General features: G+C 42.8%; 2 protein-coding genes across 3 annotated transcripts; one reads left to right on the top strand and one right to left on the bottom strand.

The window, feature by feature from the left end:
* Window positions 1–6,203: 6,203 nt before the first annotated feature.
* Window positions 6,204–16,025, bottom strand: jpt2 (Jupiter microtubule associated homolog 2). 2 transcript variants are annotated; one of them, XM_024011878.2, is made up of 5 exons: window positions 15,853–16,025; window positions 11,475–11,623; window positions 8,601–8,713; window positions 8,435–8,483; window positions 6,204–8,197 (listed from the first exon to the last, which is right to left on the bottom strand). In XM_024011878.2, the coding sequence occupies exons 1-5, from the start codon at window positions 15,906–15,908 to the stop codon at window positions 7,953–7,955; spliced, it is 612 nt and encodes a 203-aa protein (XP_023867646.1). In that variant the 5' UTR covers window positions 15,909–16,025; the 3' UTR covers window positions 6,204–7,952. The 2 variants fall into 2 exon arrangements, with proteins under 2 accessions (XP_023867646.1, XP_023867645.1); XM_024011877.2 differs by having other exon boundaries at window positions 8,601–8,746; window positions 15,853–16,023.
* Window positions 16,026–18,712: 2,687 nt separating this feature from the next.
* On the top strand, window positions 18,713–66,687 carry cramp1 (cramped chromatin regulator homolog 1). Its single transcript, XM_070449719.1, has 21 exons — window positions 18,713–18,893; window positions 19,266–19,636; window positions 22,371–22,576; window positions 39,327–39,480; window positions 39,935–40,018; window positions 40,376–40,424; window positions 42,134–42,219; window positions 42,480–42,603; window positions 45,335–45,416; window positions 45,678–46,137; window positions 46,483–46,826; window positions 47,290–47,464; window positions 47,675–47,838; window positions 52,690–52,764; window positions 52,886–52,967; window positions 53,265–53,375; window positions 56,914–57,083; window positions 57,301–57,493; window positions 57,615–57,779; window positions 60,617–60,762; window positions 64,812–66,687. The coding sequence occupies exons 1-21, from the start codon at window positions 18,844–18,846 to the stop codon at window positions 64,923–64,925; spliced, it is 3,405 nt and encodes a 1,134-aa protein (XP_070305820.1). The 5' UTR covers window positions 18,713–18,843; the 3' UTR covers window positions 64,926–66,687.
* The last annotated feature ends 5,402 nt before the right edge of the window (window positions 66,688–72,089 follow it).

Genomic DNA, 72,089 nt, shown 5'->3' with positions numbered 1-72,089 from the left:
CGAGTCTCATAGCAAAGGGTCTGTTTAAAAAAATATATACTGTATATTAGCAAAAACTTCTAAAAACCTGTCTTCACTTTGACATTATGTGGTATTGTTTGTAGAGTGAGGAAAAAAAGTGGATTAATGAACTTAATCCATTTTAGAATAAGGCTGTAATGTAACAAATTTGGAAAAGTCAAGGGGTCTGAATACTTTCTGAATGCACTGTATTTACATGTCTACCATTCACACCCTTGCTTTATTCCAGCTAGATAGGATGTGCAACTGCTGACTAATTGTAGCTAGTGGAATATCTCTAGTCTAGCAATAGATAGTTGTTTTGTCTGTATGGCATCAATGAATAAGATTACCAATGGCTAGTTAAGTAGCTAGGATATATCAGTCAGCTAACCATTTACAGTAACAGCAGTTCATTAACAAGTTAGAAGGGTGAACTCCTACTTTGAAAGCACAGGAAGTGTTGGCTGTGCACTTAACCAATGACCGGCATTCCACATTTAACCCCACCCATAAGTGAAAATTGAAATATCAAGTTGTTTTTTGGTTTTATATGCAAAAACTAAAACAAGACATTCAGTTTTTTCTGTTTATATTCAAAAACAAATAAACAAGCTGTTTCCACGTTCCCGATTGCTCCATTTTAACTTGGGGAAAATAAAGGATCAAAACTTAAAAACGGACCGTAATGTTACCTCAGGAATCTTGACAATGTTGTCCATGACATAGGCTAATTATCTTGACTACAGTAACAGACACAAATGTTTTGTCCAGATGAACATTAATTCCCGCACTTTGGCCGTTGTTCAATTGCGTGCAGTATCACACCAACTCTATCACTTGACTATCATTCAGAAAATCCTTTCCTGAATCAGCTGATGTTGCTCAATACATTTCCCCATGCAACTAAACAGCTAGGCATCAAATGCGCATCAAACAACTATTATGCATAATTACTGAAGAACCCCTTTAATGACAGAATCGATTTTTGTGATTAATCGTGTCAAAGTTACTCTTTCTGTTAGAAACATGCGATTTTGCAATCCATACATTATTTTGGACATGTGTGCCCCATGAAAACTGTTCACACCATAACATAGGAAGATACGAAATGTTATGTTACAGTGCACTTCCGAGATCTCCATACAAAAGTCAGACAGCAATATCCAGGAATATTACAGGATCAAATGTGTAGTAACCTGGTATATTTATGTTTACTAATAGATGGCAGTATTGACTCAAGACGGGTTTGCTTCCCGCTATCCGTAGCTATTTCCTATGTCTGCCTATTTAACTATGATTAAGAAAGCTTCAGGTAGTTTAAGCCAGGTGCATAAGATAATGTAAAATCTAAGTTACAATTAAAGACTAAACCGTACGTAAGTCTCATGAGTCGTAATTCTAAGAAGCCTTTAAGGATACTACAAAATGAGTAATTAAATTGTAAAATTCTAACGACAAACAGCAGTATCATAAATGTAAGGAAAGAAATGTCATGATTTTTGCCAATTTTGTATAGACTCCAAGCAAGAGAAAGGGTTTAAAACATAGGTTTTGATTCAACTAATGCATTATATTGAATGTATTTATGTTCCCCCTTTATATCCTAATGTATTCACATGAAGGAAAAAATGCTATTAAATGACTTTAACAGCTCCAAACAGATGTCCACTGCAAGAAATGCTCACTGGTACCCTAGTTTATAGAAAGACCGATGAGCCAGTGAGCAATTTCAGCACTATGCAGAAATCACTCTGCCATTTCCTGGTTGCAAAAATTCGAATAGTTCGCCTAATTTCAGTTTATGTTAAAGCACATATAGTGTACAGAATCACTGTACCATCTAAACTGCAGTGAAATATATTTTCCATAACCCAAAATATAAAAGAACCAAAAGTAAATGAAGCAAACACTACACTTAACGGGAAGCATAGAAATAGCACACAGAACAGATCTACCGCTTTGGAGACTTGATTTGAATGAGAAAGTGTGCTTTGATACAAAATTCCTCACTTAAAAGTCACCCAGTAAAAATACTAGTTGAGTAAAAGTCAGTGATCGATTAATCTTATGCTACATAAGACAAATAACATACATTTTTCTAAATTAATTCAATCATTATATTTTATGCACCTGTAACTGAAATTGTTGTTCCAGTGTAAATGGCTTAGGTAGTCTCCTCACACTGTTCCTAACCCTGGCGTCATTATGAATGCACGTTGCAGGTGAAAAAAAGGTTGAGTAATGGCATTACAATTGGGGTTTACGGTGTAGGTCCCCTTTTCCCGCCCACTGCGCTTCCCATTGCTCTTTGGGGTCTACGCAGGGTTACTGTAAAAGCACTGTTTGCTGATGTAAAAAGGGCTTTATAAATACATTTAAGTGATTGATGATTATTATAATTTATGAAATAGTGAGGGTGCAGCCCAGTGGGGAAGGGGGGGGGGGGTAGGCTTAGGCTACTACATAATACTAACATTTTCCCTGTACCCTTCATGAGATTGCTCAAACCTAGCCTATGAATGAAAGTTTATAACGTAGGTGCACAGGTCGAGAGGATTGTGAGTAATCAAGGTGACAGACAGTGACACATTCAATACCGCCTTGCACACTCTTGCCTGCATTTAGCTGAGCCAGGGTGTAATCATTAATTCAATAGTTGCAAAGGAGAGTTTCTATTTGACAAATTCAGGTATGTTTATTCCCGTTTCGTTCTGTTTGCTTCCATTCAAGAAACATTTGTTAGGTTCTAAATAAACGGAGTAAAAACTCAAGACGAAAGCTCAAACCAAGTTTATTCACCAACTGGGTCACAGAGCTGCATAAGACAAAGACATATTCCCACCAGCACAAGTACTTATACCCAATTTTAGGTAGAGTACTCCTTTTCTCTAAACATTACATCTTTGTTGATAGGCAGGAAGTTAAGTGATGTGGGTAATAAACTGCTCCTTCTCCCTTCATGTGACCTGACCTCGGCCCCCATTGCGCACCAATCCACAGCTTTCCACCCTTATCAGTGACGTCAACCATGCGACTGTCTGTGACCAAGCGAAAAAACCTTTCCAAGCTAAACTTTAACTTCTTTGGGGTAGGGGGCAGTATTTTCACGTCCGGATGAAAAGCATGCCCAGAGTAAACGGCCTGCTACAAAGCCATAAAAGCTAGAATATGCATATTAGTAGATTTGGATAGAAAACACTCTGAAGTTTCTAAAACTGTTTGAATGATGTCTGTGAGTATAACAGAACTCTTAAGGCAGGCAAAAACCTGAGGAAAAAATCCAACCAGGGACCAACTCAGCTCCTATTGAAGATACAGTGGGATATTGGTAATGTTGCACTTCCTAAGGCTTCCACTAGATGTCAACAGTCTTTAGAACCMTGTCTGATGCTTCTACTGTGAAGTGGGGCCGAAGGAGAGGGGAATGAGTAAGGTCTATCATGACCTGAACATGCGCTGACCATGCGCGTTCACGTGAGAGCGAGCTCTGTTCCATCGCACTTCTGAAGACAATGGAATACTCCGGTTGGAACAGTATTGAAGAATTATGTTAAAAACATCCTAAAGATTGATTCAATACTTTGTTTGTCATGTTTCTACAGACTGTAATATAACTAACTTTTCATCCGTACTTTCCGCTGGACTTGCCCGCGCGTCGTGAGTTTGGAAAGTGTACTGAACGCTAGAACAACAAGGAGGAATTTGGACATAAATGATGGACATTATCGAACAAAACAAACATTTATTGTGGAACTGGGATTCCTGGGAGTGCATTCTGATAAAGATCATCAAAGGTAAGTGAATGTTTATAATGTTATTTCTGGTTTCTGTTGACTGCATAATATGGCAGATATATTTGTGTCTTGATTGGTCTCTGAGCGCCGACTCAGATTATTGCATGGTTTGCTTTTTCCGTAAAGCTTTTTTGAAATCTGACACAGCGGTTGCATTAAGGAGAAGTGCATCTAAAATTCCATGCATAACAGTTGTATCTTTTAGCAATGTTTATTATGAGTATTCCTGTAAATTGATGTGGCTCTCTGCAAAATCAAAGGATGTTTTGGAACTTCAACMTAAGGCGCCAATGTAAACTCAGATTTTTGGATATAAAATATGAACTTTACCGAACAAAACATACATGTATTGTGTTACATGAGGTCCTGAGTGTCATCTGATGAAGATCAAAGGTTAGTGATTAATTCTCTCTATTTCTGCTTTTTGTGAATCCTCTCATTGGCTGGAAAAATGGCTGTATTATTCTGTGAATAGGCACTCACCTAACAATCGTTTGGTTTGCTTTCGCCGTAAAGCCTTTTTGAAATCAGACACTGTGGCTGGATTTACAACAAGTGTATCTTTAAAATGGTGTAAAATACATGTATGTTTGAGGAATTTTAAATTATGGAATTTCTGTTGTTTTGAATTTGGCGCCCTGCAGTTTCCCTGGCTGTTGAAGAGGTGGGACGCTACCGTCTCACGTACCCTTGAGAGGTTAATATCATGACTGCTACACACAACCAACATCATTGTCCCCTCATAGTCAACATAGCTACTAGAACTAACGTGTTAGTAAAGCCGCTACAAATCAAGCTGTTTAGCAATTACACCTGCGAACCCCGGTGGTAATAAACTAATAGAACCAAAAGCTTACCTTGACTTGGAGTTCCAGTATTGATTGCCATAGCCAGGTGTTTGAGTATGCTAAACTAGCTAGCTAAGTGAAAGTATTTATATATATATATATATATATATATAGCTAGCTCTCCCTCTCCTCCTTAATTTTGGAAGAAATTACACCGTTCAACTCTCGTCTTTCTCTGAGTCAACAACTCACATGTTATGCACTGCAGTGCTAGCTAGCTGTAGATTATGCTTTCAGTATTAGATTCATTCTAATATATTAAGATTGGGTCCACAACATGTCATTTCATACTGCAAGAGCTCTGATCGGTTGGAGGACGTCCTCCAACCTTCTTTGGAAGAGGATGAGAACCAAGAGCATCCTAGGTTTTGTACTGAAGTCAACGTACCCAGCGGACAGAAGATAGCTGTCCTCCAGCTACACCATGGAGCTACCCTGCAGAGTACTATTGTAGACCATTGCAAAAGTGTGTTTAAATCATTGGGTGCCATGTGAATATATTTATTATAGTTTTATGTAAAAAAAGGCTAACTAACTGTGTAATTTCACTATTTTTATTAAATTCACTGAGGACGGTCCTCACCTTCCTCTTCCACTTGTGCAGCCACATTCGTTAAGTACTGGTTTTATAAAAGCAGTGTAGTTGTGGAAAGCAGCACCCTCTGGTGGCCCAAGTTGGAAATAACATCCTTGTGGCTAGCCTGGATACCTGTCTGTTTGTGCCATCACGCAACACCTTGTCATGCCATAATGCCAAACATGTACAATGGTACTGACAGTAAACGGAAATAAGATGTAAACTCTCTCAATTGATCTAAAAGCAGCCCAAATTCCTAAGGCCAGGCAGATGTATTAGATTACCTCTATTCACGAGGGTGGCCGGCGTAGCTCCATGAGACATTTGTGTCATGTGAGAGGAACCGTCTTACTCCAACAGAAGTCAATGGCCATGAGCAGAACCACAAAAAAGACATCACTAAGTGTGGTGCAAAAATACATGTGATTATATTAGTGATAAAGGCCTAGTTTGTTTAGAATATTAAAGCATGCCCTGACACTACACACAAGGGTAAATTAGACTTTAGCAACCACCAAAGGGGGAAATTAGCATACAGCAGCCATAAACACAGCAATAGAAATGATCACATGTAAATTGATAAAGCACTTTAATTTTATAGTTGTTAAAGGTTGATTGAACATAACTGTAAAGAATAAGTGAATGGAATTTCAAATCATGACATTTCTTGCATTCAGAGTATTGACAACGCCTACAATATAAGGGGTGCGGCCAATATCCTATTTCAAAAAGCTAACAGAGGATGAACCATCCCAACGTATTCGTCTGGGTTGTATTCACTAAACACCAGAAAGAAACATGGGGAGGGACTATCTGAACTTATCCAATAACTAGTTTTTCGCTGCAAAACCTTTGCTAGTGTGCACTAACACTATGCTGAAATTGCAAATTGTGATGATTCACGATTCCATGATTTAATCAATATATTGACACAGCCAATACCTAAGCCCTGAAAACAGCAAAATAGACAAAAGACATCAGTCAGAAAATAAGTTTTATTGCAATACACAGGTTCTTTTTGCTTTTCCTCTGCTGTGAACTTTGCCTGCCAGGCACTCCAACACTCAGGGGTTAAGGTGGCACCAGGAGACCTTTTGCGTTCCAGACTGCCTGCAAACCGGCCCCACTACACAAACCAATGATCGATTTAATACCGCGCCATTTACAGTCGGTTGATGCAGTTATTAACCAGGTTTCCATCCAACCTTTTTATGCGAGTAAAGTAGGTCCCATTTAACTTATTTTTTTTATTCAGTACATGGGAATTTAATAGCAAAATAAATGTTTATGTGCAGTATGCCATCACACAATCTTTTATCCACAAGTCAATTTGATAGAAACATCGTGGGAAAACCCAAATATTGTTTTTATGCAGATTTGGAATTATTCGCATGAAAATCAGTTGAATCTGTTATCCGGGCTATGCCAGAAGCAAACACCCTCTTAATATATGCTGAACCAAAGTCATAATTAAAAGGTGTATACGCTGACGAGAAACTAGTCATACTGGTTACTGACATTAAACCYCTTATCCATGTGTTGTAAGATTTGGTGCGCAACTGCTACGTAGGCAGCCTGGAACGTGGTACGGTGTGTGGGTGGCTAGGGGTGACTTAGGGTTTTCAAGTCCCCACCCGTATTTTGCCCGGTCATGTACTATTCCAAAGTTCATATGTGTACAGCAGCCGTTTTAATTTAAAACATAAGAGGCCTCCGAGTGGACACCATCCTCTGATAACAGCAAGCAATGGTAACAGAGCAGGAAACAACCACAACATACAATACATTCGGCCATTTGCATGGGCGATATATAAAATCATAATGGAATTTATTCCGAAGAACAAGAACTTTTGGGGGTGGGCAATACATAATGGGTACTGCCTGTAGCGCTTTGCTTTGCACTGACTAGTTAGTCGATTTTTTGCTTTTTTCTCCCTGAACAAGTTTGCTTCTGGCTCCAGACAGAGACTCAAGATAGGTTTGATTATTAGAGGAGCGAGAGAAAAGGAGTGGGATGAAATGGAGGACAGAATGAACATGATAAAGGGGATAGGTGTTATTGTCAACAAAGTGACAGTAAAGAGTGATTGTGATCACTTAAGGGCTTACTATGACAATGGGCATGGGCAACAAACAGAGGTCTCAATGCCAACACAAATACACTGCTGAGTCATACACTGAATTCTAAATGGAATTTAGAATTTCCATCTGGAACCTTGATGCCAGTGATTGTTTTTGGTATAACTGACTAAATGAACTCACCCTGCCTTTGTAATCAACACAACATTCAAAACCATGTAATAAAAAAAAACACTTACAGCAAGAAATAGAACCCTTGCAATGAAACGGAAATGTAACCATTTTGAATGATTGGACAGGAATTTAGCCTGTAAAAATGATTGTTGAGAATTTTCTTCCAGCTTGATAGCCACAGAAAATAAAATGAACAGTGAGGGAAGGACAGAGTGAATAGGGAAAATTAACAGAACAGAGAATAATAGTGGGCATAGGTTGTGCCCCAAATGGCACCCTGTTCCTATACAGTCCACAAATTTTGACCAGGGCCCATAAACTAGCGTCCTGTCCAGGGGATGTACTTGTACATCAAGCAGRCTCAKGCTACAGAAACAAGAGATCCGTTCTGGCTCGGACAAGGGTTACTTACTTATATAGGGAATAGAGTGCCTTTTGGGATGCATACATGAATAGAGATTGGATGGAGGAGCTGGTTCAGTAGAAGACCACACTAGACTTCCCTCCTGGGGGGTTAAGGACCTTGTTGTGGGAGCGGGGGCGGGGGCCGAGGTGGGGCTCGTGGTCCTTCAGTGAGAGCTCACTAAGGGAGGCCTCTGGCTCTGGCTTCTTGGCCGAGGGAGCAGATGCAGGCTCCACTGCTACTTTGGTGGGTGTGGGGGGAGGGGAGGCAACGTTCTCTTCCTTCACCTCCTTGGCCAGGATCTCCTTTGGCAGAGGAGCTGAGAYCAAAAGGGAAAGAGGAATAAAAGAGAGAAAAAGATGAGAAACCGAGCGAGATTTACCTGGTACATTAGACTTGGTGTCAATGCATCTTAAAGAAACCGATGTGTAATTAATTACTATGCAATTATTAGYTCATTATTATTAGCTGGGTCAACAAGTAATTTCTAGCAACTGCCTGGTTGACAGCGGGCTGTAAAGTGTTAGCAATAACCCATTATCAGTGTCAAACTCACCTGGGGGCTCGGGTATGGGCATGGGACTTTCACCCACAGAAATGTTGTCCTGGGAATAATAGGGATAACATGTCAATATAGCCTACACATCGTGTAAATTAGCAATCCATAACCATTAGTAATTTGGAATGGGAGAGACAAGGGGGACAAGGGTGGTCTGGATTACCTTTGGCTTGTTGGAATGGGCTTTGACCGAGGGAGGGGCGCGCTCTAACCCCCCGAATATGTTGCTGGTGTTGCCGCCTGAAGGTACGGGTCGCCGTTGCTCAGCTGGGGCATCTGGAGAACCAAATATCCCACTGCTTTTACCTCCTGCATTAAGGACAGCGAGTCAAATATTATTTTTTTAATTCATCAGGAATTTGACCTGGTGAAATGGCTCGGTCTACGCCCTTACATTAAAAAGTGAACATTATTGAAGGCATTGAAGAAAAGACCAACAAGTCAAATCTCTTCACATTTTCAATACTCAAACCTCTTATCTGAACCATTACTTGCAACATGACGACTATACCCCCTCCAAACAAATTGAACCAGGCCACAAACCTCCACATTCACACACAAAGCTCAGTCCTACCCTCACTATGCTACAGCTATGGTTATTGTGAAGAGCTTGTTGCACAGCCTGGACTGACATGAGGCAATACATTTCACAGTAACATTTGAAAATATGGGTGTGTGCAGTCATAARTATTTCTAGACCATTCTACCACAGAGGCAGAAGGGCTGAAAGCTGGAAGCCAACCAGCTCGATGTGCAGAGAAACAATAGAAACTCATGATAACGTTTTACTTTAACCATCTCTGAAACTTGGCCTCAATATAGACATATTGATCCAGTCATGTGATGTCATTAGATTACATGTGGCCCAAACTTCGTTTAACTAATGAAAATCTCGGTCACGGTTTCCGTTAGGAACATTTTTGCAGCAGATATTTTAATTTACCGGACATCCATATGCATCCAGTGTGTACCGCATTAGGGCGTCCACCAACTGTACTCAAAATCAGATTTAGATTATTGTAATTCATCTTAACAGAATAGAAATTAGCCTGTAACGATGTTTCGCTTCCAAGTGCTACTGAATAAGCTAAATTTAAATGCACAAACTGTGCATGATACACATCATTACTCTAGTTTATCAATCCATTCCAAATCTTTATACTATACGACAGCATATGTAGATCTTGCCTAGAGCGGCAGCAGAACTGCTAAGACCGGGCCTGGGGGAAAAAATCTATCTAATTTACTTGCATTTGAAGCGGACCTTGGCCTGCTCAAAGTTAGCCGCTGCTGTTCGGAAGTCAAAACTGTCCAACTCCTCGGAGCAGCTTGCGATGAGCATCATCCTCGTTACTTTGTCCTCAAGAAGGTGTGATCTTGAGGCCATCTATACTCTGTTTTGGAGAAAGAATCCCCTCGGTGTGAACACTAGAAACGGGGATAATCAATATTTTTTTTGCAATGGATAAAAAATATTTTTAAAAAAATCGGACAATTTGGATGGCAACCATTTAATTTATTGGCTTTTCACTCATTTATTTTTAGCCAAAAGACAGCATTTACCGGCTAACGTAAACCCTGGCCAGGGTGTAATCCTACACTGGACTCAACACCGAATAGGCTGGGCTGTTATTTCACTGCATGGAATGACAATGGGCCTAACACTGATCGATACTAGGCTAGAGTAGTTCCTTGGCATACACATCACTGACAATCTGAAATGGTCCACCCACACAGACAGTGTGGTGAAAAAGACGCAACAGCGCCTCTTCAACCCCAGGAGGCTGAAGAAATTTGGCTTGGCACCTAAAACACTCAAATTTTCCAGATGCACAATTGAGAGCATTATGTGGGGCTGTATCACAGCCTGGTATGGCAACTGCACCGCCAACAACCACAGGGCTCTCCAGAGGGTGGAGCGGTCTGCCCAACACATCACCGGGGGCAAACTACCTGCCCTCCAGGACACCTACACCACCCGATGTCACAGGAAGGCCAAAAAGAACATCAAGGACAACAACCACCAAAGCCACTGCCTGTTCACCCCGCTATCATCCAGAAGGCGAGGTCAGTACAGGTGCATCAAAGCTGGGACCGAGAGACTGAAAAACAGCTTCCATCTCAAGGCCATCAGACTTAAATAARCATCACTAGGCGGCTTCCACCCGGTTACGTATCCCTGCAAATTAGAGGCTGCTGCCCCATATACATAGACTTGAAATCACTGGCCACTTTAATGATGGAAAACTAGTCACTTTAATGATATTTACATATTTTTGCTTTATTCATCTCATATGTATATACTGTATTCTATTCTTCTGTATTTTGGTCTATGCCACTACTCATCCTAATATTTATATATTCCTTAATTCCATTCTTTTACTTTTAGTTTGTGTGCATCGTTGTGAACGGATAGATATTACTGCAGTGWTGGAGCTAGAAACACAAGCATTTCGCTACTCCCGCAATAACATCTGGCACACATGTGTATGTGACAAATCAAATTTGATTTGGCTGGTTGAGTCTTGTGACACTGAAGGGACCAGATAAGAATTGACCTGTTGCCCTTTTCAATACACACGTCAATGCAATCCTAACAGGTTTTGGGGAAGAGATTGTGAGTAAGTTCACACTCATCAATGTCTCCTTTTCTGAACCTAAAAAAGGCTAACATAGCAKCTTAGTGGCAGTTTTCACACCACATAGACCTGAAAAGGCTCTGACAGCTCCAGGACCAGGGAGCCCAGTCAGGGGCCCTCTCAACTTGTAGGAATAATCTTCCCTTTCCACTCTATTGTGCTGACATGAACTGTACTTTCCTGGCTCTGATATTTTCCTTTCACATAGTCCTTTCTATCATGGTTCCAGCATCTATGGTGGCTGCGTAAACTTTATTTTGTATTAAGGACTAAAAGAACAGACTGCCACCCATTGTTTGGAAGCATAACCAGGCCCGTGAAAAGCAGCTTGGATCAATTGAGCCCAGTAGTGTGAAAAGGGTATTTGTATGCACAGTAAGGGGCCTTCTATTTCTCACCTGGGGGGTTGGTTCGTCTGATGACACCCTGGGGCTCTGGCGGGGCGAAAAGGTTGGAGGCCATCTTGTGGGGCCGTCTCGACGCAGCTGCTTCTTCCTCATAGCCACCGAACAGGTCGCTGGAGCCACCTCCCGGGGGACGCAGGACTCTGAAAAGAAAACATCAGAATCATGTTGGTTCACGTAGAATAGTGTTCCCAACCTTTTTTGGTTACTGTACCACCAAATGGATTTTGCTCTGCCCGCTGTACCCACTCATGTGCTTTATCAGTAGGCCTATGGTCTCATGAGTCTTCGCAAGAAACCCCTGTGGATAGGACAAATACACCAGTGCTTCCTTGTACCCCTGGTTGGGAACCACTGATGTAAACTATATAGCCTGTAGGCCAAACTCCACAGTCAGCATTCAACATACACAAAGGAAGTCAGTGCCTGGGGTTAATAAAATTAATAGAGACGTTTCAGATCCAGACACGTCATCATACATCAGAGCGCACAACAGGACATTGTACTGTCTACACTCAGTTTGTTGTTTACATTTTTAAAAAATCATTAAAATGGTTTATTCCGAACTAAAGTTTTGTTGCTAAGGATTCCACGACACGGCTAGCCTTTACGGATGGGACTGCAAGTTTGTGTTCATTTACCTATAAAATGGGCTGATGGTGAAGTAGACATACTCGGTATTCATATCACAAAATATATAAATAAGCTCTCCACAATGTATTTCAGTAGAAAACTTGTAAAAATAGACAAGATCCTGCAACCATAGAGAGGTAAATACCTGTCTACTTATGAAAAAACTGCCCTGATTATCACTCCTTAGTCATATCTCAGTTTACTCACTTATGGCGCTGCCTACTCCTGATGATAAGTTTTTCAAATAAAAAAATATGAGCAAAAAATATTTTGCTTTATCTGGGACACTAAACCAGACAAAATAAAACGTGCCTATCTATATAATGAATTGGGTGGGTTGAGATTATTACATATAAAAGCACTAAACTTCTCTCTAAAAGCTTCACTCATTCAAGTTTTATTTGAACCCTAAATGGTTCTCAAGTAGATTACTAAGAAAAGATCATCCATTGTTAAAAAAAAAAGAGGCCTTTTTGCAGATTGCCATGTCTCATTTTCAATTAATTGAAAATAATACTTTTTCAAAGTATCTCTCTTTTTCAAACAAGCACTGCAGAGCTGGCTACAGTTTCAATTTCACCCCCCTGAAAAGATAGAAGAAATATTACAAATATTATGGCTGAACTCAAATGTGCTGGTTGATAAAATACCTGTATTTATGGGAAAGATGTTTGAAAAGGGTATTTTTTTCTTAAATGATATTGTAAATTGGAATGGTAGAGTTGTCCTTCATGGAGTTAACAGAATTGTATGGAAAGGTCTGCTCAATCCAAGAGTACAATCAATTGATTACAGCATTGCCCCAAAAATGGAGGAGGCGGGTGGCAGCAGGAGGAGGTAGGGAACTGGTCTGTCTGCCCAATATAAAGGATCAAAACTGGCAGAGGAATAAAAATAGCATAAATAGGAAAGTATTCCAGTTTCATTTGAGGACCAGGATGTTGACAACTGTGCCATACAGATCGCAAAATAGTTGGGAAGAGATTGTTGATGTACTGATTCCATGGTACAGGGTGTATGAGTTGATTTATAAAACAACGCAAGACTCAAGACTTTGTGCTTTTCAGCTAAAGTTATTATATAGAATTCTTGCCACCAACAAAATGTTGAATATTGGGGCATAAAATCAACGAAGCTCTGCAGATTTTGTTGTGAGGATACAGAATCAATAAAACATTTATTTTGGTATTGCCCTCGGGTAGCAGCCTGTTTCTTGTCTCAGGTTCAGGAATGGCTGAAAACGCATAGCATTGATCTAAAATTTACCCTAGAAATAGTACTGTTAGGAGATCTGGAGAGACCGGGTCAGTCAATTACTAATACTCTTAGTAAAAGTATTTATCTTAAACTAGCAATCTGTGGATTCTATTCGWTTYGATAGATTGTACGTTAAACATCACAGCATAGTTCAAAGATATGTGTTGCGTAGAAACCCAAAGTGGGTGGCCAGCAGAGATAGATGGGATGGGCTGAGGGAAGCTGAGGGTTGGTATGTGGAATTGGAGACAAGAGGGAGTGGAGTTGCTGTGAGAGAGATAGAATGGTCAAAGATAAAAGTACAGAAAAATAAAACATAATATAAAGTACATTTGAATGACACTAAGTGGCAGTGTTTTTAGAACTAATGCCGGTTTGCCTGAGGCTGATGCCGTGCAGGTGTTTGTACACATGCATATATACACACACACACTCATTCAAATAAACACATACAAGAACACACATACATGTAATAGCGCCAGACATGCACACAAACATATAAAGTTGGCATTGCTGTTATGATTTTAGTTGTCCTTAATGTCCTGTTTTCTTCTGTCTTTTCCTTTTTTTTCTCTTTAGTTCATTCTCTTGGTTGTTGGTGCGTTGGGGGGGTTCTTGGGGAATGGAATTAATTGTATTTTATTTATTATTTTCTTTCTGGGGGTGGACCGTGGGAGGGGTCTCAAATGGTTGAGGGACAGCTATTGGGGAACTGTGGGGGGGATCTTGGAGAGTTCGGGTTCACGTTCTTTGGCCTGGTGGTAGATCGGTCAACATACCCTTGAGCAGGGCATTGACCCTGGATGCGTCTGTGTGTCGCTCTGAATGGGAATCTGTTGGATGACTGGTATGATGTAGTTATTGAGCGGCTTCACTGCAAGTACATTGTATGTTTCGAATATTCAATAAATAATATTTTTTTTAAATAATAGAGAAGGTACCATAACGAAAAGGTGCATATAGCAAAATATAGGAATCGAATATTCTGCATGCACAACTTCTTATTTAACCTTCCTGTTGTGTTAGTTTCATGTTAAATAATTTGGTGTCCCCGGTCCAAAATGACCGCCCCATTATAGCTGATCAGAAATCCATAAAAATACATACATTATCACCTAATGTTGTGTTAAATCTTTATCAACTTAAGTTATTGTGAACATTACAAGTTTTGAACTTCTATTTGCTATGTATGGCCTTTAGGCCTCATTGACCTGAGCTCATATGACTTGTTTTTGAGTTAAAAGAAGCATAATGTATGGAGAATTTTGACTATAACAAATACTCAGATGAAACATATTGTGCTATTTATCACAGACTACTTTGTGTCAAAGTTTAACAACCACTCTCTCCTCCTCAACAGTGTCATGATCAAAGATATGATCAAGAGCCTCAAATACACTATATTGTTTGGTCATTGTGCTGCCACAGATTGAATTGTGAGCAAGGCCTCAAAAAAGCTTTTTATATCAGAGCTGCGAGAAAAGTTATAATATTGAAACAATGTTCCGATTGTTTGTGATGAATGGGCATGTGCCTCTACTCAATTTTATACACGAATTGTAGTCTCACCCATTCATTTTRGACCCAGGAACACCACAGGTGTACAAAAGTTAAATTAAAACACCCAAAATGTAATGATAATCATCAAAATGTATTTCGTGTGTTCAGATGCGCTGTGTGGACAAAGTCATGGAACTTTATGTCACTCAGATTAAATTAACTACATTTTTCAGAGAGAAAACTTGTAAATCGGTCCAATTCGACCGGAACACAACAGGAGGGTTAAGACAGGCCACATTAGCTGTGGCTAAAGACCAAATAATCTAGTTATTTACTAATTGTACCACAGTATGACTGCAGGCTACATAGGACTACTGACTTAAGTAACGTTACTGTTTAAAAGTCACATTTAGCTGTGTAGCTGATCATACAACTCAATAGTCACAGAACACATATTTAGCCAGTTGCTGTTCTTGAAAAGTTCGCAGTGGGGCTAGACAACCATAGTTGAAAGAGCAAAAAAAAAAGGTGAAATATACCCAATTACCCTTACTGTTTAGAAATAGGTTGTTGTAAACGGGGTGTGGGTGACTGTGCCCATTTTGAAAATGCAAGTAACAGAGAACAATGAGCGTCATATAAATTAGCTGGCTACGCTGCAACAAAAAAAAATATTCCACGAGCTTCCATTTCCGCAGCCCCCAAAAAACCCCGCCCTGCTGCGTCGGGACCAAAGCCCATGGAAGCTAACTACCTGTACCAAACTAAAAGTTAAGTACTGACAAAACGGAATATTGTATCACTAACTTGTCTTATAACTAGTTAACGTTACTATCATCAGTGTCATCTAGCAAGCTACATTGCTTGCGGGCTCGCGGCCAATGAACATACGGTACTTTTCAAAAACATAATAGCTAACATTAGCTAGTTGCTTGAATTTTGCCTGCTGCAAATAAAACCTGTGGGTGCAATTCCATGTTACCTTGAACTTGGCTTTGCGCCATTATCGAGTCCTGAAAACATGTTCGTCGAAGTCATTGTGATGGCTGTCTTCGTGTGGGGGAGATTGATGTCGTAGCTAGCTCGATTTAAAAAAAAGTTTTGTTGAGTGCGTGTTGCCTTTCAGAAACCGGGCAAAGCCCCCTCCCACTCGATAGGATGAGCCAGCAATGGGAAGAGCCTCAATGGTCAAAAATATTATCAGTCGAAAGGTATGACTAATTTCATTGGTTAAATTACTAAGGATATAACGCCCTCTTTCCATTGTGATTTGGCTTTCCGCCTGTCTGTCAAATTGGGTGCACGCGGTTTTACTCGCCTGGAATGGCCAGGACTTTGAGCGGCATTTCCATAACTGGAAAACGAACCAACATTAAAAGTTGAAACGGTTCCAGTTATGTAGTGTTCATTTAACGTTTGTTTATTTTATGTCTTTCACTTGCTTTGACAATGTAAACATATGTTTCCCATTCCAATAAAGCCCCTTGACTTGATAGTAAATTGGTGGCGCATGTCAAATAAAATCATGTTATGTTGGTTCTAGGCGGGGAACATACATCTATCTATCTATCTAGACTAGATTATATGTATACGGCCCATTTCTATACATAAACTTGCAGATGAAGGGGTTCGATTAATCTCACCCGGGTGCCCGTGTAGGCGTGTTATGCACTGACTGGTAAAACGTTGATTGCATTCGATTTGGAAACAGGCTGCCTCCCGGGCTTGGGCTGGCAGGTTCCGGGATCTGTCCGGCGACAGCGAAGTCGGCTCAATTAAGCACGTGTAGTAATTTGTATAGCGCTTTGAATTACAGCAATAATCTCAAAGTAGCTCTTAAAACAACAAAACATTTCAGTGAGCCCATTGACACTTTTGTCTGGAAGATCTTCCACGGCCATCCACAGAGCAGAGGCAGGTGGAAGTCCAACAGGTCACATACTGTGTCCAATCCATTCTCCATGCGCACCATCCTCACCCACTGGGTCCACATCTCTTCTGACTGAGGCCCAAATGAACCGTTGAGCAGGGGGGAAACAAGTCAGAAGCCAGGACKGTTGGTAAAATAACTGACTTGACAGTCTTGCACTGTTGTGGATCAATCAACCAAAACATTGCTAGCAAAATAAAAGTTGATTTTAAAAGATTCCGTCAAAAAACACCTACAACGATTAAAACAAGTACAATATTTAGAGCTTTCTGCCATGGCGACCTCACGGCTCCATGGCAACCATGGATTTTGGGTGTTCAAATGCGAAAGTGATTGCTTTTGATAAAAACGTTTAATCTGCCTTCCCAATGAAAACTAGCGAGAAAATTCAAACGTTTATTTTAGGATTTCTTGACGATGCACCTTGTCAAAATGACCGAGTGGCGCAGATTACTGTTCGATTTGAGAAGGGCACTCCTCCCTGCTTTCGCCCGATGACGTCACATGTTTTGGCCCGGTTTAACCCGGGCGAATGTAAAATAACTCCCTGCTCACTCAAAACGTATGTAGATTGTGATATCCAATTGGTTCATTTGCATCATCCTTCTCATCAACAATTTGAGCTCTTGGATGTCAATCATATGTCTTTCTCCCTCAACTGACCAATCAGGAGGTTTGTTTTTGAGTTGAGTGGGCGTGCTTGTGCAAGAGAGGGACTGTCAATCGGAGTTAGTTTAGCTTGCAACGTTTTCTCATGAAGACGTGAACACTAAAGTCAAGAAAAGGTAATTTATGAATTGCTTAAATTCTATATCTCACTACAACTGAATTCAATAATGTGCATAATGTCGTGTGAATTTGTGCTTGAGACTATTTGTTTGCTAGCAAGTAACGTTAGTTGACTGGGTTTGGCCGCACATCGCTAGCAAACGTGGCCAAAAAACTTCGCTATCTTACGTTAGCTAGTAGCTAGCACCCGTGCAGCTGCTTTTTGGAGTGTGTAACCCGCTCCTCCTAAAATGTACCTATGGAAATGACACGGGTTACAAGAGAAAAGATAAATCAGTAGACAGAATCAGCTTTTATCATCTGAGGAGGTGAGGATAGCAACCACAGAATAAAGCAATCAAACATCAATTAGCTACTGCTATACTTTTAGTTTGATAAGAGTTTGCTCACATTAGGTTGGACAATCATGATTAGAAAACACATCTGACACAGTAATACGACATTGTTTGTCTTGTTTCCCTTAATGTGAATGTATTTCAAATAATTAAGGGTGCTTATTATTGTATGTGTGAGACGTGCCAGTTGTTTTAAAGTTGTAGGCACAGTAGTAATGTTTCTGCCCTCAAAATATTTGGAGATGGGTGAATCATAAAAAGGATGAAACACCTGTATCCGTGCATGTCATTATCTTAGAAGTAATATGTTACTTGCAAATTATTGAGACGTTAAATGAAGTGTTTGATCTATATGTGTATGGTATGACATTCTTGTAGTTGAACACTCMTAATATTCTATTGATTCGAATGCTTGTGGTTAGTTTCTCCATCAAGTGTACTTTTATTTAATATGATGTATAAGGTATCCGTTGTTGCTTTCTGAAGCCGAGTTAATATCATAAACAACTTTTTGATGCAATTAACATAATGTCGTCYAACATCTTAATGATGAAAACAATTCTGGTGATGATGACGTAGTGATAAGCAAAGTTGAGACTGCGAGCGTTCTCTGCTCTTGTGGCTGTAGTAAAAACTAAAACCAGCTAGCTTATTATTCAGATTGCTTTGATCGTTTAAAGTATGTTATATAGTTACATTTTTGGTCAAATATTTCAGCCTATACCGATAATATTCACTTTGTTTAAGGCAATAAATTATTGAGTAATATTGTGGTACTCAGATAGTGAACAGTTGAGCTGCGCAGAGAGTTCAATTCAGTCGAAGCTTGAGCGAGGTGAAGACAGTCGCGGCGAGACCCTGTTCGTGCTTTGAATATGCCCAATTTTATATACTGTTGCATACCAAAACCGTCGGGTCGATGGTGAAAAGAAAGAAGACATCATCTGCTGTCGAAGAGCATGAAAATGGGTAACCTTGTCTGATAAAGAAGCACTTTAAATAGAGGTCGAATGTATCGAAAGGTTTTACGTTGTCGTTTCAGCGGGCGCTAAACTCAGGGGCGCTCGTATTTGAATTTCGGATAAAAATAAAACCATGTAAACTGTTAGAAGTTTAAGATAACTAACAAAAACACACGAGCAATGTATATTACTATTTTGGCTTTCAAAATGTAAATGAAAACACAGACCCAATTTTCGTGTTTCGATGGGACGGTGAGAGGGGATTTGAAACAAACAGCGGCGGCCATGTTGAGAGAAAGAGAACGTCGTCTTTTTTAAGTTGATTTACGTTGTGATGTCTTTTAAATTTCAAACATGTGTGTTGATTGTGTTTTGCCAGGATGACAATTGGGCTGAGAGACGGCATCGGTGTCGATGGCCCGAATAATTCGGGCAGAAAGCTTGAAGGTTGTGACGAGGAGGAGAGCGGAGATCAGGGGAGCGAGGAGCGTAGTACAAAGAGAGACGAAGTGGAAATTCTTAATCCTTCAACTACGGGCTGCTCCAGTTCAGCACCGGTTATTACCACCTCCGTATCGAACCCATCTGGACCTTGCTTGAGCCAACAGCCCCCGTCCTCGACAACACCCACCCCACCGAGTCACGACCAGCATCATTTTTTGAGATCCAGCGTTCGACCCCCGAGCAAACGAATCCGGAAGGATTCCATCGCCCCAACTATCAATGGTCATAGCGGGGCAAAATCGAAAGGTATGCGGTGAAAGTGTTTGTACTTGGGGGGGGTCACCTGTTTGTCTGTGTTACAGGAGTACCCCATCCCTCTACTCCCCGTTGGTAGTGGACTTAGCTACTTTTGCTAATCCATTGATGATGGTTGAATATGGTCAGTTTTGAATGCAGGATATTGCGTTAATGCTGGCACTATCTATACAAAACGGAGACTTTAATTGTTTCTAGGCAGGAGCCTGGAAACCACCATTAACTGCATTCAAGTTGCAAGGCCGTCCCATATTATTGGGAGGGAGCTGATATAGGATAACTCTTTATGAGTTGTCAGCATTTTAATTCATATTTTATTAAATGCTCATTTTGCGGTATTGGAATGAATAGTACTCAACTCAGTACTAATTATGACTCAACATATTATTTTTAGAAGCAGTGCTCACTCTGAGGATTGGGTTGTGTCTGTGTCCCTCCTGACCTGCACATTGTGAGGTGAAGGCTAGTGTTGCTCCAAGCCAGCCTTGAGTGTTGTTTTTGGAACTTCGCTCCACTCCTCCTTGCAGGCCTGGCAAATGGAACAGACTTATTTTCCTGCTGCTTCACTTTGCCAGCACTTCAGCCACAGGAGGGGAGGGTCTCTGTAGTGTGTTTTTGTAGGACGATGATGTATGTGACACACTGGCCTCAGTCTGACTGTTTGTGCTAAAACGGGAATTCTAACTTTTTATTTAATTTGTTAAAGCTATTGGTCTCTATCAAATGTTATTTGTCACATGCGCCGAATACAACAGGTGTAGACCTTAGAGTGAAATGCTTACCTACTAGCCCTTAACCAACAATGCTGTAAGAGTTTTTAAGATGTATTATTACAATTTTTTAAATAAGTGTTAAGTAAAAAAACAAATCAAGTCACAAATAATTAAACAGCAGCAATAAAATAACAAGTGAGGCTATATACACGGGGTACCGGTACAGAGTCGATGTGCTGGGGAACCAGGTAATTGAGGTAACATGTACATGTTGGTAGTGTTAGTAACTATGCATAGATAATAAACAGAGGAGTAGCAGTGTAAAAGAGGGATCTGGGTAGCCCTTTGATTAGCTGTTCAATAGTCTTGTGGTTTGGTGGTAGAAGCTGTTAAGAAGCCTTTAGGACTTATACTTGGCACTCTGGTACCGCTTGCCGTGCGGTAGTAGAGCGAACAATCTATGACTAGAGTGGCTGGAGTCTTTGGCAATTTTTAGGGCCTTCCTCTGACACGGCGTACTGCCTGGTATAGAGGTCCTAGATTGCAGGATGCTTGGCCCCAGTGATGTACTGGGCCGTACGCACTACCCTCTGTAGTGCCTTGCGGTCGGAGGCCGAGCAGTTGCCATACCAGGCGGTGATGCAACCAGTCAGGATGCTCTCGATGGTGCAGCTGTAGAACCTTTTGATGATCTGAGGACCCATGCCAAATCTTTTCAGTCTCCAGAGGGTAGTAGGCTTTGTCGTGCCCTCTTCATGACTGTCTTGGTGTGTTTTGGACCATGATAGTTTGTTGATGTGGACACCAAGGAACTTGAAGCGCTCAACCTGTTTCACTACAGCCCTGTCGATGAGAATGGGGGCGTGCTCGGTCCTCTTCCTGTAGTCCACAATCATCTCCATTGTCTTGATCACGTTGAGGGAGAGGTTGTTGTCCTTGCACCACACGGCCAGGTCTCATCGTTGTCGGTGATCAGGCCTACCACTGTTGTGTCATCGGCAAACTTGATGAGGGTGTTGGAGTCCTGCCTGGCCATGCAGTCATGAGAGTACAGGAGGCGACTAAGCATGCATAAACTGTCACAAACCATCTCAGGGAGGCTTGTCTTGCATGCTCGTTGTTCTCACCAGGGTCTAGACATGACCTAAGTTCGGCGTCGTAACTGACTTCAGTGGGAAAATGCTCCCATTCGATGGCCACTGGCACGCTGGAGAAGTGTGCTCTTCATCGATAATTCCCTTTTTCAACTCCCTGGCAGATGGCAGACAGTGTGGATGGCATCATGTGGGTGAGCGGTTTGCTGATGTCAACGCTGTGAACAGAGTGCCCCATGGTGGGGTTGTGATATGGGCAGGCGTAAGCTACAGACAACGAACACAATTGCATTTTATTGATGGCAATTTCAATACAGAGATACCGTGACGAGATCTTGAGGCCCGTTGTTGTGCCTTTCATCCGCTGACATCACCTAATGTTTCAGCTTGATAATGCAAGGCCCCATGACGCAAGGATCTGTACACAATTCCTGGAAGCTGAAAATGGACTACATACTCACCAGACATGTCACCCACCAGACATGGGACAACATTCCACAGGCCACAATCAACAGCCTGATCAACTATGCGAAGGAGATGTCACACTGCATGAGGGAATAGTGGTCACACCAGATACTGACTGGTTTTCTTATCCATCCCCCTACCTTTTTTAAAGGTATTTGTGACTAACAGACACACATCTGTATTCCCAGTCATGTGAAATCCATAGATTTAGGGCCTAAGGAATCTATTTAAATTGGCTGATTTCCATATAGGAACTGCATGTTATTTTTTTTAACTATATTTAGTAAATATTTTCTTAGCTCTTATTTTTCTTAACTGCATTGTTTGTTAAGGGCTTGTGAGTCAGCATTTCACGGTGAGGTCTACATCTGTTGTATTCGGCGCATGTGATTYGTTGCATTTGTATTTTTGTTAATTGTACTTTTCCTCACCTTCTTTCCCTTTTTCACACAGGGTCAGAGAATGGTCCCTCTCATCAAGTGTCGGCTGGTCAGTCCGGCTCCACGTCAGGCTCTATGGGGCCCTCGGGTAAGGCGGCCCCTAGAGGCCAAGGGCCCGGGGTCAAGGAGGAGCCGGTGGGCAGCCAAAAGAGACCCCGGAGACAGTGGGAGTCCTGGAGTGCAGAGGACAAGAACAGCTTCTTCGAAGGGCTTTACGACGTAAGTCAACTTTGAGTACAAAATATAAATAAACTCAGCAAAAAAAGAAATGTCCCCTTTTCAGGACCCTGTCTTACATAGATCATTTGTAACAATCCAAGTAACTTCACAGATCTTCATTGTAAAGGGTTTAAACACCTTTTCCCTAGCTTGTTCATTGAACCATAAACAATTACTGAACATGCATCTGTGGAACGGTCGTTAAGACACTAACAGCTTAGACGGTAGGCATTTAAGGTCACAGTTATTAAAACTTAGGACACTAAAGAGGCCTTTCTACAGACTCTGAAAAACACCAAAAGAAAGATGCCAAGGGTCCCTGCGTGAACGTGCCTTGGGCATGCTGCAAGGAGGCATGAGGACTGCAGATGTGGCCAGGGCAATAAATTGCAATGTCCGTACTGTGAGACGCTTAAGAGAGCGCTACAGGGAGACAGGATGAGAGAGGCTGGACTGAGGGCTTGTAGGCCTGTTGTAAGGCAGGTCCTCACCAGACATCACCGGCAACAACGTCGCCTATGGGCACAAACCCATTGTCGCTGGACTAGACAGYACTGGCAAAAACTGCTCTTCACTGACGAGTCACGATTTTGTCTCACCAATGGTGATGGTCGAATTCGTGTTTATCGTCGAAGGAATGAGCGTTACACCGAGGCCTGTACTCTGGAGCGGGATCGAGGTGGAGGGTCTGTCATGGCCTGGGGCAGTGTGTCACAGCGTCATGGGACTGAGCTTGTTGTCATTGCAGGCAATCTCAACGCTGTGCGTTACAGGGAAGACATCCTCCTCCCTCATGTGGTACCCTTCCTGCAGGCTCATCCTGACATGACCCTCCAGCATGACAATGCCATACTGCTCGTTCTGTGCGTGATTTCCTGCAAGACAGGAATGTCAGTGTTCTGCCATGGCCAGCTAAGAGCCCGGATCTCAATCCCATTGAGCATGGTTGGGACCTGTTGGATCGGAGGGTGAGGGCTAGGGCCACCCCCCCAGAAATGTCCGGGAACTTGCAGCCGCCTTGGTGGAGGAGTGGGGTAACATCTCACAGCAGGAACAGGCAAATCTGGCGCAGTCCATGAGGAGGGGATGCATTGCAGTACTTAATGCAGCTGATGGCCACACCAGACTGTTACTTTGGATTTTGACCCCCCCGCCCCCCCTTTGTTCAGGGACACATTATTCCATTTCTGTTAGTCACATGTCTGTGGAACTTGTTCAGTTTGTCTCAGTTGTTGAAACTTATGTTCATACAAATATTTACACGTTAAGTTTGCTGAAAATAAACGCAGTTGTCAGTGAGATGACGTTTCTTTTTTTTGCTGAGTTTATATCAACCTTATTACTTTGGTGTGTATGGGGCAATTGGATCACATACAGTTTTTCATCACTGAGAGTACTATGCACTCTCCTACTAGAAAACCACAGTATATGCAAACTGAAGTGCTTACTCATAAGGCATTAGAAAAGTTTTAGGCTATCACTTGGGGAGAGAAATATGATGGTGCCTGTTAGTTTAATAAGTATAGACGTTTGTTAAAACCCGTTACAGTCTAAGCTGTGGGGGTTCTACTAGCATATATGGAATTGTTTTAAGGTCTTACCAAGTATCATTTTGCTATTTGATTTTGAATTAAGACACTTTAAGTATTAAAATAATCTTATACATTTTATTTGGCCTTACTGCCCATTCAAACGCATTGAATAACAGATTCTCCTACCATATCTATTGTTTGTTAGTCTCCTACAGTATTTTAATATTTTCTACAAACTTCAGAGTTTTCTTTACAATGGTACCAATTATATGCATATCCTGGCTTCAGGGCCTGAGCAACAGGCAGTTTACTTTGGGCACGTCAGTCAGGCGGAAATTGAGAAAATGGACCCTAGCCCTAACAAGTTTTAAGTCGCCATATATATATATATATATATATATTTTTTTTTTACCTTTATTTTACTAGGCAAGTCAGTTAAGAACAAATTCTTATTTTCAATGACGGCCTAGGAACAGTGGGTTAACTGCCTGTTCAGGGGCAGAACGACGGATTTGTACCTTGTCAGCTCGGGGATTCGATCTCGCAACCTTTCGGTTACTAGTCCAACGCTCTAACCACTAGGCTACGCTGCCGCCCCGTATATACAGTACCAGTCAAAAGTTTGGACACACCTACTCATTCAGGGGTTTTCCTTTTTATTTTAATTTTTTTATGTTTACATTGTAGAATAATAGTGAAGACAAACTATGAAATAACACATATGGAATGATGTGTTAACGGGATCTCAGCCGTAAGAAGTTAACGGGATCGATGACAACAGCCAGTGCAGGGTGCCAAATTCAAACAGAAATCTCATAATTAAAATTCCTCAAACATACAAGTATTTTACACCATTTTAAAGATAAACTTGTTGTTAATCCCACCACAGTGTCCGATTTCAAAAGGCTTTACGACGAAAGCATACCATGCGATTTATGTTAGGTCAGCACCTAGTCACAGAAAAACACAGCCATTTTTCCAGCCTAAGAGAGGAGTCACAAAAAGCAGAAATGGAGAAAATGAATCACTAACCTTTGATCTTCATCAGATGACACTCATAGGACTTCATGTTACACAATACATGTATGTTATGTTCGATAAAGTTCATATTTATATCCAAAAATCTCAGTTTACATTGGCGTGTTATGGTCAGTAATGTTTTGCTTCCAAAACATCCGGTGATTTTGCAGAGAGCCACATTAATTTACAGAAATACTCATAATAAACCTTGCTAAAAGATGCAAGTGTTATGCATGGAACTTTAAATCCACTTCTCCTTAACTTCTTGCCGCACGGATTCCTTTAGCGGGCTCATTTTCGTAAACAACCGCTGAATTGCAGAGCGCCAAAAAAAAAAAAACTAAAGATATTTATAATCATGAAATCACAAGTGAAATATACCAAAACACAATTTAGCTTGTTGTTAATCCACCTATCGTGTCAGATTTTGAAAATATGCTTTACAGTGAAAGCAATCCAAGCATTTGTGAGTTTATCAATCACTAGACAAAGCAGTAAGAACAGCTAGCCCCAAATTAGCATAGTCAGAAAAGCAATAAAATTTATCGCTTACCTTTGATAATCTTCGGATGTTTGCACTCACGGGACTCCCAGTTACACAATAAATGTTATTTTTGTTCTATAAAGATTATTTTTATAACCAAAAAACGGCATTTGGTTTGGCGTTATGTTCAGAAAACCACAGGCTCGTTCCGGTCCTGAAAGGCAGACAAATTCCAAAAGTATCCGTAATGTTCGTAGAAACATGTCAAACGTTTTTTATAATCAATCCTCAGGTTGTTTTTAACATACATAATCGCTAATATTTCAACCGGACGGTAACCTATTCAATACTACAGAGAAAGAAAATGTCGAGCTACATCTCTCGCGCCCAGGAACTAATCYAAGGACACCTGACTCGTTTTGAAAAATCTCGCTCATTTTTTCAAAATAAAAGCTTGAAACTGTCTAAAGCCTGGTCACAGCCTGAGGAAGCCATTGGAAAAGGAATCTGGTTGATACCCCTTTAAATGGAGGGGCAGGCAACGGAACTATGTCTAAATACTGGTTGGATTTTTTCTCAGGTTTTTGCCTGTCATATGAGTTCTGTTATACTCAGACATCATTCAAACCAGTGTTTTCTATACAAATCTACTAATAATATGCARGTCTTAGCTTCTGGGCCTGAGTAGCAGGCAGTTTACTCTGGGCACCTTATTCATTCAAGCTACTCAATACTGCCCCCAGCCATAGGAAGTTAAACAAATAAAAAATATATTTTACATTTGAGATTCTTCAAAGTGGCCACCCTTTCCCAACCGTCTTGAGGGAGTTCCCACATAAGCTGAGCACTTGTTGGCTGCTTTTCCTGCAACCTACGGTCCAACTCATCCCAAATCATCTCAATTGGGTTGAGGTCAGGTGATTGTGGAGTAGGGGTGGGCGATATATCAATAATTATCGAGGTAATTACTTCCCTCAATTTGATATATAAATGTTTAGATTCATTTTCGATAATGTCAATATAGAATAATTAGGTACAGCAGTCCATTTCACCTTTGTGACGAAGCAGGAACGTGGGGAGAAGTGACAATGTGCACGTGTAGAGGTATACGCCACTAAAAAACACTTTGCACCTCGAGTGATGGAGTAGCTATTATTAACCACGAAAAATGAGGTATGTAGGTGAAAACAGTGGCAGTGATAACCATAGAGAAGGAGCAGCTTCCAACGAAGAAATTATTGATAAAAAAGGTTCAACTGTTTCAGTTATTTGGAAGTGGTTTGGCTTTTTGAAGTCCGACAAAGAGCAGAGCAATGTTCGGTGCAAATTGTGCCGTAGACAGGTGGCTACCAAGTCTGGTAATACGACAAACCTTTTTCACCATCTGAAGCAAAATTACTCTTTAGAACATGCAAAAAGTTTGCGTTTGCGCCACAGTATTGTTAAACGCCCCTCAAGCACCAGCCAATCTAGGGATGTTCGCCCGAAGCAGTCAACACTGACAGCGTTTATGCCCTACGAGCAAACATCAAAAAGACATCACAAAGGCTATTATGCATTGCTAAGGACATGCTACCAATCAGCACAGTCGAAAAGGAAGGTTTTAATTGACCCCAGGTACGTGCTCCCTGTCCGCAAACATTTCTCTCACGCCGCACTGCCTAAACTCTACTCCGAGTGTAGGGAAACAATTGAAGAACAGCTCAAGACAGATTTTACGTATTTTGCTACTACTACCGATCTGTGGTCTAGTTGCACGTCAGAGCCTTATATTAGCCTCACTGTCCACTATATTGACACAGTGGAATCTTCAAAAGAAATGCCTTCAAATATCATACTTTCCCGACGACCACACGGGTGAAGCTATAGCAGAGGGGCTCATTGAAGCTCTCGCCTCCTGGGGACTCAGTTAAGACAGACCGGTCTGCATTACAACAGATAGTGGTGTGAACGTGGTGATGGCCGCTCGAATCAACAAATGGACCCGACTGCAATGTTTTGGACGTTGTCTGCACTTAGCCATTGGTAAGTAACCTTGTCAATTGTGTATTATTTATGTGATTGGTTAGATGAAACTAAAATGTTTTTTTTTTTCATCGACTGATTAAGTTAAATATTTTGATTTGAACATTTTAGGTGCCTTTTCCTATTCATGGAAAAAGAAGAGAGACCTGGCAGTTGCTCAAAAAGAACACAACCTACCCCTGCATAAGTTGGTGACAGTCGCCTACCAGGTGGGGATCACGTCAAAAGATGGTGAAAAGAGTTCTGGAGAAGCAGAAAGACATTTCACAGGTCTTGTCCAGTGACAAGAAGACCTGGCACTTAGCTCCCAGCTATACAGATATACAGTTGAAGTCGGAAGTTTACATACACTTAGGTTGGAGTCATTAAAACTTGTCGCTGACCCACTGTATCACAATTCCAGTGGGTCAGAAGTTTACAAGTTTGGAAAAATGTAGACCTCCACAAGTCTGGTTCATCCTTGGGAGCAATTTCCAAATGCCTGAAGGTACCACGTTCATCTGTGCAAACAATAGTACGCAAGTATAAACACCATGGGATCACGCAGCCGTCATACCGCTCAGGAAAGAGACGTGTTCTGTCTCCTAGAGATGAACGTACTTTGGTGCGAAAAGTGCAAATCAATCCCAGAACAACAGCAAAGGACCTTGTGAAGATGCTGGAGGAAACAGGTACAGAAGTATCTATATCCACAGTAAAACAGGTCCTATATCGACATAACCTGAAAGGTCGTTCTTCAAGGACGAAGCCACTGCTCCAAAACCACCATAAACAAGCCAGACTACGGTTTGCAACTGCACATGGGGACAAAGATCGTACTTTTTTGGAGAAATGTCCTCTGGTCTGATGAAACAAAAATGGGACTGTTTGGCCATAATGACCATTGTTATGTTTGGAGGAAAAAGGGGGAGGCTTGCAAGCCGAAGAACACCATTTCAACTGTGATGCACGGGGGTGGCAGCATCATGTTGTGGGGGTGCTTTGCTGCAGGAGGGACTGGTGCACTTCACAAAATAGATGGCATCATGAGAAGGAAAATTATGTGGATATATTGAAGCAACATCTCAAGACTTCAGTCAGGAAGTTAAAGCTTGGTCACAAATGGGTATTCCAAGTGGACAATGACCCCAAGCATACTTTCAAAGTTGTGGCAAAATGGCTTAAGGACAACAAAGTCAAGGTATTGTAGTGGCCATCACAAAGCCCTGACTCATAGAAAATCTGTGAGCAGAACTGAAAAAGCATGTGCGAGCAAGGAGGCCTAAAATCCTCACTGTTACACCAGCACTGTCAGGAGGAATGTGCCTAAATTCATCCAACTTATTGTGGGAAGCTTGTGGAAGGCTACCCAAAACATTTGCCCCAAGTTAAACAATTTAATGGCAATGCTACCAAATACTAATTGAGTGTATGTAAACTTCTGACCCACTGGGAATGTGATGAAAGAAATAAAAGCTGAAAGAAATAATTCTCTATTCTGACATTTCGCATTCTTAAAATAAAGTGGTGATGATGACTTACCTAAGACAGGGCATTTGTACTATGATTAAATGTCAGGAACTGTGAAAAACGGAGTTTAAATGTTTTTGGCTAAGGTGTATGTAAACGTCCTACTTCAACTGTAGATGTTCTTGAGTCCATCATCCAGGCATTGACCCCACTCCTAGAATTCGCAGATGCTCTGTCCGGTGAGTCTCATGTCAGTGGTTCTTACCTGAAGCCAGTACTACACCTGTTCAATACAGAGGTCATGAAACCTGATGATGGTGAAACAGAGCTCACCCAAATCATCAAAACGGTAGTCATGGACTCTGAATGAGAAATATGATTACCTCCTGGACATAGCCTCGTTGGTCGACCCTCGTTTTATAACACATTTCATCAAAGAGGAGAAGGTGGGCCACATAAAAGCAAGAGCTGTCTCAGATGGTCAATGAGGGACATGAAAGCCCAGCACAGGGCGACGTTGCTGCTCCTTCACAACAACTGCCAGCTAAAAAGAGAGTCACTGGGCAGTTTTTTCAAAAAGCCATGCTCCACCACCACAGGTCTTTCTGAAATCCAGCTGGTAGAAAAGGAACTCAGCTGCTACCTTAAGTCTCCTGATGCTGACTGTGAAACCAATCCACTGGACTGGTGCAAGATCCACCCCAAAAACTTTCCCSAAGTCAGCCACCTGGCAATGCGCTACCTGTGCATCCCTGCGACCAGCTCCCCCTCAGAGCGTGTTTTTAACACAGGTGGCAACGTGGTAACCTGCCATAGGGCATCTTTAAAGCCAGAGACCGTAGACAGACTTGTCTTTCTTGCTTGTAACTTGTAAGACAACAACTACTTCAACTGTGATGTGCCATTAGGCTAACAGTTATAATACACACTTGCACTATTATAATTATAATATAGACTTGCACTATTTTTTAAATTTTATTTCCTTTTCTACTTCTGACATGGCCTACCTCTTCCAAGATGGCGTAGCAGTGGGATGTTTTGATTGTCTTGTCCCGGTCCTTGTATATATCGTTTCTTTCTTTAAAAATATATACAATCTCATTTTTCCATCTACTTACTGAACATACTCTCCTGCAACCCGCCTCACCCAATGTGTTATGGATCTGCACATTTTTTTATACTTAAGAACCATAACCCCCTTCAGAAGCTAGCCGCTAGCGGTCATCGCCGTTAACTCAGACATTTTCCAGCTTCAGCCCGGTCAACTCCTGCACAGCGCAATATCAACCCAGAGTATTTCGGACTGCTTTTCTCCACAATATCTCCGGATTCCTACCGCAAGCTCTGAACCTTTACTCTAGATCACAGGTGTCAAACTCATTCCACGGGGGGCCGAGTGTCTGCGGGTTTTCGCTCCTCCCTTGTACTTGATTGATGAATTAACATCACTAATTAGTTAGGAACTCCCCACACCTGGTTGTCTAGGGCTTTATTGAAAGGAAAAACCAAAAACCTGCAGACACTAGGCCCTCCGTGGAATGAGTTTGACACCCCTGCTCTAGATCATCTGTTAGCTAGCTGCTATCTGTGTGGCTACTCCTAGCTTACGTCTCTGTCCCGAAGCGATCGCCAGTTAGCCTCGAGCTAGACCCATCTCCCGGCTAACTGAAGAAATCCATCAGATAATCCCTGGGCTTCAATTACCTCTTTTGCCAATTGGCCTGGACTCTTTGCTGCCAACACGGACCCCCGCCGATCCATCACGACTGGACTGCCGACGTTACCGTCCGAGGGGGTTTCAACAGGCTCCCCCGTTGCAACGTCCCCCGGAGGCCCATCTGCTAGCCCCGGCCTGCTAGCGGTCTGAATCACCCTATGATTACTCGGCTACACATGCCTCTCCCTAATGTCAATATGCCTTGTCTATTGCTGTTTTGGTTAGTAATCTTTGTCTTATTTCACTGTAAAGCCTCAAGCCCTGCTCAATATGCCTTAGCTAGCCCTATTGTTCCACCCCCCACACATGCGGTGACCGCACCTAGCTTAAATGGTGCTTCTAGAGACAACCTCTCATCGTCACTCAATGCCTAGGCTTACCTCCACTGTACTCACATCCTACCATACCCTTGTCTGTACATTATGCCTTGAATCTATCCTTCCGTGCCCAGATACCTGCCGCCTTTTACTCTCTGTTCCGAAACCACTAGACGACCAGTTCTTTTAGCCTTTAGCCGTACTCTTATCCTACTCTTCCTCTGTTCCTCTGGTGATGTAGAGGTTAACCCAGGCCCTGTGTGTCCACAGGCGCTCTCATTTGTTGACTTCTGTAACCGTAAAAGCATTGGTTTCATGCATGTTTTTTAATTTATTTTATTTTATTTCACCTTTATTTAACCAGGTAGGCTAGTTGAGAACAAGTTCTCATTTACAACTGCGACCTGGCCAAGATAAAGCATAGCAGTGTGAACAGACAACAACACAGAGTTACACATGGAGTAAACAATAAACAAGTCAATAACACAGTAGGGGAAAACGTGTTAACATTAGAAGCCTCCTCCCTAAGTATGTTTTATTCACTGTTTTAGCACACTCCGCCAACCCGGATGTCATAGCCGTGTCTGAATCCTGGCTTAGGAAGGCCACCAAAAATCCTGACATCTCTAACTAGAACATTTTCCGACAAGATAGAACTTCCAAAGGGGGCGGAGTTGCAATCAATTGTAGAGAGAGCCTGCAGAGTTCCGTCATACTATCCACGTCTGTGCCCAAACAATTCGAGCTTCTACTTTTTTTAAATCCACCTTTCCAGAAACAAGTATCTTAGCGTTGCTGCTTGTTATAGACCTCCTTCAGCCCCCAGCTGTGCCCTGGACACCATATGTGAATTGACCCCCCCCCCATCTATCTTCAGAGTTCGTACTGTTAGGTGACCTAAACTGGGACATGCTTAACACCTCAGCCGTACTATAATGTAAGATAGATGCCCTCAATCTCACACAAATTATCAAGGAACCTACCAGGTACAACCCTAAATCCGCAACCATGGGCACCCCCATAGATATCATCCTGATCCCCTTGCCCTCTAAATTCACCTCTGCTTTCTTCAACCAGGTTTTCAGCGATCACTGTCTCATTGCCTGGGTGCGTAATGGGTCCGCTGTTAAACGACCATCCCTCATCGCTGTCAAACGCTCCCTAAAACACTTCAGCGAGCAGGCCTTTCTAACCGACCTGGCGCGGGTATCCTGGAAGTTTATTGACCTCATCCCATCAATAGAGGATGTCTGGTTGCTCTTCAAAAGTGCTTTCCTCTCCATCTTAAATAAGCATGCCCCAATAAAAAAAAAATGAACTAAGAACAGATATAGCCCTTGGTTCACCCCAGACTTGACTGCCCTTGACCAGCACAAAAACATCCTGTGGCCTTCTCCATTAGCATCAAATAGCCCCCGCGATATGCAACTCTTCAGGGAAGTCAGGAACCAATATACTCAGTCAGTTAGGAAAGCAAAGGCTAGCTTTTTCAAACAGAATTCAAAAAGGTTTTGGGTCACTGTAAAGTCCATGGAGAATAAGAGCACCTCCTCCCAGCTGCACTGAGGATAGGAAACACTGTCACTACCGATTTTAAATCTACGATAATCCCCCCGCTTCTCCTTCATCCAAATCCAATCAGCTGATGTTCTGAAAGAGCTGCAAAATCTAGATCCCTACAAATCAGTTGGGCTAGACAATCTGGACCCTATCTTTCTAAAATGATTAGCCGCAGAATTTTTATGTTTGGAAAAATAACATTCCCATTGTAAGCTGCCTATTTCTCAGATCCAGATGCTAGAATATGCATATAATTGACAGAGTAGGATAGAAAACACTCTAAAGTTTCCAAAACTGTCAAAATATTGTCTGAGTATAACAGAACTGATTTTGCAGGCAAAAACGTGAGGAAATCCAACCCGGAAGTGCCTTCTATTTTGAAAAATCACTGTTCCATTGCCTGCCTTTTGTCCATTTTTAAAGGGATATCAACCAGATTCCTTTTCATGTGGCTTCCTCAGGGTGTGAACAGTCTTTAGACATAGTTTCAAGCTTTTATTTTGAAAAAATGAGCGAGTTTTATCAAAACGTGTCAGTGGCTAGGCGGATGTCCCTCCATTAGTTGTTGCGCCAGACACTCGTTCCTTGACATTTTCTTTTTCTCCAGTATTGAATAGTTTACAGTCCGTTTGAAAATTATCGATTATTGATGTTAAAAACAACCTGAGGATTGATTATTAAAAACGTTTTACATGTTTTTACGACCTTTACGTATACTATATGGAATTTTCGTCAAGCCTTGATGACTTGCTGTGGAATTCTGAACATAACGCGCCAAACAAATGGAGGGTATTTTGATAAAAAAAAAATCTTTATCGAACAAAAGGAACATTTTATTGTGTAACTGGGAGTCTCGTAAGTGCAAACATCTGAAGATCATCAAAGGTAAGCGATTCATTTTATTGCTTTTTTTGGCTTTCGTGACCATTCTACATGGCTGCTAGGTGTTCTTACTGTTTTGTCTAGTGATCACAAACGCTTGGATTGCTTTCGCTGTAACGCATATTTTCAAAATCTGACACGATAGGTGGATTAACAACAAGCTAAGCTGTGTTTTGGTATATTTCACTTGTGATTTCATGAAAATAAATATTTGTATTTTATTTTTWATTWTTTGGCGCTCTGCAATTCAGCGGTTGTTTTATGAAAATGATCCCGCTAAAGGGATCCGTGCGTCAAGAAGTTAACTTGGGTCAAATGTTTTGGGTAGCCTTGCACAAGCCTCCCACAATAAGTTGGGTGAATTTTGGCCCTTCCTCCTGACAGAGCTGGTGTAACTGAGTCAGGTTTGTAGGCCTCTTTGCTCACATACGTTTTTCAGTTCTGCCCACAAATTTTCTATAGGATTGAGGTCAGGGCTTTGTGATGAACACTTCAATAGCTTGACTTTGTTGTCCTTAAGCCATTTTGCCACAACTTTGGAAGTATGCTTGGGGTCGTTGTCCATTTGGAAGACCCATTTGCGACCAAGCTTTAACTTCCTGACTGATGTCTTGAGATGTTGCTTCAATATATCCACATACTTTTCCTCCCATATGATGCCATCTATATTGTGAAGTGCACCAGCCCCTCCTGCAGCAAAGCACCCCCACAACATGATGCTGCCACCCCTGTGCTTCACAGTTGGGATGGTGTGATTTGGCTTGCAAGCCTCCCCCTTTTTCCTCCAAACGTAATGATGGTCATTATGGCCAAACAGTTCTATTTTTGCTTGATCAGACCAGAGGACATTCCTCCAAAAAGTATGATCTTTGTCCCCATGTGCAGCCTTTCAGGTTATGTCGATATAGGACTCGTTTTACTGTGGATATAGATACTTTTGTACCTGTTTCCTCCAGCATCTTCACAAGGTCCTTTGCTGTTGTTCTGGGATTGATTTGCACTTTTCGCACCAAGTACGTTCATCTCTAGGAGACAGAACGTGTCTCCTTCCTGAGCGGTATGACGGCTGCGTGGTCCCATGGTGTTTATACATGCATAGTATTGTTTGTACAGATGAACGTGGTACCTTCAGGCGTTTGGAAATTGCTCCCAAGGATGAACCAGACTTGTGGAGGTCTACAACTTTTTTTCTGAAGTCTTGGCTGATTTCTTTTTTATTTTCCCATTAGGTCAAGCAAAGAGGCACTGTGTTTGAAGTAGGGCTTGAGATACACCCACAGGTACACCTCCAACAGGCTAATTGACATCATTTGAGTCAATCAGAAGTTTCTAAAGCCATGGCATTTTCTGGAATATTCCAAGCTGTTTAAAGGCACAGTCAACTTAGTGTATGTAAACTTCTGACCCACTGGAATTGTGATGCAATGAATTATAAGTGAAATAATCTGTCTGTTAACAATTGTTGGCAAAATGACTTGTGTGATGCACAAAGTAGATGTCCTGACCGACTCGTCAAAACTTTAATTTGTTAACAAAAAATTWGTGTTGTGGTTGAAAAATGTATTTGAATGCCTCCAACCTAAGTGTATGTAATCTTCCGACWTCAACTGTATATCCATCCTGTCCTGCCTTTCTAAAATCTTCGAAAGCCAAGTTAACAAACAGATCACCGACCATTTCGAATCCCACCGTTCCTTCTCCACTATGCCATCTGGATTTCGAGCTGGTCATGGGTGAACCTCGCGCCACGCTCAAGGTCCTAAACAATATCATAACCTCTATCGATAAATGAAAGTACAGTGCAGCCGTCTTCATCAACCTGGCCAAGGCTTACGACTCTGTCAATCACTGCATTCTCATCGGCAGAATCAATAGCCATGGCTTCTCAAATGACTACCTGCTTCTCAGATAGAGTTCAGTTAGTCAAATCGGAGGGCCTGTTGTCCGGACCTCTGGCGGTTTCTATGGGGGTGCCACAGGGTGTAAATCTCGGGCTGACTCTTTTCTCTGTATATATCAATGATGTCGTTCTTGCTGCTGGTGATTCTCTGATCCACCTCTATGCAGACGATAACATTCTGTATACTTCTGGCCCTTCTTTGGACACTGTGCAAACAAACCACCAAGCGTGCTTCAACGTCATACAACACTCCTTCCGTGGCCTCCAACTGCTCTTAAATGCAAGTAAAACTAAATGCATGCTCTTCAACCGATTGCTGCCCGCTCTCTCTTGCCCGACTAGCATCACTACCCTGGACGGTTCTGACTTAGAATATGTGGACAACTACAAATACCTAGGTGTCTGGTTAGACTGTAAACTCTCCTTCCAGACTCACATTAAGCATCTCCAATCCAAAATTAAATCTAGAATCGGCTTCCTATTTCGCAACAAAGCCTCCTTCACTCACGCAGCTAAACATACCCTCGTAAAACTGACTATCCTACTGATCCTTGACTTTGGCGATGTCATTTACAAAATAGCCTCCAACACTCTACTCAGGAAATTGGATGCAGTCTATCACAGTGRCATCCATTTTGTCACKAAAGCCCCATATACTACCCACCACTGCTACCTTTATGCTGTCGTTGGCTGGTCCTCACTTCATATTTTCGCCAAATCCACTGGCTCCAGGTCATCTATAAGGTGGTGCTTTACCTAGCAAAGACTTCTCAGCTCACTGGTCACCATAGCAACACCCACCCGTAGCACGCGCTCCAGCAGGTATATTGCACTGGTCATACCCAAAGCAAACACTRCCTTTGGCCGCCTCTCCTTACAGTTCTCTGCTGCCAATGACTGGAACGAATTGCAAGAATCGCTAAAGCTGGAGATACATATCTCCCTCACTAACTTTAAGCATCAGCTGTCAGAGCAGCTTACCGATCACTGTACCTGTACACAGCCAATCTGTAAATGGCACACCCGACTACCTCATCCCCATATTATTTCTTGCTCTTTTTGCACACCTGTATCTCTACTTGCACATCATCATCTGCACATATATCACTCCAGTATTAATGCTAAATTGTAATTATTTTTGCCTCTATGGGCTATTTTTGCCTCTATTGGCTATTTATTGCCTAACTCCCTATTCTTCTACATTTGCACACACTGTACGTAGGCTTTTCTATTTTTCTTTTGTGTTATTGACTGTACGTTTAACTGTTTTTGTCGCACTGCTATGCTTTATCTTGGCCAGGTTGCAGTTGTAAATGAGAACTTGTTATATACTGGCCTCCCTGGTGAAATAAAATAAGAAACATTAAAGCCTTTGGTTTGTTCAGGCATTCTTATTCTGAAGCAGAAATGACCCTTGTAAACATTATTTGATMAATATCGTGATAATTATCGTTATCGAATGAAAAATTATCACTGTATATGTCTATTTTATTTGCCATATCGCCCCAGCCTTATTGTGGAGYCCAGGTCATCTGATGCAGCACTCCATATTTCCACCAAGCTAATGTCCATTGCTTGTGTTTCTTGACCCAAGTCACTTCATATTGGTGTTATTAAATAGTGGTTTCTTTACAGCAGTACGACCATGAAGGCCTGATTCACGCAGTCTCCTCTGAACAATTGATGTTGATGTCTGTTACTTTAACTCTGTGAAGCATTTATTTGTGCTGCAATCTGAGGTCCAGTTAACTCTGTTGAACTTATCTGCAGCAGAGGTAACTCTGGGTCTTCCTTTCCTGTGGCGGTCCTCATGAGAGACAGTTTCATCATGGCACTTGATGGTTTTTGTGACTGCACTTGAAGGAACTTTCAAAGGACTGTTGTTTCTCTTTGCTTATTTGAGCTGTTCTTGCCATAATATGGACTTGGTCTTTTACCAAATAGGGCTATCTTCTGTATACCACTCCTACCTTGTCACAACACAACTGATTGGCTCAAACACATTAAGAATTTACTTTTGAACAAGGCACACCTGTTGATTGAAATGCATTCCAGGTGACTACCTCATGAAGCTGGTTGAGAGAATGCAAAGCTCTCATCATGGGAGAGGGTGGCTACTTAGAATCTTCTATAAAATATATTTAGATAAAAAAAAAAAAAATTGGTTACTACATGATTCCATGTGTTATTTCATAGTTTTGATTTCTTCACTATTATTCTACATTGTAGAAAATGGTACGACTAAAACCCCTTGAATGAGTAGGTGTCCAACCTTTTGACTGGTACTGTACTTCCATTCCAATTTTTTCCCCAACTTGTACCGGTGGATCTTCATTCGTTTCTTGTGAGGCCTTTGGGCTTCCTAGAGCAAAACAACCGACATTTACGTGTTTGAGAGTCTCGTCTTTCCATAGAGGGGTCATAAACGTTTGGACCCTGCAGACTATTTTGTGAGACGACCGGTATTTGGGATGTCTCATGGTCTGACGAACACCGCTCTTACCTTTCACCGCAGATGCGTAAGTGCGACATCAACGGATGCGGAGGATTTGAGACATCCAATGCAAAAAACCTGATGTCTCTACCTTAAACCTACAGATTTTTATGGGGATTTTTCTATGCTAATCTGCAGGTGCTGGTCCCTGAAGGCATTCAAAATGCAGTTTGTGCATTTACTTTGATYTGGCTACAGTGGCGGGAAGAGGAGCCAAGAGTGTCGTACCAGTGCGTGTGGACAGAGTTGTAACTCGTTTGAAGGCCAATTGTGAGGGTGTGCATCCGGAGTGGACGCAGGTCAAAGAGTGGGAGATGTATAGAAACCTCCTTTCAGTGTTCGTTGCGCCTTTTGCAGGATGGGTCTGTACTTTCAGAAGTTCCATGACCTGCAGGCTAAATGCAAACACTAAAGTCAAACTGCACGCAGAGACATACAAATGGTATCCACAAGTTCATCCGACTTTGGAGAAGTAGATAAAGGGCCTCATTGCCAAAATCCCGAGGTTTCCCTTTAAACAGCTGTTAAGTTTGATCGGTAGCAGATAATTATTTTTTGATTTTAAGATTAGAATAGCAGAGGAGAGGAAGCTTTTTGTCTTAGTTGTTGGGAAAGTGGTCAAAGTAGCTGATTTGTGTCGAGTTACATTGTTTACAGTTAATAGAATGCAATTTTTGGAGTGACTATCACAATGGAACCTTCAGAATGCTGAGTAATTCCCGTACGTGGATGGAGGACAAAAAATGGCAGTTTTAATATTTTAAAAGAGCTCAAACTATTCCAGACTAGTCTACACATTTTAAAGTTTGAACACCGTTTCTAGCTTAAACAGTGTCAGAGGAGTAGCTTTGTATAAAAAAATATAACTATAAGTCCAAAATAATTCGTACAATATCTAGTAAGTCGACGTTTGTTGGAGATTTAAAGTGGGGGCTCTTTCTTCACAAGCCCCACTAATAATAATTGAATGCATTTATAAAGCAGCTTTCCACCTACAGTAGGTGCTCATCATTATAAGGGGGGAAACACCTGTTCCACCACATGTAACACTGCAACGATTTTGTGACGGGAACACTCACCACAAATTAGTTATTGTGGTGGAAAGGTTAGGAGTGTTGTATGCCAATTGGAAATCAAGTGCTTGATTAGGTGGCCATGATTTGAAAGGGGCCAGGTTGGGAATTTAGCCAGGACACAAGGGTTAACACCCCTGCTCTTACAGTAAGTGCCATGGGGTTTTTAATGACCACCGAGACTGCACTCTATGTCCTGGGTTTTCCCATAGACCAGAGGGAAGAGTGCCCCCTACTCCAACATAACTTCCATATCTCTAATAGTGTCTGTCTCGCTCTCTCTCGCTCGCTCTGTAGCATGGGAAGGACTTTGAGGCGATCCAGACGAACATAGCTTTGAAGCATAAGAAGAAGGGGAAGCCAGCCAGCATGGTGAAGAACAAAGAACAAGTCCGACACTTCTACTACCGCACCTGGCACAAGATCTCCAAGCACATCGACTTCGCCAACGGTAAGCTAGCTTGTCTCTCTGTTTCGCTCTCTTCTCTCCGTATTTCTCAAATAAAAATCTCCACTCACCTCTTGCTTGTTTACACAGTCTTATTTTCTTTTTTTATGCCCGTGTTTCGGTTTGTTGACTAAAACATTGACCTTCAAAATCAGTGTGAAACTTTACCTGCGACCTGTATGCAAAGTTTAACTTGCGAATGCCAACTGGTCTTCATATAAAGCAGGTTGTTTGCAATCTGCCTTCATTTCTTCTTTTGAATCCTATTATGTTTGATACACACACACACCTGCAACCAACTCATTAAATGTGCAAGAGCGAAACTGTCTTTTGATCTTACCATCAGTGTGAGACCCGTCTTTAAATTGGTTGTGGAGCACCCAAGATCACTGGTGTGCTGCAGTTGTTTTCTTTTCACTTTTATCCCATAACATGCTCAGTTCCTCCTGTCCCATAGTGTACTCCCGTGTGCTGAAGAAGTCTTCTCAGGAGCTATATGGTCTCATCTGCTACGCTGAACTCCGGAAGAAGGTTGGAGGATGTAAGTCAAGCAGGGTGTGTGTGTGGTGGGGGGGCTGTCTGTGTCTGGGATGGTGTGTTTGACACTGGCCTCAGCCCCAGAAACAGAGCCAGACTGATTGGCCACAATGGAGCTGATTTTAAGTGTTGCGCTGGACAGGGCAGGGGTCATGAGGGACAGTTAAGTGTGGCGAAGGTCACGAAGGATGTTATGTTATTAATGTTACTATGTCTGTGTTAATCTTGTGTCCAAAGATAGATAGCTTTTCTACCTCCTGTTGGAAGACATTTTTAGATATGTTAATGTTTGTGTTGCCTTCACAAAGCAAGAGCAAGGAGGTACGCACTCTAGCTTTTCTAACTCTGTTGTTGTTCATAGTGATGGACGATAAGAACGTGGCCAAGCTTAACGAGCTCATCCAACAGGGGTAAGACTGAGACCAACAATGTAACCACAGCTTTATGAAATATACCACCTGTTTTCTCCAAGACTTTAGGGTTATAAGTAGTTGATTTGTTTATAAATCGTTTATACATTTGAAATATACCATTATATACACCTGTTTATTATGTACACCCATCTAGTACCTGGTCGGTACATCCTTTGCCTCTAGAACAGCTTGAATTCTTCGGGGCATGGGTTCTACAAGTCGGAAACGTTCCACAGGGATGTTGGTCCATTTTGATGCGATGGCATCGCGCAGTTGCAACAAATTGGACGGCGGTACATTGCTGCCACCAATCTGTATTGTTGACACCAGGAAGAATGGGTCCATGGACTCCCAATCCTTACTGTGTCATCAGCATGATGCAACAATAATCGTGAATCGGGACTGGCACTGTCAATGTTTTTTGTCCCACCATTCTCGGGAAACTCTGGAAACTGTCGTGCATGAAAAGCCCATGAGGGCTGCCTTTTCTGAGATACTGGATCCGGCGTGCCTGGCACAGACGATCATACCACGCTCAGTCGCTTATGTCACTCGCTTTTCCCATTTTAATGTTCAAACAGTAACTTGATGCCTGTCTGCCTGCTTTATATAGCAAACCACGGCCACATGACTCACTGTCTGTAGCATCGAGCCATTTTCGTGAACATGGGGGTGTAGCTAATAAACTGTACGGTGTGGCTATATACTGAAAAAATATATAAACACAACATGTAAAGCGTTGGTTTCATGGGCTGAAATAAATGATCCCAGAAATGTTCCATATACACCAAAAAAATAGTATTTCTCTCAATTTTTGTGCGGAAAGTTGAGCTTTTCTCCTTTGCCAAGAGAATCATCCACCTGACAGGTGTGGCATATCAAGTAGCTGATTAAACGTCATGATTATTACACAGGTGCACCTTGTGCTGGGGTCAAGAAAAGGCCACTAACATGTGCAGATTTGTCACACAACACAATGCCACAGATGTCTGAAGTTGAGGGAGCTTGCAATTGGCATGCTGACTGCAGGAATGTCCACCAGAGCTGTTGGCAGAGAATTGAATGTTCATTTCTCTACCATAAGCCGCCTCCAACTTCGTTTTATTGAATTTGGCAGTATGTCCAACCGGCCTCACAACTGCAGACTACATGTAATCAGGACAGCCCAGAACCACCTCATCCTGCTTCTTCACTTGCGTTGGCTTGGCCTGTCTCCCAAGTGGGTGGTCCTATGCCCAGGCCCACCAATGGCTGCACCCATGCCCAGGCATGTGAAATCTATAGATTAGGGCCTAATTTATTTATTTAAATTAACTGATTTCCTTACTGTCAAATTCTCTAAAATGACGGAGCCAGCTTATGGTAAAGAAATGAACATTAACGTTTCTGGCAACCGCTCTGGTGGACATTCCTGAAGTCAGCATGCCAACTGCACACTCCCTCAACTTGAGACATCTGTGGCATTTTGTTGTGACTAAACTGGACATTTTAGTGGACTTTTATTGTCCCCCAGCACAAGGTGCACCTGTGTAATGATCATGCTGTTTAATCAGCTTCTTGATATTTCACACGTCAGGTGGATGGATTATCAACACTTTACATGTTGAGTTTTTGTTCAGTGTAGATAGTTGATATTGTGTAATTGTCATTTTGGTGTAGTTTTTTGTTGTTGCGATTATCTCATGTTTCTTTCTTTATTCTCCCAGGGCCACCACGGTGCGTTCTAAAGGCAGGAACCTGCGTATTAAAGCTCCCATGTGCCGTGCGCTCAAGAGGCTYTGTGACCCAGATGGTGAGTGTACACACGCACAAACACACATTGACAGACACTCACACAGCAGGAAGAGGGAGGAAGTGTATGAATGGGGACGTTGAGTCATGCATGTGGGCAGGAGGGGGTGGATTTTCATGGCATTACTCGGGAAGGGGGCGGTATGAGTAGGGGAGAGTAAGTGATGGTGGTGGTGGTCATGATGCTGATCATCTTAGGACCGGAGAGAACACATTTTATTCGTCTTTCCTTTACACCTCCCTCTCACTCACTCTCTCTAGGAGTGAGTGATGAAGAGGACCAGAAGCCTGTGCGTCTACCTCTGAAGGTTGCCGTGGAGCTGCAGCCGCGTAGCAACCACTCCTGGGCCCGTGTCCAGAGTCTTGCCCATAATCCCCGCCTCAGGTCAGTGTCAACTGACTATAAAGGCATTTCTGAATATTTTTTTGTGATATCTTCCTGTATACGAAAGGTGTACCGCAAGGTCAGTATTGGACCAGTTCTCTTTGAATATTTATATAAATAAAACTGTGTTGAAACGTGTGATATTAATCTGTATGCAGACGATACTGTTATGCATGCTGTTGCCCCAACTGTAGATGTTGTGTTGAGCTGCAATCTGACTTTGTTGCCTTACAACAAGCACTGGTTGGTTTAAAACTTGTACATAATGCGGGCTAGACTAAATGCATGTTCTCTAAGTCTTTCAGATGGACTACATATTTTTTCATTGAGTGTTTCTCGCGTAGATCGGATTCCCGCCTATACATGTCTGGGCATTTGGATTGATCAACACTTAACGTRGAAGAAACATACTGATGAAATCCATGGCGTTGTTTTGTTTTATAGTATGAAGAGTACAGCTTAACGTAGCTAAATAAAATCAAAAGGATATTTTCTCCAAACGATATGAGGGTGTGTACATGCAGCTATTGTGTTGAGCTGTTAACAAAGAAACAAATCCTGTTATATGTTTTGATTTTTAATACATTCTAATAATGATGCGACTAATGATTTGAAAAACAATTGCATAAAAGGCATGAGCTCTGCTTAGTTTTTTTGTGCCGGCTGAAGACGCTTGATCAGTCTCTCATTCACAATTTGACAAGCACTTGATAATGCCTCAAATTTCCCGGCGGCATCCCCTTTTTGTGGCCGTAATGCCCCCTAAAAAAAGACATACCTTTTTTGGCCAGTGGTCGTTGTGCCCTTGGCCTGAAAATAATAATTATAATTCCCTTCTCCCGGCTTCGTGCTCCGAAGCACCTCTCATATCTAAATTCTTATTAGTCAATGCCAGTCACGTGATCGGGTCCTTCTTTCTCACAGGCTACAAGTGAAGAACGACTCCTCGGGGACGCAACTGCGTGCGTCCTTATCGAATTCCGAGGCGCATATTGAAGATGTTGGAAGAACTGTCCACATTTACTTTTCGTCAGCCAACAAGATCAGTTGGTCCTAACGAACAGCAAACGCACCAGCCTATGTCAATCTACTATCCCACATAGTACAAAAGTTGACCTATTCTGTGCGATAAATAAGTATTTCAAACATAATCTGGGAAAGTTGTGGGATGCGATAGATCCCAAATTAATACAACCACTAGCTTCAAAAAAGCAATGAGGCTGACGCAACAGATCAGAACATTTAGCTTAAAATGTTGATAAACTATTAGGCTATTTCTTCACATTATAAGTGCAGCAATGTGCACATGGCAGTAGGCTGTAAGCGTGAATGTTCCAAAATGCAATCAATTAGCGGGAAAACGACATTCTCAAAAATCACCACAAATGCAATTATAATAAAAGCATTATATGCATAAAGGTGCATTTCTATTTTGAAAATTATCTTCCCCAAACTTGATACTCACGTGCTGCGTGTATGTATGCCAGTTAGGCTAAACACCCGTTGTGAAGCGGATAACTATTCTTAATTTTAAGTTATTTGTCCACTTAAATTGTGACACAAACATATATGCCTAATGGGCTAGGCTACATGACGTGTGCGACTATGAGTTGAAATGATTTCTTTTTTTTCTTTTTTAAGGCGTGCTGTTTCTTGCTTTACTGCACACTTTACTGCACACACATCGCATCATTCACAAGTGATAATATTGCCACCCATCAGACTATTCTTAATTTAATCTTGTCTTTACATAAACTAAATTATATGTGTGAAATTTGTTTTGATTTAGAATGGGCTATTATCATGCACCTGTCTTGGGGGAAAAAATTCATGTCATCTATGCACTTAAATAGTGAATGCTGTGAATAGTGATGCTTTTCCCGTGGTTCATTTTCATGCCACGAGGTAGGCTATACTCCTGTTGTAAAGAGAAGCAATGTGCTTACTATTAGAACAATTAATAAATAAATAAATATAGTAGGCCTAGCCTATAGAAAGTAATGGTATCCTCTTTTTAATAGAGGTTATCTGTTTTCTCACGCAATTGCATAGCCTATAGAAATACTGCTCAACATGAGCATAGACTCTCATTAAGTGATTTGATTTTGCATTGATGTCAGAGTGATTAGAGGGACAACTGTGCTGAATACCAAGCAGTTAGCAAGTTTGGTAGGTTACTAATGCGGCATCAGAGCTTGGAGAAGCCTAATTACCGTGACTAAACGGTCATGTGGAATTTGACTGTGGTCATGACCTGTGACCGCTGGTGTGGCGGTAATACGGTTACCGTGGCGGTAATACGGTTACCGTGACGGCGCTAAATGTAACTTTTTCCCAAATTTGGTTGTGCTATATTTTAATTTTACATTTGTATTGATTGCTTTTTCCTTTCACATTGCATTTGATTGTTGTATTACCGTGATCAGGGCACCCTTGAGAATGAGAGCCTGGTCTCAATGGGTTTTCCTTGAATAAATAATAGTTTTTTTTTTATCAAGATGGGCATAACAATCTTTATGCTTCTGGGACACCCAACCCTGATTGTTTGGATCCCTAAACATAACGTCCATTATATGAAGCATATTGTCATTATCATGTTGGGTTTTGCTAGGTTGTGTCCTGCTGAACATGCCCCTGTCAGTGTTTGAGGTGTGTGTTGTCTACAGGAGCTGTCTTTGCTGAGAAATTAAGTATTTTCTAACATTGTTTGTTCTTCTGTGTGGTGATGTAGGATGGTGGTGGAGCTGCATAGGAAGGTGTCCAGCCTGATTGAGTTCCTGAAACAGAAGTGGGCCGTCCAGGACCAGCGGATCGTATCCTTCCACATCACAACATTTATGTCATGTCCATCTTATAGCACTTAGACCACAACCTAACTGATATTTTTTTTTGTCTGGTCGAGTATAGAATCACATGAAATTAGCACCAGACACAACCAGCTGGTAAAAAGTCTCAAATGAGCTGATCCATAGTATTTCAAGAGATCAACAGATAATATTTAGCCAAGTTGATGCTCAATTCTTGTTTTTGTTGCTGTACGGTCTGCTGACCCTCCTTGACCGTACTGTGTTCAGCTGAAGAGCCTGCAGGAGCGCGAGGCGTTAGGGGGAACCCAGCAGCACAGTGGTAGCGGCAGCCCTGCTCTCCCCTGTAGAGCAGACAAGGAGGACCTGTTCCTATACCCAGCTGAGACCAGCACCTTGACCCCCCTGCCCAGCGTAGCCCGTGTGGTCCACTCCAAGGCCTCCTGCACTGTCCACTGGCAGGAGAGTGGCAAGCCCCGGCCCGGCCCCAAGGAGCTGATCCCCACCGCCCAGATTCTGGGTATCCAGGGAGCCCCGCTCCTCCTCCTCCCCCGTGGGGGCGTGGCCAAACCTGGACGTGGTGTTGGGGATGCTCGACGTGTAGGGGGAGAGACCCCCATATCCACACCTGAAGGAGGAATGTTGGGAGGGGGAGCAGGGCCAGAGCACAAGAATCTGAACCAGATAACATCTCCTMRWCCTSRACMTCCTCRTRRMTCTRCMRRGWRMTTGRRMKTGWRMRKMAWYSKMSAGYYWSYMGWYGSRGMMGSYSKSGRGGYYCYGGWGYAYGGGSWGYYGSGYSMYSMYGGYGMASSYGYGGRKMMGYYGGCCWWGGGYGSKYAMGYYGYKMKRYYMMKRRKSYARRKMSYGGGCKYMMSMMYKMSTMCWWSRMRTSCMWKRYYGRRMMYKYYGCYMYKRYKYSGGYRRKKKGGSKMTYACYGRYSRMKRKSWGKSWSMKKKMKSKMSKKCRRSRTSSKCCRSRTGGWRCCCKRSYRWCCRKCKKCYSCWCCYCMYSKYYRGGWGSKSSWKCKMSRYGASSAMGMSCKMSSWYYCSKYGSYSKSSSYMGYAKYGKAGKSRCWGGWYYYGWMGYMGMWGYWGGAGGCAGCACKKCAACCCCGGTGTCRMGTGGTCGGTCGGCCCAGCGGATCTGTGATGAGGGCTGGAGCTCGCGGGGGTCAGACAGCAACGTGACTCTGGCAGAGCTGTACCTGATGCTGGGGAAACCTGGGAAACTGCAGCTAGAGTACGAGTGGCAGCCGGCTGCTGTTGCAGTCCCGGAGCTGGGGGACGAGGGGCTACAGGGACCAGGGCAGACATGCCCACAGCTACAGTCACCACGCCCCCTGCCCCCGCCCTCCACCCACCGCGTCCTGCGCTGTCTGCTCCGGCTGGTGTCATCAGAGGTCAACCCCAAACCTGTGAGTCAACACCGCCTATTGAGGCAAATTCTTCATAGCCACTGGCCACATTCGAATTCTCTACACTTTGTCCGAAGTGTGCACTCCTGCACTCTCCCTCATGGATTTAAAAGCAATCGACTGGAAAGGGAAAGGGGGATACCTAGTCAGTTCTACAACTGAATGCATTCAACTGAAATGTGTCTTTCGCATTTAACCCAACCCCTCTGAATCAGAGAGGTGTGGGGGGCTGCCATAATCGACATCTAAGTCTTTGGTGTGAGGATTATGGTGGAAACGCCCTCTAGCCATGCTTAGACCAAACATTTAAATGCATGAGGGGGAGGGAACGAGTGCACACTTCTGGAGAAGGGTAGAGAATCGGAATGCAGACACTTTGTAGGAGACTTTGTAAACAGATTATGCAATTTAATAGCCTTAAGTCATTTTGTTTTCTTCTAATGCTCTCTCCCCTCTCCTTCAGGCCCCAGAGCTGTGCTCCACAGCCACATCTCCGGTAAAGCCATCCCAGGAGGAACAGTCCCTCACCCCCCCAGGCAAGGCCCCGGCTGTGGGGGTACGGAGCCCCAACTGTGGACGACCGCAGCCCCTGGGGGTCCGAGCGACAAAGCTGATGTTACCAAACACTGGATCCTCCGGTAGCTTACCAAACTCCTCTCACAAGCAAATGCGTACACACACACACACACACACACAACATACACTTATCGAATGTTCTTCAGTAACTCCAAAGTTTTAGGTCAGACGACCAATTCTTGAAGTAGTGTTTGTCTTTTACCTGTATCTTTGTATGACATCTCATATACACCAATACTAATTAACTGTAACCTTGGCTTTGAACCCCTCAGGTCGTAACCTCCCGCGGTCTCTGCTGGTGTCTGGGGGGGACTCAGATGGTGGGGTGTTTGCCGTTCCCACCACCCTGCCCCCCAACAGCTCCCGACACTCCCGCATGTTCTCTCCCAACAAGGAGGCCGAGCTCGCCTTCCGACAACAGCTCGACTCCATCAGCGTAAGGACATTTTGCATACTCTCTCCATATTTTGTCTGTCTCAGAAAAATAAACAAGCTGGACTCTCCATATCTCMTCATCCCTTCCAATCATTTTATTTTCCCTCTTCAGGGATGCAAACTCGTCACTTTTGGAGATTTTTCGATATAGTGCATTCGGAAATTATTCAGACCGCTTGACTTTTACCAAATTATGTTACAGTCTTATTCTAAAAAGGAATACATTTACATTATTATTTTTTTCATCAATCTACACACAATACCCCATGAGGACAAAGCAAAAACACGCTTTTGGAAATTCTTGCAAATGTATTAAAAAATTAAAAACAGAAATTCCTTATTCGAACAGTTTGCTATTTTTGCTCAGGTGCGTCCTGTTTCCATTGATTGTCCTTGATGTTTCTACCACTTGATTGGAGTCAACCTGTGGTAAATTCAATTGATTGGACATGATTTGGAAAGGCACACACCTGTCTATATAAGCTCCCACAGTTGACAGTGCATGTCAGAGCAAAAACCTAGTCATGAGGTCGAAGGAATTGTCCATAGAGCTCCGAGACAGGATTGTGGGGAAGGGTACTAAACAATGTCTGCAGCATTGAATGTCCCCAAGACTGGGGCGAAAGTTCACTTTCCAACAGGACAATGACCCTAAGCACACAGCCAAGACAACGTAGGAGTGGCTTCAGGACAAGTTTCTGAATGTCCTTCAGTGGCCCAGCCAGTGCCCGGACTTGAGCCCGATCGAACATCTCTGGAGAGACCTAAAAATACCTATGCAGCGAAGCTCCCCATCCAACCTGACAGAGCTTCGTGGTCATGCAACAACAAATGTGCTCCTTAAGTGACGGGGCAGGGCTAGGTCTGTGTGGAACGCGGCATGTGGAGAGGGATGACGCAAGAAGCGGTGTAAACTATAAAATGGATGTTACACACAGCATATCACATTTAACAAACTAAACATTCAAATACCGTTATAGAAGGTAAAGTAAAAACCCAAACCGATCCGTGCATCAATACCGGAATATAGTAAAATACCGTATACTGCCCAGACCTAGGAGAGACATCTGGCTATCTCATCCAATGGGTTTTGAGAAGGGGAGGATGCGAGGAGTGTGCAAGTGAGATTCTCCCACTGTTCATCCAATATCACGTGTGACAGCTGTGAGCAGCCAGCCACATCCCCTAACCAGCCATTAGCTTACTCAGCTGCTTCTCTCTATCCGTTCTTTCGGCGCATCTCCATCAGTTTTCAAATGTTATTTACTGTGATGGCGAACTGGGGCTTGCAAACAGTGATGGAATTTATGTTACATTTGTTTAATCATTGGAGCAGCTCGCTACATAAGTGAAGTGCATACGTACAGTCAGGTCCATAAGTATTTGGACAGTGACACAATTTCCATCATTTTGGCTCTGTACACCCCCAAAAATGGATTTGAAAGGAAACAATCAAGATGTGCTTTAAGTGTTGACTTTCATATTTAATTTAAGGGTTTTGTGTAAAAAAAATAATATTAAGTGTCGGAATTACAACCATTTTTTACGTAACCCACCAATTATAGTGGCTCAGAAGTAATTGGGCAATTAACATGATCATACATCCTTTGCAGTCAATGACTGCCTGAGGTCTGGAACCCATAGATATCACCAGATGCTGGGGTTCTTCCCTGGTGATGCTTTGCCTGGCCTTTACTGCAGCTGTCTTCAGTTCCTGCTTGTTCTTGACGTGTTTTACCTTCAGCAAGTGAAATGCATGCTCAATTGGATTCAGGTCAGGTGATTGACTTAGCCATTGCAGAACATTCCACTTCTTTGCCTTAAAAAGGTATTGGGTTGCTTTCGCGGTATGCTTCAGGTCATTGTTTATCTGCACTGTGAAGCGCCGTCCAATGAGTTTTGAAGCATTTGGCTGAATCTGAACAGATAATATAACCCTAAACACTTCAGAATTCATCCTGCTGCTTTTGCCAGCAGTCACATCATCAATATAAATACAAGGTAGCCAGTTCCATTGGCAGCCATACATGCCCACGCCATAACACTACCTCCACCATGTTTCATAGATAAGGTGTTTTTTTTTATCAATCAAGTTTATTTTATATAGCCCTTCGTACATCAGCTAATATCTCGAAGTGCTGTACAGAAACCCAGCCTAAAACCCCAAACAGCAAGCAATGCAGGTGTAGAAGCACGGTGGCTAGGAAAAACTCCCTAGAAAGGCCAAAACCTAGGAAGAAACTAGAGAGGAACCAGGCTGAGGGGTGGCCAGTCCTCTTCTGGCTGTGCCGGGTGGAGATTATAACAGAACATGGCAAGATGTTCAAAATGTTCATAATGACAAGCATGGTCAAATAATAATCAGGAATAAATGTCAGTTGGCTTTTCATAGCCGATCATTAAGAGTTGAAAACAGCAGGTCTGGGACAGGTAGGGGTTCCATAACCGCAGGCAGAACAGTTGAACTGGGACAGCAGCAAGGCCAGGTGGACTGGGGACAGCAAGGAGTCATCATGCCCAGTAGTCCTGACGTATGGTCCTAGGGCTCAGGTCCTCCGAGAGAGAGAGAAGAAAGAGGAAGGAGAGAATTAGAGAGAGCATACTTAAATTCACACAGGACACTGGATAAGGCAGGAGAAGTACTCCAGATATAACCAACTGGCCCTAGCCCCCGACACAATACTACTGCAGCATAAATACTGGAGGCTGAGACAGGAGGGTCAGGAGACACTGTGCCCCTCCTATGATACCCCCAGACAGGGCCAAACAGGAAGGATATAACCCACCACTTTGCCAAAGCACAGCCCCCACACCATTAGAGGGATATCTTCAACCACCAACTTACAATCCTGAGACAAGGCCGAGTATAGCCCACAAAGATCTCCACCACAGCACAAACCAAGGGGGGGCGCCAACCCAGACAGGAAGATCACGTCAGTAACTCAACCCACTCAAGTGACGCACCCTCCTAGGGACGGCATGAAAGAGCACAGTAAGCCAGTGACTCAGCCCTGTATAGGGTTAGAGGTAGAGAATCCCAGTGGAGGGGAACCGGCCAGGCAGAGACAGAAGGGCGTTCGTTGCTCCAGAGCCTTTCCGTTCACCTTCACACTCCTGGGCCAGACTACACTCAATCATATGACCTACTGAAGAGATAAGTCTTCAGTAAAGACTTAAAGGTTGAGACCGAGTCTGCGTCTCTCACATGGCTACCCATGTGAGAGACGCAGACTCGGTCTCAACCTTTAAGACCATTCCATAAAAATTTTATTATTTTTTCTTGGCAAACTCTAAACTGGTCTTTGTGTTTTTGAGGCGTAGCAATGGTTTACATCTTGTGGTAAACCCTCTGTATTTACTCTGGTGAAGTCTTGGCTGTTGACTTTGACAGAGATACGCCTACCTCCTAGAGGGTGTTCTTGATCTGGCCACCTGTTGTGAAGTGMTTTTTCTTCACCAGGGAAATAATTATTCTGTCATCCACTACAGTTGTTTTCCGTGGCCTTCCTGTCCTTTTGGTGTTCCTGAGCTCACCAGTGTGTTTTCTTTTTTAGAATGTACCAAATAGTTTTGGTCACACCTAATGATTTTGCAGTCTTAAAAAAAAATGTTTTGCCTAATGATGGCTTGCTTCACTGGCAGTGCATGCTCTTTGGACTTCATATCTCAATATTAACAGCAACAGATTCTAAAGGCAAATGCCACACTTGAAATCAACTCTAGACCTGTTATCTGCTTACTTGTAAATTAACTAATGAGGGAATAACACACACCTGGCCATGGAACAGCTGAGCAGCCAATTATCCAATTACTTTTGGTCCCTTAAAAAGGGGATGACCACATATAAAAAGTGCTGTAATTCCTACACCATTCACCCGATTTGGATGTAAATACCGTCAAAGTAAAGCTGTAATTCTGCACTTTCAGCTCATATTCATAATTTAATTTCAATTCAAATATGCTGTGGTAGACAGCTAAAATAATAACTTGGTCAATGTCCAAATATTTATGGACCTGACTCTTTATTTTGCCTGTAAGAATAAGCAGGCCGGTCAGACTTTTCTGTCATGCAGCCTCTGAGTGCCACTGCCATAGAGGAAAAACTGAGTACAGTGACCGTCACGCTTGTGTCTTCAACAGTTAATACCACAAGTTTCTAGCCCAAACCCTTTTCTACCGCGAATTGGTGCACATGTTACATCATTTTATAAACCATGTTGCGGGCCCTTTTTTAACTACTTGTGGGCCGCAAGTGTTTGGTTTGATAACAAATTACCTTGTTTAGTAATGTTAGATATCAACATGGTACCTTGGCTATGCACACATTTGGATGGTACAAGAAAAATGGAAAAGGGATAGATAGCCTACTCAAAGAGATGCTTCAAAGGTAGGGTGCATAGGCCTAATCAATGTAATTCTAAGCTAAATCTGAATCAAATCTATCTTTTTTTCTGGTGTTAAGTTCTTTTTGGTGCCTAACTGTTGGGAGGTATGATTGTGAGAGAGTGTAGGCTATGTGTGTAAAGTTGTAAACTAAAGATGGTTTCATATAGGCCTAACCTGAGTGTAACCCTTACTTCCACAATGAAAATGCAGATCATTATGCATTTTATATTCCTTACTACATTCCTCCTGCCCAATCACAGGTAGGCCTTTGGATATGCGCAAATCAGCTATTTTCTACAGTCACGATTGTACTCGGTATCGGGATACTTGGCCTGGTATCATATCGTTAGGAAATGTTGGTGTTGCGACAACCTCATTCTGAAAAAGGCCCATTTTTCTTTGCAGTTCAGATTTATTTTTATTTTTTGGGGGGGGCCTCACCAATTTGCATCTCTGCCTCTTACAGATGCAGTCAGACATTTTCCTGCCGAAACAAAGGAAAAACAGAAGCCGGCCACTTCGAAAGCCCTTAGTGGTCCAGGTAAGTCTTTGATCTTAGTCCATTGTTTGGTGCACCTATTGAATTGACAGTTATTCTTAGGACATCTTGAAATCTGAACAGAATGTTTTAATGTGAAATTGTTGTTGTTGTTCCTCCTCAGAGAACACTGCTCCCCCGCACCACTGGAGACACTCCTCAACACGTCTGCTCCTTCTCCATCCTCTCCAACTCATCTGCCACAGGTATGCCACCTGTCAACATAACCCATACACCTAGTTAAAAATATATAAATTAATTAGAAAACATGCTTTTACTTACCTAATCACAGGAAGGAAGTAGGAATGTTTGAAGTATCGTAAAAACATATTTTTTTAGTAATTATGCTGCAGGAATAAAAGGCACTGGGGAGCAGTAATATTCTGTGTTTGGGCCAAAAAATGTTTTATCTAACTATCTGAACAGGGCTAGAAATACTCAACCACACTCACCTCCATAGTTTGGACTTGACTGACTTTTTCTTCTTACTGTACCCCCCTCAGGAACAGGCTCCTTCCGGCCAATCCAGCCCCGTCTCTCTCCCTCCACCCGTCCCCTCCTCCCCAGAACTCCGCCCATTACCTCTGGCCCTGGGATGTCCAGTCAGCTCTCCAGTACGTACCGCTTCTCTCTACCTGTTCAGGGCCTGAAACTAACTTTTTGGTCCATCAGCCACCGTGGCAGGTAGATTAAAAAAATCTACCAGCTACTCAGATTTCTTTCCAAAATTTATAAAATAAAACCGATGAGCATGCTTTGATGTTTCTAAAACAAATGTATTACTATTAAATAGCCAAGAAACACGAGGGCAAAGTCTCACTTGAGTAGACTTTAGACCTACCTTTATGCCTGTGCGCAGCAGTGCTGCTGCGCTATACAGGATTCGTAGTTTTTTTTACTTTGTGCGATTCATTTACCAGCTAAGAAACAAAATGTCAGAAATACTTTGAAACCAGCTACTGCAGCGTTTATTCACACTTATATATATATATATATATATGCATGCATGCATGCATATATAGCCAAATACATTTAAACTCCGTTTTTCACAATTCCCTGTCTTAGGTCAGTTAGGATCACCACTTTATTTTAAGAATGTGAAATGTACGCATAATAGTGGAGAGAATTATTTATTTCAGCTTTTATTTCTTTCATCACATTCCCAGTGGGTCAGAAGTTTACAGACACTCAATTAGTATTTGGTAGCATTGCCTTTAAATAAAGCTTTTTGGGTAGCCTTCCACAAGCTTCCCACAATAAGTTGGGTGAATTTTGGCACATTCCTCCTCGACAGTGCTGGTGTAACTGAGTCAGGTTTTTAGGCCTCCTTGCTCGCTCACGCTTTTTCAGTTCTGCCCACAGATTTTCTATGGGATTGAGGTCAGGGCTTTGTGATGGCCACTCCAATTACTTGACTTAGTTGTCCTTAAGCCATTTTGCCACAACTGTGGAAGTTTGCTTGGGTCAATATCCATTTGGAAGACCCATTTTCAACCAAGCTTTAACTTCCTGACTGATGTCTTGAGATGTTGCTTCAATATATCCACATAATTTTCCTCCCTCATGAWGCTATCTATTTTGTGAAGTGCACCAGTCCCTCCTGCAGCAAAGCACCCCCACAACATGATGCTGCCACCCCCGTGCTTCATGGTTGGGATGATGTTCTTCTGCTTGCAAGCTCCCCCCTTTTTCCTCCAAACATAACGATGGTCATTATGGCCAAACAGTTATATTTTTGTTTCATTAGATCAGAGGACATTTCTCCAAAAAGTACGATCTTTGTCCCCATGTGCAGTTGCAAACCGTAGTCTGGCTTTTTATGGTGGTTTTGGAGCAGTGGCTTCTTCCTTGCTGAGCGGCCTTTCAGGTTATGTCGATACAGGACTCGTTTTACTGTGGGTGTAGATACTTTTGTACCTGTTTCCTCCAGCATCTTCACAAGGTCCTTTGCTGCTGTTCTGGGATTGATTTACAGAAGTGCTGAAGCGCGTAGTGCGTAAAAATCGTCTATCCTCGTTTGAAACACTCCGAGTTCCAAACTGCATCTGGAAGCAACATCCTCACAATAACTGTTTGTCTGCAGCTTCATGAAATGGGTTTCCAAGGCCAATCAGCCGCACACAAACCTAAGATTACCATGTGCAATGCCATGCGTCGGCTGGAGTGGTGTATAGCTTGCCGCCATTGAACTCTGGCACAGTGGAAATGCGTTCTTTGCGGTGGTGAATCAGCAATGATGCCAGGAGAACACTACCTGCCCGACTGCATAGTGCCAACTGTAGTTTGGTGGAGGAGGAATAAGGGTCTGGGGCTGTTTTTCATGGTTTTAGCTAGGCACCTTAGTTCCAGTGAAGGGAAATATTAACGCTACAGCATACAATGACATTCTAGACGATTCTGTGCTTCCAACTTTGTGGCAACAATTTGGAGAAGGCTGTTTCCTGTTTCACCATGACAATGCTCCCGTGCAGAAAGCGAGGTCATTACAGAAATGGTTTGTCGAGATCGGTGTGGAAGAACTTGACTGGCCTGCACAGAGCCCTAACCTCAACCCCACCGAACACCTTTGGGATGAATTGGAACGCCGACTGCGAGCCAGGCCTTATTGCCCAACATCAGTTCCCAACCTTGTGGTGAAATCCTGCATGGAGCCTTCACCGTGTGCTGTCACTTTAAGAGCGCATCAGCAGTAAGGAAGGAGGAAATAAAGACAGCTCTGCTGGCTCTCTGGGTGGTAGCTCTTGGTTGGCACTGCAGTTTGATTGTGTGTGCAATGCTGCAGAAGTCTTYTTTATTTTCAGCGTGTTTAGTTTGTAAAGTGTTTAGCTCAATCATCGGTGTGACCGCTCTAGGTCGTGGTTGTTATCATTTGGGACCGCACCGGTTATGGATCACATGGATTAGTAGCAACATTATTGCTAAGCTTTGACATACAAACCATCTGACGGACAGACAGTACAACTGCAAGCCTGAAGTCAACAGCTAAGATCTCTCTTGCTTTCTCTCTTTCTCTTCCRTCTATTGTTCCAGTGCTTTACACTGCAGCAGACRTTCTATTTTTCCMATGCGCTTCCAGTTGATGTTCATTGTCGCTGGACTATTATTGCCATGCCAGAAGTATTTGGGTTGACATTTTAGTTAAAAGGGAGGTTGCTTGCAAGTCTGTGTATTGTTATTTGAACTGTATTGAAGTGGTTTACTAATGAAATGTGGACAAGAAGATTTTGGACATTTTAAGGCCTTTGTTTTGTCTATGAACACACCCACATTCATACCCTCTGCACTCCTCCACTGGGAGGTAATACAGATTATTGCAAATTCTCAAATGTTGATGACTGGGTTCTTTCTTGTAAATTGTTTCTATGAAGTTGCCGTTCAATTGCTCTGCCATTATTATTATTGTATGAGGTATTATTGGTGYGGTTACCCCTGTGCTGTGACATGGGTTTTCTATGGTGTGTTTTAGCCAGTGAAGAGTAAAGATATCTGGCAAACAGGCTACACTCTAGGCAGTCTCTTCTGCTGATGTGTGTGGGTCTGGTAGTGGTATTCTCTCGATCCTACTCTTTTCCTTTCAGGAGAATTAATACCTGCCTGGCGCCCGAACAAAATCATTATCTTTACCTGTCTCTAACAATACCGCTACAATCTCACAAATGCTTTTGTGGCTGAGTGGAAGAATGTCCCCTCAGCAATGTTCCAACATCTAGTGGAAAGCTTTCCCAGAAGAGTGGAGGTTGTTATAGTCGCAAAGGGGGAACCAACTCCATATTAATGTCCATGAATTGGGAATGATATCTTTGACGAGCAGGTGTTCACATACTTTGGTCATGTAAAGTATATTGCAATAAATGTGATCATACTTGGTTATTTCATTAACAAATGTGAGAGAGATTCTCGCACTGMAGAGCCCTGTCCACCCACCAACATGGCTGGTGAAATAGACCTCTTACCCGCCAATGCCCAAATCTATTCTAATTTGGCAGGTGGTGGGTGTTCGGTTTAGGTTATGGTTATGTTTTATTTTTCCCTTTCACCTTTTTAGACCATCTATTTTAAGGCCCATCTAGGCCAGGCCCACTGATGATGGAAATTAGCGCACTCGGAATCTTGACAATTTAACAGGTGATGATTCTATGTTTTTCCATCCAGGTGCCATTGACCTGGCAGCCAAATCAGCAGGCATCATCCCAGGCAGCCCCTGTCGAGAGCTGGAGGCCCCCAGTCCAGACGGAAGGCCCCTCTCGACCTCTCACCCTGGAGTGGTGTATGCTGGTCCTGGTCCTCCCCAGCCACAGCTCCTCCAGCAGGCCTCCTCTGAGGTGAGTGGAACGCTGAAAGAAGGGAAAGAGAAACGGTAATATGTAGAGATCTAAAAGACAATGGACCCTATTTCTACCTGGGTTGTGTTCAAAAGGCCGGACACTGTTTTGAACAAGGGAGGTGCTACAGGAACTTGTCCAATAAGAGCACACATTTTCATATATTTTTACACATTAATTCTAACCCTGTATCATTCTTTCCCTAACCCTCCACCAGGTTTTGCTGCAGAACGGCCTCCCCCCTCCGTCTCCAGGAGTAGCAGGTGACTCGCTCCTCTCCCCGCCCAGCGTGGCTTCTCTGCTGGACATCTCTCTCCCAGGACCCCCAGAGGAAGCCATGGCTCCTGGAGGGCCACAAACACACATCAGTGACTCAATCATTGAGCTGGCCATCAACTCAGCACACTACGGTAAGTGAAGGGGGCGTTGTTAGAGGTGCGTGTGCTTCTAAAAATAGGATTTTGTACTGTTTTTGTAGTGTAGCCTGAATCTTTACATCTCTCACGTGCTGTCGCTTTCTTTCGCTCTCAGGTGATGAGGCATCCCTCTCTCCTGCCAAGCTGAATGGTAGTGAGTGCTCTAAGCTCCTACCCTGTACCTCAGTCAGCCCCTCCAGAGGCTGGATCCCTTCCCCCAGCCACGACCCTCAGTGGTACCCCAACGACTCCACTGACTCTTCATTTGGCTGCCTGCTATGTAAGACGGACACACATACTTTTATATGTATGTACAGTTGAATTCGGAAGTTTACATGCGCTTAGGTTGGAGTCATTAAAACTTGTTTTTCAACCACTCCACAAATTTCTTGTTAACAAACTAGTTTTGGCAAGTCAGTTAGGACATCTGCTTTGTGCATGACACAAGTAATTTTTCCAATAATTGTTTACAGATTATTTCACTTATAATTCACTGTATCACATATCCAGTGGGTTAGAAGTTTACATACACTAAGTTGACTGTGCCTTTAAACAGCTTGGAACATTCCAGAAAATGATGTCATGGCTTTAGAAGCTTCTGATAGGCTAATTGACATAATTTGAGTCAATTGGAGGTGTACCTGTGGATGTATTTTAAGGCCTACCTTCATGCCTCTTTGCTTGACATCATGGGAAAATCAAAAGAAATCAGCCAAGACCTCAGAAAAACAATTGTAGACCTCCACAAGTCTGGTTCATCCTTGGGAGAAATTTCCAAACGCCTGAAGGTACCTTGTTCATCTGTACAAACAACAGTACGCAAGTATAACCACCATGGGTCCACGCAGCCGTSATACCGCTCAGGAAGGAGACACGTTCTGTCTCCTAGAGATGAATATACTTTGGTGCGAAAGTGCAAATCAATCCCAGAACAACAGCAAGGGACCTTGTGAAGATGCTGGAGGAAACGCTGTTGCGCCTTCTTCACCACACTGTCTGTGGGTGGACCATTTCAGTTTGTCCGTGATGTGTACACCGAGGAACTTAAAACTTTCCACCTTCTCCACTACTCAAGCCTACCACTGTAGTATCGTCAAACTTGATGATTGAGTTGGAGGTGTGCATGGCCACGCGGTCGTGGGTGAACAGGGAGTACAGGAGAGGGCTGAGAACGCACCCTTGTGGGGCCCCAGTGTTGAGGATCAGCTGGGTGGAGATGTTGTTTCCTACCTTCACCACCTGGGGGTGGCCCGTCAAAGTCCAGGACCCAGTTGCACAAGGCGGGGTCGAGACCCAGGGTCTCAAGCATGATGACACGTTTGTAGGGCACTAAATGCTGAGCTGTAGTCGATGAACAGCATTCTTACGTAGATATTCCTCTTGTCCAGATGGGTTAGGGCAGTGTGATTGCGATTGCGTCGTCTGGACCTATTGGGGCGGTAAGTAAATTGTAGTGGGTCTAGGATGTCAGGTAGGGTGGAGGTGATATGATCCTTGACTAGTTTCTCAAAGCACTTCATGATGACGGAAGTGAGTGCTACGGGGCGAAAGTCGTTTAGCTCAGTTACCTTAGCTTTCTTGGGAACAGGAACAATGGTGGCCCTCTTGAAGCATGTGGGAACAGCAGACTGGGATAGGGATTGATTGAATATGTCCGTAAACACACCAGCCAGCTGGTCTGCGCATGCTCTGTGGACACAGCTAGGGATGCCATCTGGGCTGGCAGATGGGTTAACACGTTTAAATGTTTTACTCATGTTGGCTGTGGTGAAGGAGAGTCTGCAGGTTTTGGGAGTGGGCTGTGTCGCTGGCACTGTATTGTCCTCAAAGCGAGCGAAGAAGTTGTTTAGTTTGTCTGGGAGCAAGACATCGGGGTCCGCGACGGGGCTGGTTTTCTTTTTGTAGTTCGTGATTGACTGTAGACCCTGCCACATTCCTCTCGTGTCTGAGCCGTTGAATTGCGACTCTACTTTGTCTCTATACTGACGCTTAGCTTGTTTGATTGCCGGTCATCTTGCCTTGATTAAAAGCAGTGGATCGCGCTTTCAGTTTTGCGCGAATGCTGCCATCAATCCATTGTTTTCTGGTTGGGGAAGGTTTTAATAGTCGCTGTTGTACCAACATCACCGATGCACTTGCTAGTAAACTCACTCACCGAATCAGCGTGTACGCACATCAATGTTGTTCAACGCTATCCGGAACATATCCCAGTCCACGTGATCGAAGCAATCTTGAAACGTGGAATCAGATTGGTCGGACCAGCGTTGACCAGACCTGAGCATGGGCGTTTCCTCTTTTAGTTTCTGTCTATAGGCTGGGAGCAACAAAATGGAGTCGTGGTCAGATTTGTCGAAAGGAGGGCGGGGGATGGCTTTGTATGCGTCGCAGAAGTTAGTAACAATGATCCAGAATTTTCCCAACCCGGGTCGCGCATTCGGTARGCTGATAAAATTTAGGGAACCTTGTTTTCAGATTATCCTTGTTAAAATCCCCAGCTACAATAAATGCAGCCTCAGGATATATGGTTTCCAGTTTACATAGAGTCCAATGAAGTTCTTTCAGGGCCGTCGAGGTGTCTGCTTGGGGGGGAGATGTACATGACTGTGATTATAATCGAAGATAATTTTCTTGGTAGATAATGCGGTCGGCATTTGATTGTAAGGAAATACTAATTGAGTGTATGTAAACTTCTGACCCACTGGGAATGTGATGAAAGAAATAAAAGCTGAAATAAATCATTCTCTCTACTATTATGCTGACATTTCACATTCTTAAAATTAAGTGGTGATCCTAACTGACCTAAAACAGACAATTTTTACTAGGATTACATTTCAGGAATTGTGAAAAACTGAGTTAAAATGTATTTGGCTAAGGTGTATGTATAAACTTCCGACTTCAACTGCATGTATGCAAACACACACGTACAGTATATACGCACACGCAGCCACTATCACCAGTCTCTGGCAATGATGACTTTCTATTGAACTGAACCTGATGATGAAGCCAATTGAAGCAGGATTACTCTGAGCCCAGAAGCATTAGCTCAACTGAGATTTGTTTTGAATTGTGTTGTCTCAATTTCAAACAATTTTAACTCACCCCCCCCCCCCCCAACAGCGAGCCTGGTGTCCCCTGATAAGGGAAGACGAAGTTCCCTGACCCCCTCTGGCCCCTCCAGTGGGACAGCCCTCCTCGGACCCAGGTTTCTGGACTGCAACTCCCATGATTCCTTTCAGTCCCGCGGCCTGCCAGACGTAGCGGAGGTAAGACCACCCCAGTAGGAAGCATATTACTACATCCCTCCCTTGCACGATTTTCACCTTTTTGTTTCTTTACAGTTTAAATCAAATGTATTTGTCACATGCGCCAAATACAACAGGTGTAGCCTTACCGTGAAATGCTTACTTACAAGCCCTTAACCAACACTAGTTTTAAGAAAAATATTTACTAAATAAACTAAAGTTAAAAAAAATAAAAGAACAAGAAAGAGGCTTTATACAGGGGGTACCGAGTCAATGTGAGGGGGTACAGGTTAGTCGAGGTAATATGTGTACAGTACCAGTCAAAAGTTTGGACACACCTACTCATTCCAGGGTTTTTCTTTATTTTTACTTTTTTCTACATTGTAGAATAATAGTGAAGACATCAAAACTATGATATAACACATATTGAATCATGTAGAAACCKAAAAAGTATTAAACAAATCAAAATATATTTCAAGTTGTTCAAATAGCCACCCTTTGCGTTGATGACAGCTTTGAACTCTTGGCATTCTCTCAACCAGCTTCACCTGGAATGCTTTTCCAATAGTCTTGAAGGAGTTCCCACATGCTGAGCACTTGTTGGCTGCTTTTCCTTCACTCTGCGGTCCAACTCATCCCAAACCATCTGTTGCGTTGAGGTCGGGTTATTGTGGTGGCCAGGTCATCTGATGCAGCACTCCATCACTCTCCTTGGTCAAATAGCCCTTACACAGCCTGGAGGCGTGTTGTGTCAGTGGCCTGTTGAAAAACAAATGATAGTCCCACTAAGCGCAAACCAGTTGGGATGGCGTATCGCTGCAGAATGCTGTGGTTGCCTTGCTGGTTAAGTGTGCCTTGAATTCTAAATAAATGACCAACAGTGTCACCAGCAAAGCACCATCACACCACCTCCTCCATGCTTCACAATGGGAACCGCACATGCGGAGATCATCTGTTCACCTACTCTGCGTCTCACAAAGACACGGTGGTTGGAACCAAAAATCTCAAATTTGGACTCCTCAGACCAAAGGACAGATTTCCACTGGTCTAATGTTCATCGTGTTTCTTGGCCCAAGCAAGTCTTCTTCTTATTGGTGTCCTGGTCCTCGGTCCTCGGACCATGAAGGCCCGATTCACGCGTTCTCCTCTGAACAGTTGATGTCTGTTACTTGAACTCTGAATCATTTATTTGGACTGCAATTTCTGAGGCTGGTAAATCTCTAATGAACTTGTCCTTTGCAGCAGAGGTAACTCTGGCTGTTCCTTTCCTGTGGTCATCCTCATGAGAGCCAGTTTCCTCATAGCGCATGATGGTTTTTGCTTCTGCACTTGAAGAAACTTTCAAAGTTCCTGAAGTTTTCCACATTGACTGACCTTTGTCTTAAAGTAATGATGGACTGTCATTTCGCTTTGCTTATTTGAGCTGTTCTTGCCATATGGACTTGGTCTTTTACCAAATAGCCCTATCTTCTGTATACCACCCCTACCTTGTCACAACACAACTGATTGGCTCAAACAAAAGAAATTCAAAGAAATTCCACAAATTAACTTTTAACAAGGCACACCTGTTAATTGAAATGCATTCCTCATGAAGCTGGTTGAGAGAATGCCAAGAGTGTGCAAAGCTGTCATCACACAAAGGGCGGCTGTTTTTGAAGAATCTCAAATATAAAATGTGTTTTGWTTTGTTAACACTTTGGGTTATTACATGATTCCATATGTGTCATAGTTTTGATGTCTTCACTATTATTCTACAATGTAGAAAAGAGTCAAAATAAAGAAGAACCCTGGAATGAGTAGGTGTGTCCAAACTTTTGACTGGTGCTGTACATGTAGGGATGGGTGAAGTGACTAGTTAATAGATCATAAATATAGAGTAGTGGCAACGTAAAAAAGTGGGGTCAATGCAAATAGTCCAGGAAACCATTTGAGTTGCTGTTCAGTAGACTTATGGCTTGGGGGTAGAAGATGTTAAGGAGCTTTTTGAACCCAGACTTGGTGCTCCGGTACCGCTTGCCGTGCAGGAGCAGAGAGAACAGTCTGACTAGGGTGGCTGGAGTCTTTGGCAATTTTTATGGCCGTCCTCTGACACCGCCTGGTATAGAGGTCCTAGATGGCAAGAAGCTTTGCCCCAGKGATGTATTGGGCCGTACGCACTACCCTTCGTAGCGCCTTGTGGTCAGAGGTCTAGCAGTTACCATACCAGGCGGGGATGCAACCGGTCAGGATGCTCTCAATGGTGCAGCTGAATAACTTTTTGAGGATCTAAGGACCCATTTCAAATCTTTGAAGTCTCCTGAGGGGGAATAGGTGTTGTCGTGCCCTCTTCACAACCGTCTTGTTGTGTTTGGACTAGGGCTGGGCGATATTGCCAAAATATAATATCATATATGGTATTTTTCAAATTTGACGGTATGTTTTTGATTTAATAAAAGTGTGGCCACACACACACACACACACACATTTATTTATTTCAGTCTGGCTTTCTCCATTCTGATTGTTTTATACTGCTCAATTCAACTTCAACCTAACATTTCCTGCATTTCCATAAATTTCTGCATTTCCTGCACTCATTTGAGATCATTGCCACGATATGGGCAAAAAATCTAGGCCTTAATTTTACCAAATGTTGCGATTTTAGATCAAAACAGTTGGGTGAACTTTTGGAATCATGGAAATATAATATTTATTCTAATTCTATAGTTAGAATATAAATAATAGGGTGCACTTTGAATGCAGTGTTTGACATGACAATGAATGAAGATGCCATGGACGAGTTAATGTGACAGGGTAGGATCCAAAGTGATGTTCCGTGGACCCTATAATCTTTGGCTACATTAAATCTTTATTCATGTAGCCAACATATTCATGCTTCGCCTATTCCTCATTGATTTAGAAAATACTGTTACACAAACAACATGCTGATTTAGGCCTCCGCCAACACTGGTATCCGGCTGTATTAGCTAGCTACGTTTGCTCTGACTCAGTACTTTTGTTAGCTTAGCTCGTTAGCTAGCCAGCTAACTAGCGATTAGCATTAGTGGCTAACACYAACTAATATTGTAATTATAGAACACTTGTGGATTTATATTAAGATCAAATTGGAAACAACATTGTTGCATGTGCTGCATTGACCATGCAAACTGAACGAAAGTGTCTCGTGGTCAAGCGACAACAAATGCGCTCTTTGAGTGACGGGTTGGGACTAGGTCTGTGTGGAAAGCGGCATGGGAAGAGAGCGGAGAGGGATGACTCAAGTAGCGGCGTAAACTATACAAATGGACGTTACACACGCCGTATCACATTTAACAAACCAAACATTCAAATGCCGTTATAGACGGTAAAGTAAAAATCCAAACCGGTCCGTGCATCAATAACGGTATATAGAAAAATACGGTATACCGCCCAGCCCTAGTTTGGACCATGATAGTTTTGTTCCAGGTCTCTGACCACCTCCCTATAGGCTGTTTCCGGTGCAGGCAAGCTTAACTTCTTGGCGCACAGATCCCGATTACGGGATCATTTTCCTAAACAACCGCTGAATTGCAGAGCGCCAAATTCAAAAATAATACTAAAAATATTTATAKTCATGGAATCACAAGTGAAATATACCAAAACACAATTTAGCTTGTTGTTAATCCACCTATCGTGTCAGATTTTGAAAATATGCTTTACAGCGAAAGCATCYTTGATTGAGTGTATCAACGTCCAGGCAATCCGTCTGGCCTTGTGAATGTTGACCTGTTTAAAGGTCTTACTCACATCGGCTACGGGGAGTGTGATCAGTCGTCTGGAACAGTTGGTGCTCTCATACATGCTTCAGTGTTGCTTGCCTCGAAGAGCGCAAGTCACTTTGAACGTCTGGTAGGCTTGTGTCACTGGGCAGCTTGTTTAGAGTTTGAATCCGTTATATTGTATTTTTTTTTAGAGCAACAACAAATTCATTATTTTTGGGCATATTTATCAAAAACAAGATTCAAATGTTGGTCACTCCCTTGTCAATACTCTGGAAGCATGTTCTTCAGTTATTCCGTGACTTATCTAATATGTGGTTATCTTCATCCCTGCAGGTAGACACCCAGCTGGCCTGCATGATGAGTGAGAGCAGCGTGGATTACATCGCCCGCTTCAACGATTTGGCACAGGAGCTGGCTGTCACAGAGCCGCACCTCACACCCTCATAAATTTGAAATAATCTGGGGCAGGSTTTAGGATCTGTCTGTCAGTTGCCCCTCCCACTCCTTCAGAAGTGCAAGGATGTAGGGGGTGGAGAGACACTCCTTCACCTATATAGTTTGTGAAAGAAAGTGCAATAACCAAGGCCATTGGCCTGAACAGAAGAAGCACTCAGATCTACCTTGGCACAGTCCAACTGGAACAGGTTTAAACTCTTTCTGATGGGTTCTGAAATGGTTTCCTCTGGTTCTGAAGGCCTGTGGACCAGTTTTAACTGGTTCTGATTGGTTTGGAATCGATTTCAACTGATTCTGATGGGTTCGGAAACAGTTTCAGATAGTTCTGACTGATTTCAACTGGTTCTTATGGGTTCCAGCTGGCTTGTTTGTTTGGACCATTCTGTCTGTTCTGCCTAGCGAGCCACCCGTTTACAAAACACAACCTCATGTAAAGAAAAAAACAATGCCATATATGAACAAAAGACTGGGTCTGTCCTTGTCCTCTTGTCTCCCTCTTCCCTCTGAGAAATATCAAACCGAAGACATTTGAATGCAAAATGTAAATGTCAGACAAACTTGAAAATAACTACTGATGAACTTCTGAACTGCTGGTAGCGTGTCCTTCTCCGTCTTGTCAGTTTAATACGTCCACATGAACTAACACCACTTAATAATTTAATCTGTTGAAACTGAACAAGCCATATGAGTGGAACTGATATGAATTTGTATCCCAGGCCAAGCATACGTGTGTCTCTCCCTCCATATCAATGCAAAAAAGTTTGACACTCCACTTGAACATCTACTCCAACTCACCCAGCAACATATCTGTGTTAGTCTCTGTTTTTTCTTCTCAACCAATGCTTTGAAACTACCTAAAACCTCATTTCAGTTTTCTGTAGCAAAATGTTTTGTAACGTTGCGCCCTACTGAATGCAACCCGTGTGTGCTTTTGTTTAACACCACAACACCACAGCACTCTATCCTATGATGCCTGGTTGGTTGTCAGTCGAGGGGTGTGTTTTAGAGGTCCCCAGCTGACTAAAGGATCAATCATATTATGAGGGTTTTTAGACACAGAAATATGGTCACGCTKCAGGATGACTAAATTGGAGATGTTGCATCAACCAATGTTTGTATCATCGACTATGCAGTCCGGCATCAGATTACTACGCTCGAGTTCCTGCCTGACTACATTGCAGCAAATGCCAGAAATGATGAAGCTTGTTTCCAGGACTAACTGTCCAAAATGGCACCCTATTTCCTATATAGTGCACTGCTTTTGACCAGAGCCTATAGGGCCAAGGTCAAAAGGAGTATGCTATGTAGGAAATAGGTTGCCAATTCGGACACACCCAATGCCTAGATTTCAGCTAAGGATTTTGATATGAGTAATCACATTGACACAATGTTCAAATACTAAATGTCCGATTTTTATTAAATTTTTTAACACACTAAAAGAAATGTTCAAGCTACAAATGTGGATTATGTCTAAAGACTTCTATAGCGGGTGTCTTTTAAATTGGGGCATGGAGTCCTTTCTCTGTGTGTAAATTTAATCTTTAACAATTCCAGTATTCACTGCGCTTTTGTAACATAATACTGTAAATTATTCTTATTTGGACTATTTATTGTAAACCGGTTGAGAAATTTTTGTTTTAAAATGAGCTATGTAATATTTTTGCATTGTAATTTCAGACAAATACCATAATATATCAGCAGTAATATTGGAGTTTTTAACCATGTTTAATAAAAAAAACTATTTAAAAATTGGGCCCATACAAAATTGGTCGTCATTAGTTACTTTAGCCACAATGTCAGAGTTCGTGTGATATTGTATGTATTCCGGTTTATGGTTCGTGGGCAATGACCAATCAGATGAGGTGGTGTGTGTGTATGCCAACCGGCTTGCGGGGGAGACGAGAGCCATGCATTAGTTTTTTTTTGCTATAATAAAACCAACTAAATGCAAAAGGGTAATCAGATGTCTTATTCAAAGTCCGCTTGCAAGCTTATCATTTTTTCCCTTACTCATAGTTACTTTTCTTAAGCCAAAATAGGTTTACTTCAATATCTGTATTTTTAAAATGGCATGTAGACAAAAAAATTGATATCTTGATTTTAGATTTGTTTTAGCCACTTAACATAGCCTTGCAGTCCAKCTTTTTGGTGTTTTGTACCAGTTTCCATTTGTACAAAGGCATAGAATATGGCAAAACACTTTCATAATTATAATTCGACTTACATGGCACATTTCTAGACACCCAAAGCTCTTTACAGTGTAAGGGGTACGGCGGAGCTCAGGTCCTCACTAGTATATACAACCTTATGTTATACGAGGGAAATTGTATTTATGTAGCTAGTGCTGATGGTGAGGACTTGTGAAGAGCAGAATCAACAACCTCTGCATAATCATAACATTTGCTTTGTGAGAAGGTGTTAAGTTCACAGTTAGCTATTATGTGAATCTGAAAAGTACAAGTGGCCTGGCTTTGGCCCTAAGTGAGAGCAGGTCCGCCGGAGCCATGGCCCAGTGAGACATATGCCGGTCTGCATAGTTGAAAACAGAAAAATCTGAGCCTTTTGGAAACACTGGGGGAAATGCTATATGGAAATGTGCAATTACATACTCAATTACAAAAATAATTGTAATTATTAGCCCATCCAGGTTCTTCAGAGGACAAAAGTTAATTCGTTTTACATGTCGTTTTTAGATATCAAATCTTATTGGTCACATACCCATGATTAGCAGATGTTATTGCAAGTGTAGCCAAAGGCTTATGCTTCTAATTCCGACAGTGCAATAATATCTAACAAGTAATCTAACAAATTCACAATGACTACCTTATACACCCAAATGTAAAGGGATGAATAAGAATATGTACATATAAATATATGGATGAGGGATGGCTGTGCGGCATATGCAAGATGCAGTAGATGGTATAGAATACAGTATATAAATATGAGATGAGTAATGTAGGATATGTTAACATTTATTAAAGTGCCGTTATTTAAAGTGACTAGTGATCCATTTATTAAAGTGGCCAGAGATTTGAGTCTATGTTGGCAACAGCCTTTCTGTTAGTGATGGCTGTTTAACAGTCTGATGGCCTTGAGATAGAAGCTGTTTTTCAGTCTCTCGGTCCCAGCTTTGATGCACCTGTACTGACCTCGCCTTCTGGATGATAGCGGGGTGAACAGGCAGTGGCTCGGGTGGTTGTTGTCCTTGATTATCTTTTTGGCCTTCCTGTGACATCGGGTGCTCTAGATGTGCCTTGGAATAGCAGGTAGTTTTCCCCTGGTGATGCGTTGTGCAGACCTCACTACCCTCTGGAGAGTCTTGCGGTGGTGCAGTTGCCATACCAGGCAGTGATACAGCCCGACAGGATGCTCTCGATTGTGCACCTGTAAAAGTTTGAGTGTTTTAGGTGACAAGCCGAATTTCTTCAGCTTCCTGAGGTTGTTCGAGGTGCTGTTGCTCCTTCTTCACCATGCTGTCTGATATTGTTTTATACATTGTTCATACAGTATTACATACAGTATGAAATGAATGCTCTCGCTCTGGATAAGAGCGTCCGCTAAATGACAAATGTACATGGTACTTTTTTTTATACACAGTATTACATGATAAGAATACAGTTTGATATCATGACATACTCTTGCAATAAGTGCCATAGGATCTTTAGTGACCAGAGTTGGGGCACTCGTTTTTAAAGTCAGTCAATAAAATTGAAGATGGGACTGAGGAACATTAGTTAGTACTTCAACATTATTAAAAGTACATGGTATAAATGACAAAGATCTGTCTTTGAACTGACTGCCTTCTTGCTAATTTCAGCAACATATTTCTCTTTGGCTTTTGTTTGACTTTCCCCTGGTGGCATTCATATGTCTTTGTTCCCACAACTTGAAACGGAACACATTTGAATGGGAGACTTTTACTCTCTCAACTGAGTTTTTTTTTCGTTCCAAAAGCTGTGCATCTGAAGGGCAACAGATGAGGCCTCCCGCTCTTTTCTATTCCATCAGCGTCACTCAGAGGCGTGGTTATTTCACAAGCAGAATCATCAATGGCAGAAATTGCCCTGACATTACCTAGTTGCTAAAATGCTGTAAGTTGTTTATATTCAGCCTAAGTATTGCAATTCACCTAGCTTCCACATGGGTGAGACATTCTACACGTACAGTGCATTCGGAAAGTATTCAGACCCCTTTTTCCAAATTTTGTTACATTACAGCCTTATTCTAAAATGTATTAAATTGTTTTTTGCTCATCAATCTACACAATACCCCATAATGACAAAGCAAAAACAGGTTTAGACATTTGTTTCTCAAGGACTCTCAGTCCATGAGAAACAAAATTATTTGGTCTGTGAAATCAAGATTGAACTCTGGCCTGAATGCCAAGCGTCACGTTCTGGAGGAAACCTTGCACCATCCCTACGGTGAATCATGGTGGTGGCAGCATCATGCTGTGGGGATGTTTTTCAGCAGCAGGGACTAGGAGACTAGTCAGAATGAGGAATAGATGAACGGAACAAAGAACAGAGATCCTTGATGAAAACTTGCTCCAGAGCACGCAGGACCTCAGACTGGGGTGAAGGTTCACCTTCCAACAGGTCAAGTCTCTGAATGTCCTTGAGTGTCCCGGACTTGAACCCAATCGACCATCTCTGGAGAGACCTGAAAATAGCTGTGCAGCGATGCTCCCCATCCAACTTGACAAAGCTTGAGAGGCTCTGCAGAGAAGAATGGGAGAAACTCCCCAAATACAGGTGTGCCATGCCTGTAGCGTCATACCCAAGAAGACTCAAGGCTGTAATCGCTGCCAAAGGGGATTCAAAAAAGTACTGCGTAAATGGTCTGAATACTTAAGTAAATGTGATATTTCAGTTTATTTGTAATAAATGTGCAAATATTTCTAAACTGTTTTTTTCCTTGTCGTTATGGGGTGTTGTGTGTAGATTGAGAGAGAGAAAAACAATTCAATCCATTTTAGAGAATGGTGATGCTGGAGAGACCGATGAGTAATAGGAAAGTCTAGTGCGGGGTGAGTTGGGCTAGCACCCCACCACAGTCCTCTGCAAGGGGGCAACCCCAAGCAAACCAAAAGGAACCATACCCCCAGGGCCTTCCGAGAGGGGTTTACGTGGACGGATAACACTAACGACAAGGCTTGTGGAACAAGATGCCACTGCATAAAACTGTAGGAACAAAAGGACTACAAATCTACTAAACAAAGGCGAAGTTCCGACCTGAGCCAACAAAGCAGCAGTGCACAGACTTGGTATCTGGTGAGACGCAGGAGGTTTCCAGCCAGGAAACGCACCACAGTGCTGAAGACCTCTACGCAGCTGAAAAACTTGGAGGCTGTTACGCCTTCAGAGGAGGAGAAAGTCAGAGACCCCAGAGAATGTGGAACCCAGAGCAGGGAATGTCAAGTGGCCACAGATTAACAACAAAGCAGCCTGGCAACAGCTGGATGATGACATGGACAACATCTTAGAAACAACACTGGTGGGAAATGTGGAAAAGACACTCACTTCCTTGTTCAAGCTTGTGCCCGCGGTGAGCAGTGAAATATTTGACAACGAAGAGGCCAAGAGAGCAACGGGCAACAATCAACCCAACAGATAGAAAGTGGAGGTTCTAAGGCTTTGCAAAGAACTGCAGTCACTCGTGAAGCGCTTCAGGGAGGCAGATGCCACACAACGCAAAGCGCTACAGGAGCTGCAGGACACAAAGTAACCGTGAAGTCACTCCTGAATGCGGAAATGGCAAGAACAAGGAGACGGGAGACAGCAAAGGAGAGGGCCAAGTTTATCTCCAACCCCTTCCACTTAATTTCATTTACACTGGAAGGGGAGAGATCTGGCAATCTTCAGGCAACTAAGGTGGCAATAGAAGGGTACCTACCTCAAAGAAACATACTCCGACCAGGGAAGGAACTAACCTTTTGGGCCGTGCCTGAGAATTTCACCAATCGACCAACCTGAGTTCCAACGTGGAGGGAAGTCGTGGTGAAAAAGGCCAGAGCAAGATCGGCACCTGGTCCAAATGGATTTCCATACAAGGTCTACAAAATGTGCCCTAAACTCCTATGCAGGCTATGGAAGCTGATCAGAATGTTTGGAGGAAGGGAGAGATACCAACATGCTGGCTAAGACCCTCTGCCAAAGACCTGATGATACAAGGTGCCATGTTTGAGGTCAGAACAGGAAGGAAAATGGTCTGCCACCAATGCCGTCAACCAGTCCGAGAGCAGGCTGCAGCACAGTGACATAGTGGGGAACATCTGCCAAGGAAGACAGGGCTTTGGGACAGCACAAACCACATGCTGGGCCAAAGCCAACATCACCAAAAGGAGGCAGCAGGAAGTCAGGAAAGTGGGGGAGGAACAGAAAAGGGCTAAAGCAGTATGGTTGGGAGCACAGTGAGCCTGGACAAGGTAGGATGAAGCCTGCCAGAATCCACTTCCTGTTAAGATCCGTCAATGACGTGCTCCCATCCTCCACTAACATACATAGGGTTTTTAGTGAGGCTCCTCTGTAACAAACCTGTCACCCTCTCCCAAGGCCCCTACAGGGCTCCCAAGTGGCACAGTGGTCTAAGGCACTGCATCTCAGCTAGAGGCGTCACTACAGACAACCTGGTTCGAATCCAGACTGTATCACCACCAGGCCGTGATTGGGAGTCCCATAGGACGGCGCACAATTGGCCCAGCGTCGTCTGATTTTAGCCGGTGTAGGCCGTCATTGTAAATAAGAATTTGTTCTTAACTGACTTGCCTAGTTAAATAAAGGTTAAAAAACAGATGGAGGCATGACCAAGTTGAGGTAACTGGCCGATATCCTCGATGGAGAGGAGGAAAAAGATGACTCTCACCAACAAAGGCCACCACATCAACTTCGTCAGGCTTGGAGAACTGGGAGCAGGCAGAGCCAAGAAAGATGGCATCCTAGAACAAGCCAGGACGTGGGAGATGCATGCTGACCTGGACAGACGGCTAAGCTTCCCCCTGACATTGTTGTCACTACTCTCCGTCCACACATCATGATATCGGCAGAGATGGCGAAAAAGCTGCGAGTAGAGGTGCGAAGAGGTATACCAGCGCAAGATGGCGAAATATGCAATCCTGGCAAATGAGGTGTGAGGAAAGGGATGGAGTGTCTGCGT

Source organism: Salvelinus sp. IW2-2015, linkage group LG20 (genome assembly GCF_002910315.2).
Source record: "Salvelinus sp. IW2-2015 linkage group LG20, ASM291031v2, whole genome shotgun sequence".
Classification (NCBI taxonomy): Eukaryota; Metazoa; Chordata; class Actinopteri; order Salmoniformes; family Salmonidae; genus Salvelinus; species Salvelinus sp. IW2-2015.
Note: the sequence above shows the minus strand (reverse complement) of the source record. Positions and strands in the feature narration are given on the sequence as shown.

What these genes read in the sequence shown, in the direction of transcription:
- jpt2 (XM_024011877.2), bottom strand. Translation starts at nt 15,908, where the DNA reads ATGACTTCGACGAACATGTTTTCAGGACTCGATAATGGCGCAAAGCCA. An exon ending in GGCGCAAAGCCAAGTTCAAG is followed by an intron (nt 11,624 to 15,852) that starts GTAACATGGAAT and finishes TTTTCTTTTCAG; the next exon opens with AGTCCTGCGTCCCCCGGGAG. An exon ending in CCCATTCCAACAAGCCAAAG is followed by an intron (nt 8,484 to 8,600) that starts GTAATCCAGACC and finishes TATTATTCCCAG; the next exon opens with GACAACATTTCTGTGGGTGA.